The sequence below is a fragment of the Diabrotica virgifera genome, chromosome 5, assembly GCF_917563875.1.
Source record: "Diabrotica virgifera virgifera chromosome 5, PGI_DIABVI_V3a".
NCBI lineage: Eukaryota > Metazoa > Arthropoda > Insecta > Coleoptera > Chrysomelidae > Diabrotica > Diabrotica virgifera.
Window position 1 is genome coordinate 85,723,572 of NC_065447.1, and position 72,089 is coordinate 85,795,660.

Genomic DNA, 72,089 nt, shown 5'->3' on the forward strand with positions numbered 1-72,089 from the left:
ATATTCATTATTCTCTATTTTTGAATAGATAATAACACCTAGGGGTCTCCAACTTCTTGAAAATTTCAAGATCTTGTCTTGATCTTGTCTTGATTTCAAGACAAGATCAAGACAAGAAGTAATTTTAGATTTCAAGAAAAGACAAGAAATTTTATGTCAATACCAAGATTTCTTGTCAAGAAAACAAGAAATCTTGAAATATCTTGACTAATAATGAAAACTCTAAAACGTATTTATATGTGAAAAAGATAACATTATTTTGACATATCATAACATATTTTAATTTGTTGAACACTTTTTTTGCTAAATCCTTTGTTACTTACCTAATCCTGTTGAAAATAAAATTGCAAACTAGATTTTATTTTAAATAATTTTAAATTTAGCACCATTTTGAAATCGGAATTGATAAGCCATGAATTAAGGCAGATAACACTTCTCACGGAGTCAACAACCAGCCGATTTCTTGGTTTTGTTCTTGTTGAAAATAGTCTATCCGCAGGTAGAGATGTTACTGGCGTTTCCAGAAAATCCTTGGCCATTTTCGATAATGACGGATAGATGTTTTTGTGTCTTCTCCACCAATCAAGTATATTCTCAGAATCTTCTGACCTATTATAGGCCCATTTATATATTTTTCAATTTCATACTTCAAAGATTGTAAGTTATCATTATCAGCTTTCTAAATAATATCTAAATCAAGTTCGTTATCTTCTTTTTTCAGACTAAGTGCTGGCTCTGGTATTGGATTCTGTAAATAATTCTGGGATTTATTACAGTAGTTAGCTTTAATTATTTCTTCAAATTTTTGTACTGCTTCTGATTGTAGAAGCTTTCCCCAAGATGAGGGGGAAAATGCCTCTACTTTGTTCCGAGGATCCAAAATAAGAACTATATAGTGTAATATACAATTATAGTTTTTCAGTATTTTATCTCTGGCACTTTGAATGCAGTAACGTCTCTATCAATTTTATTATCAAATTCATGAGCCCAATATTTCCAGTTTAACTAAAAGTAAGTGTACTCCAATTAGCACCATTGGGAGTGTGCAATATTTTTCTCCTTCGAGTATTGCAGAAAGTGTTTTAAAACTTCTCAGACACCTACTGGCAAAATTTACTGATCAGAACCCATTCTTCATTTAATATTTTGCAATTACATATTTAGATTTTTGATGTCGCAAAATATAGTTAAAACATTTTTTACACTTAAACACCATGTTGGTAGTCATTTAGTCATCTTACAATTTATGGCCTCGCAAGCACTTAAGCTTAAGTTGCATTTGCCCTGAGTTTTTGATATTTTTTGACAAGATGTTTAATTTGACTTTACAGGAGAGTTAAAATCCAAAGCATTATGATTTATATCATTTTATACTTCGATCTTATCCTCCAAATAATCAAAATCCTTTTCGATGTCGACACTGTTATGATTTGGTTAAATCATTTTTATGAAATCCTGGACAGCTAAGTTAAGATTATGTGCGAAACATACAAAATACTCTCAACGCAATAAGAAGGTCGCCGGGGAATCACCGGACCGGGCAATCAAGAAATTTCAAGATCTTGAAATTTCTTGAGTCAAGACAAGTTATAAGATGTCAAGAAAACGTCAAGACAAGATTTTTTAAAATTTCTTGATTTTTTGTCAAGACAAGAAAAGAAGTTGTTGTCAAGACAAGAAGTCTTGTCTTGCCGACCCCTAATAACACCCATTACTTTACTTGTGAGTAATACTTCATTACTCACGGGTTGAAGTAAGATTCAAATGGTGCATGCCACTTTTAAATAAGTTTTATAGATACATGTTAGTCGTATGTAAACAGCAAATAAAATTGCTTAAACTTATTATTTATTTAATACAATATTATTGTAATCTATATCAATAATTAACTTCGAAAAATATTTAATGGATTTTTCTGTAGCAATGGGTCAGTATACTTATTTTTTTCCGGTTATACCTTGTTTACCATGAATTTTGACGTTTATTGGAATTCATAACTTATATTGTGTTTATTTTATAAAGTTATTTTGTATTAAATATTATTAAAACATATTATATAGAGTTATATTATTCTGTAATATATTAAATATAAATAATGTACATTATAACTTTATAAAATACGTCCACCGACGCACCGACCACCGATAATAACCACTTCCTATTTATTACATTGACAGTAGGTACAAATTTGTGATTATAATTTTTCGGAAACAAATAGAACTTGAATTGGCTATTTCTTGTTGTATTTTTACAATACATAAAACAGCATTTGTTAATAGTAGGCAACCAATTATTCAGACGCGTACCATTGGTAGACAACATATTTATTTTTGTAAATTATAATTTTAATCTAGAGTACCTACTTGATAATTATATTTTTTTTCTAATTAAAATAAAAAAGGTCGTAGAAAAAGTATAGTATTCTATTTGCATGTAATGGCTATTACTCACTCTGGTGAATTACGACACTCGTCTTCGGCTCGTGTCGCAAACTTCATCATCGAGAGTAATAGCCATCATTACATGCTCGTTGAATAATATACTATTATCTATATTTGGGTGTGATATTCTATATACAGTTTTTGCTGCTTTTGAACGTTTTTAGCACTATCCCATATCCGTCGTGGAAAAGGGCCCTGCGACAAACTTTGATAGGGGGCCCTTGTGGGGCTAGCTACGCCACTGTATCATTTATCACACAAAATACATTAGCTACGACCTAATAATTCTGACAAAAAGTTGAACAGAAGTTCCAACTTAAAAAGATTTTAGATTAGAATGCGACGAAAGGTTTATAAATAAAGAAAAGGGTGAAAATAAAAATATGCTGATTGATATCATGTAATTTAGTAGGTATCATAAAAAGAGATCAAACTCATCTAAATCAGAAACCTGATAAAAAATCCAAACAGTTAATACAGAAAATCGCTGTTATAGGTACCTATGTACTAAATACATAGATATTCTTTTCCTATACTAATTGGGAAATAATTTAACTTGAAAAATGATTTTATTGACGTTTCGACTTCCATTTCGGACGTCGTTATCAAAATACAAAATATTAATAATTAATTTTAATTTTATTAATATTTTATATTTTGATAACGACGTCCGAAACGTCAATAAAATCCTTTTTCAAAATTGTGGCTTATTTCCCAATTAGAATAGTAAATTACATAAATGCCACAAAAAATTATAGCTTCAGAATAAGTAGATATTCTTATTCTAAAGTCCAACACTAAGGAAAGCGCCCTACATACAATAGCTTTCCTAAAGTCAAAACACAGAATAATAATAATCACATTTTAATTGATTTTAATCAATATTATTTTTAGTTTATTGTTTGAGCTTTTTGCAATAAGGAAAATGCTAGATTTTCATCCAAAAAACGAAAATTAACCCTTATCTGTGTATTATCAGCATTAAGCAGGAGATTGGCTGTTGTTATGCGCCGCCTTTTAGCGTCGTCGTATATGACGCAAGTCGTCGGTCGGACAATAGCCTTTGAAAACGCATTGTTCGCCCGCTGCTCCCCGGGCGCACGCCCAGCAGGAACAATAGACTTTAGCAGACAACAGCAGGCGGAGTCACTGCAATACGGTATTGTTCATTTGTCGGTATTGTGCGAGGGACGATACGTCTTATACCAATAAGTTCCTGCTGAAATTCGCTGTCACTCGAAAAGCATTGTTAGACCAGGGCATTTAGCACTAAAAACACCGGAATAAATAGATTTTTAAATACAGCATTTATCGACTTTTTGCGTTGCTTTCAGGATGATGTCAGGAAAAAATTATACAATAGAAAAATAGATGGAAATGCATAATTGCATTTTAAAGTGTAAGGGAAAGTGGGGGAATGGTGCGCACTTAAGCATTAATCGCTTCTGCTGTAAATTATTTAAATCTTTCATAACGGCCAGGACGTTTAAGTAAGCTCTAATTATTCTACTTTGAAAACGTAAAATTAGTTTTAGAGAAATACAAAGTGCAAAAGCATAATATTAAAAAAAGAAAAGAAATGCCTTTGCGCACGATTGCCCATCCATGAGGGTAATCATGCGCACGGATTGGGAAATGGTGCGCACTAAATTAATATTGGAAAAAACCTTTCTTGTTGCTTTCTGTCCCTCCTTTCTCTTGAGGTTCTCGTCCCTTAATCGTCTTTTTTCCTGAGCTTCCTCCAATTTTGTATTCAATGGCGTGCTTGTAAGGATTTCCGATTGTTACTTGTTACGAGATTTTCTATTAATTTCTGGTTTAACTGTTTTTGCTATTATTGGAGCAAAAGCGAAAAATGAATTTTCCTTAGATCTAGGTTCCTAAGGATAAACATTTGTAATATCTAACATTAACTCATCAGTAAATGTATTTTGTTTAGACGTTGTAGAAGCCCCCGGTAGAAAATCGGCGTTTACTATCCTTTGGATTGGTAGGAGCAAAATCGTCCTCATTAAATATATCGGGATCTAACGGACATATTCCAGATGCACTAAATCCTGACACTGTCTTCTCCATAATGGCTAATTCATAAATGCTTTATTTAACAGCTCAGCGACGTCACTTTCGGTTATTTTTGACGACCTGTTAGACTGATAGAGATCATATTCTCTATAATGGATATTCTTTAAACGACTAAAGAAAGTCATGTTCAAAGATGATGATCCTGAAGATCTGAGGTGTGTGGTGAAAGTGATATCATATGCATGTTTTTTAGCAAAATTATATGCATCAATAGACATATGGCTGAAGTGGTTATCCAGCACTAAAATGATGGGATCATTTGCTTTGCATGTCTTACAAAATGACACAGCCACTCATAAAAAAGTTCTGTGTGCATCCATCCGTTTTGGGGACATTTGTATATAAAGCATCAAGAAGTCCATTTTTCACAAGTGTTAGAGACATTATTTTACGAGGATAGATCAACATAGGGGAATATAATTTCCTGCAGCACTCATGCAGAAAAAGGCTAAATGGCTAAAAATGGTAATGTTAATATTTAACACGCATACAGCATAAGAAAGTTGCTTTCATTTAATCTTCTGTAATAAGCTTTGTCTCCATCTTTATACATTTTTTCACAATTTTCTTATTACAGTTTTTATAAAGTAATAAAGTTATCAGTCTTAAAACCAGGCCATTTCGAAATAGTAGGTATGAGCCACAGTTTGAAAATCTTTCTACCTATCATCCACAGTAGAATCAGAGATAAATGTGAAGAAGACCAGGATGAAACACAATTTGGCTTCAGAAATGGACTGGGAACCCGGGACGCACTCTTTGCACTAAATGTATTATTGCAGAAATGCCGAGATCAAAGGAAAGACGTCTTTGCTGTATTTATTGTCTATGAGAAGGCCTTTGATCGAGTACATCATCACAAATTTATTAAAGGATAAAGGAGTTGGTAGTCAAGATGTACGAATCATAGAAAAATTATACTGATGTCAAACAGCGACAGCTTGCATAAATGAAAAATCAACAGGAATATAGGTGTCAGACAGGGTTGTATACTGTCCCCACTGTTATTCAATTTATATTCAGATAGAATATTTAAGGAAGCACTGCATAATTTGGAATGGGGTGTGAAAGTTAATGGAATTCTGATAAATACAATCAGATATGCAGACGATACAGTTGCGATTATCCGAGTCTAGGTTATCCGAGCCCCTCGGTTAACCGAGGCAAAAGTCATAACTGGTGAGTTAAAACTTTCAACCTTGGCGCAACATCGTCGCATCAAAAATAGGAATGAAGCTTACGCAAAAATCAATCGAACTTTTTTAAACAGTAATATTGATAAGGCAAATGTTTTTATCTTTTATAGACAGTAGATACTGTATCAGTTTTGTCATTAAAATGTCTACAGTTATGGTCATTTACGTGTTTTTCTATGAATATAACCAAGCTCAGTGTTAACCGAGTTTTTCCGTATCCAAAGTAGTCACGGTCCCAATTACCTCGGATAATCGCGAGTCTACTTTTAAGTGATGATACGAATGGATTACAACACCTTTTAAATGCCATTGACGCAGTGGGAAGAGAAGATAACATCAAATATAGAAAGATGGCCTATTTTGGACACGTAGTAAGGAGAGACCGGTATAATATTCTTCAACTTGTGTAAAATCGAACGACGCAGAGGAATTGGTAGAAAGCAGGCCTCTTGGTTGAAGAATATCCGGGAATGGACAGAAATAAAGAAAGCAGAACAACTATTTAGAATAGCTCGAGATAGAGACAGTTTCGTCATGTTAATAGACAACGCCAAGGGGACTTGATAGGGCACGTTAAGAAGAAGGTATTTCTTCGTCTTTTTCTCTATTTCGGAAAATGTGTCGATTATTTAACGGAATTAAATTTTTATTAATAAAAGGAACCCCCTTCGGGCCCTTCCGAGACCCGGGCCCCTGGGCGCCCGCCCCAAGCGCCCAGTGAATAAACCAATTAGTTTTGTTATATTTATACCTATTTCACTTAAATGAATATATGTGTTTCTTTCAAGTAGTTTATGAGTAATTTAATATTTTCATTTTATGACAACTTAGTAGATATTCTATACTAATTGGAATATGCACTTGTGTTTGTCGTAAATTGTAATATAATTGATTTATATATCTCTCGTTAATTTTGCATTCAAAGAAAATATGATTCAAATCTCTAATCCAAACATTATCACAAAAACAAACTGATGAATTAACTATTTCTAATTTGTGCAGATATGCCTCATATTTTCCGTGTCGAGTTTTTAATCTGACGATAGTAGAAAATAAATATTATACTTTGGCAGGTTACACTTATCTATCCCTTACAGGGATGCATCACTATCCCTTACAGGGATGTAAGGGATAGTGATACGCAACGTATAGCCTCTCCTATCCAAATGTCAACCTCACCTGCCCGCGTCATGATCTTGATTCTGGTCATCCGGTGCATCCTGCTAGATAACAAACGAGGCTCTAACGTCCGAGTGATTGCCGGTATAAGCAATCCCCCACTTACCTACCAACGACTTCGGGCGGATGAGTTGGTAAGTGGTAGGGCATTCTTTTGTCCTAGGGTTGGGAAACTGGCCCTAAAGGCGGATGAACCGAGAACTAGGTCAACGGCGTAAGGATGTAGCAGGCAAGGAGAAACCACTACATTAAAGATCCATATGGATATCCCTTGTACATCTATCATGGCTACAGCTTTGAGAGTGAAGACTACTGATCATGTATATTGGAGTGCAAGATCCGGCAGGGGAGGAATAACAACACAGAACCATGGGGCCTCCCAGGTCGTTAGCAAGCGAAACCCCCAAGTAAAGGGAAAGGATACGCCTAGAAAAATTAAGCAGTTTATTAAAATATGCACCTGGAACGTCAAGACCATGAGACCATGTACGAAGCAGGCAAGATTTATAATGCCATCCATGAAATGGAAAGACTGAATATCGATATAATGGGCATCAGTGAAATGCGATGGCCTGATGCCGGACAATGTCAAATAAACGAGCACCAAGTATATTACTCTGGAAATACAATGAGCATGGCGTCGGAATAATTTTAAATAAACAAATAAAAAAATACGTTACGAATTTTGTTCCTATATCCGAGAGAATCATGCTCATTCAATTGGATTTATTCCCAGCAAAAACCAACATAATCCAAATATACGCACCCACAGCAGACAAATCAGACGAAGTAATAGAGGCTTTTTATTACGATTTAAGGAAAGTCCTAAGTAAGTTAAAAACCAATGAAGTAACGCTAGTTATGGGTGACTTTAATGCCAAAATCGGTAAGGGTAGTTATGGTGAAGTAGTAGGTTCATGGGGTTTGGGTGAGCGAAATGAGAGAGGAGAACGCATACTCACATTTGCTACGGAAGAAGAGTTGGTAATCACCAATACACTCTTCAAATTACCATAAAGAAGCTTGTACACATGGCGCTCACCCGGTGACACGCCAGAAAATCTCATAAGAAACCAGATTGACTATATTTTAATAATTAAAAGATTCAAAAACTCAATAACATCAGTGAAAACCTACCCTGGTGCAGATATTAAGTCAGACCATAACCCACTTGTCGGTAAGTTTCGTCTGAAATTTTAAAAAATCCACAAACCTAATCCTATAAGATACGATCTCAAACAACTGAGAGATGATGACATCAAGCAAGAAATACGGGAATATCTGAAGAACAACATATCTAAGTCAGAAGTAGTTAATGATGTTGACACAGGAATAGACCACTTAGAAAATATTGGGAAGGAAATATTAGACCAATATCTGCGACCGAAAAAGACAGAAAAGAAAAAACCATGGATGACCGACGCTATATTAACAGATGATGGACAGAAGAAGAGAATCCAAGCGGAAAGACTACGTTGCATATCAGTTTCTAGACAAAGAGATAAAAAAGCTGTCAGAGAAGCTAAAAACAGAAATCTGGAAAAACAGTGTGAAGAAATCGAGATATTGGAACGTAAACACGATTCCTTCAACCTCCACAAAAAGATCAAAGAAGCAGCAGGCATCTATAAATCAAAAAGGCCGGGACACTTAACAGACGCCCAAGGAAATCCAATAGTTGATATTGAAGAAACAAAAACAACATGGATGAACTATGTGACAACAACATTTGAAGACGATAGGAATGTCACCATCACACAAAATGAAAATGACGATACCGGACCACCTATTCTCGAAGCGGAAGTAGAAGCTGCTATAAACAACATTAAGGAGGGAAAAGCCGCAGGACCAGACGAGTTCTACTCAGAATTTTTGAAAATTATGGATAAAGACGAAGTAAACAGACTTATCTTGATCTTCAACAATATTTACCAAAGTGGAAAAATACCCCAACAGTGGCTAAGATCAACTTTTATAACAATCCCTAAAAAACCCAATGCCAAAAAATGTGAGGATTATCGAACAATAAGCCTTATGAGCCATCTCCTGAAAACTTTTTTAAAAATTATACATAAAAGAATATATAAAAAGTGTGAAGAACACATAACAAACACACAATGCGGCTTCAGGGATGGATGCATTGGGTACTCGAGAGGCACTTTTTGCAAAACAAGTTCTCTTTCAAAGATGTAGAGACGTGAATTGTGATATATATCTGTGTTTCGTTGATTACCAGAAAGCGTTCGATAGAATAAAACATGACGAACTGATGAAAATATTAAATTCAATTGGTCTAGACAGCAGAGATCGCCGTATAATAAACAATATCTATTACGAACAAACTGCAGCTGTTAGAGTAGCGGATCAGTTAACAGAAGACATAAAGATAAAAAGAGGTGTGCGACAGGGATGTATATTGTCCCCATTATTGTTCAATACATATTCCGAGCACATTATGAACCTAGCGCTAACGGACATAGACGAGGGAATACTTATAAACGGAGAACGATTGAACAACATAAGATACGCTGATGATACTGTCATTTTTGCAGACAGTCTTGAGGGTCTGCAGATACTTGTCTCCAGGGTGGCAGAAGTAAGTAGCAGGTTTGGGCTTGATTTTAACATAAAAAAAATGAAATACATGGTTATAAGCAAAAATAGGATACCACCTAGTCAATTACTAGTTAACCAACAACCTGTAAAAAAAATCACCAACTTTTGTTATTTGGGTGCCAACTTAAATGAACAGTGGGACCAATCTACGGAAGTTAAGATAAGGATCGAGAAGGCAAGATCAGCTTTCGTCAAAATGAAAAAAATCTTTAACAGCCACGATATAAAATTGGAAATAAAAGTTCGTTTACTAAAATGCTACGTATTCTCCGTTCTTTTAGATAGCGTGGAGTCATGGACCTTAACTGAAGCATCACTGAAGAGACTCGAAGCATTTGAGATGTGGTGCTATAGACGCATGTTGAGGATTTCCTGGATAGACAGAGTTACCAACGAAGAAGTTCTACATAGAATGGGTAAAGAGCGCGAACTAGTCGTAACCATAAAACGTCGCAAACTGGAATACCTGGGCCATATAATGCCGAATGAACAACGATATGACCTACTTCGGACCATACTTCAAGGCTTCAAGGTAAAGTGCATGGGAAAAGAGGTCCAGGACGAAGAAGAATATCCTGGCTGCATAACCTGCGAAAATGGTTTAACTTAACCACTACCGGACTTTTCAGGGCAGCAGTCAACAAACTCAGAATAGCCATGTTAGTGTCCAACATCCGTAACGGATAGGCACCATAAGAAGAAGGTTACACTTAAATATGTATTCAGGTGGCGAAGGAAGTTCTTGATGTAAAGAAAAATATAAATTTTTGACATGCTTGAAATATTTTTCCATTGTTTTTTCCATATTTTATTTATTCTAGCTTTGCCGTCATTTATTGCATCTGTCGATAAGATCTGAGTTAGGATTTCACCTTTTTTTTACTGCATCTTATATGCAGTATACCGACATGCCCTTTTGCCCATGTAAATACTAGTACTTCCACTTTAGACAAATTATTTTTTATATTACATACAATTTTTCATTTATATGAACTAAAATCAGTGTTTTCAATTGCATATGTTGCAGATCTAGAGTCTGTTATTATCACAGCTTTTTCAATATTATTCTCTTTGATCCATTCTAGAGCTTTTTAGATAGCTATAAGCTCATCCAGCTGTAAAAATACTACTAATACCTATTAGATAATTTGTAATTATTATGTTGTTGGGTATTTTGCACATACATAGCACATCCTACTCCTGTTTGATTTTTAGAACCATCTGTGTAAATTACTCTGTAATCCACAAAGTCGCTCAGTATAAATTTTACTAAATAGTTATTTATGGTAAGGGAGCCCAAGCGGGGATTTTTGCAGTTACTCGAGCGCGCCAGATTATCATATGGGGAGAAATCTGGTGCCCTGCAGATGTACCTCTACCATATATTAGCTCTTAACACAGGGGAGTTCGTTAAGGGGGGCCCGAAAAAAAAATCTATCCTTAAAAAAAACTCGAAATTGTCAGATTAAGATAAGGTAAGTTAAGGACATGCAAAACAGTGTACATTTAAAAAATCTGACGATTTGAGCGGGGCGTAAGGAAAAGTAAAAGGGCGAGTTAAAAGTTTCACAAAAAAGCGAATAATTCGCGAAATGAACGTCAGATCGAAAAACTAAAAAATACGTGTTCAATATTTTTCAAAAATCTATCGAATGATACCAAACATGACCCCACGGAGAGGGGTGGGGGTAAATTTAAAATTTTAAATACATTATATCGAAAAACTGCAAAATACACTTAATCAATATTTTTGAAAAATCTATCGAATGGTACTAAACACGACCCCCACGGAGGTGGGGTGAGGGGTTACTTTAAAATCTTAAATAGGAGCCCCAAATTTTTATTCCAGATTTGTATTCTTTAGGTACGTAAAAATAAACAAGTTTTATTCGAAATATTTTTTTAAATTATGGATAGATGGCGCTAGAATCTAAAAAAAACGATTGTTGGAAATGGAAAATTAAATTAAAAATGGAAAGTCCCCACTAAAATGGAAAAGTTTACTTAACTTTTTTTGGTTTTAGGACCTACTCTTCACAACCCAATAGGTCCCCAAAGCGCTCAAGTGACTGCATATTTAGCATACTTCGCTCCCCTAGTATTATGTATTTAGGGCGAAAAGTGATACATTATTGATTGAGAGTAAGAGTTACCGCTCGACGCGTAGCGGAAAGCGGTAATTACTCGAAAGCAAAAATGTCACTTTGCGCTTGTAAGACATACAACATTTTTTCTACAGTCACTTAATAAAATGAAACTATTTTTAAATCATTAACTTTATTGTAATTATTTTATATCTGTCATTATAATGTCAAAACATTAACTTTTATATCTTTCAGTTTGAATGTTCAATATGTTTGTATTTTATGGTTGTACGGTTGCTATGGACGCCGAGCGTAAAATCAAACTTTACGCGCTAGAGCGGCAAAGTGACGGTACTCAGTAAACGTCAACTTTTCGTTGTCATTGACAAGCGAAAAAGTCTTCTTTATCAAGTGATTGTAGGAAAATATTATCTAATTGATTTGATTCTGTATACAGTAGAACCCCGTAAATCCGAACCCCGCGAATCCGAACTTTCGGCAAATCCGAACCAACGGAAAGTGAAAAAAATTTAAAAATTCAAGACAAAAACTTAAAAACATGTTTATTATACAGAGTAAAGCCAGAAAATTGGACAATGTAGGATTACTAGGACTTTGACATTTAAAATTTCTTAAAAATAAATATTATACTTTAATATATAGGTTCATAAAATATTTATAAAGGTTAAACACAAACTTACTTTGGTTCTCCCTTAGTCAACTTGAGTCCAAAAATATTGTCCACATTCTTGCGAGAACGCTTGGCTACTCAAAATCACAATGAAAACCTTGAACTACTAGTTAAGGCTAACTTTCGGATAATCCGAACTTTTTGGAATCCGAACAGGCTGTCCCCCCAATTAGTTCGGATTTGCGGGGTTCTACTGTATTTAGGAATTATGATTCTTGGTTTTTTTAATATATACTTAGTTTAAATTAAGTTGTAGTTAGATATTAAATCATTTTGTTAAATCAATATTTTACTAATTAAATAAAAAACCTGGTCTGACTCAAATTTACTCTCGTTTAACGTAGATAAAACAGTAGCATTGTCTTATAAAGGAGCTCTTCAACCCTTACCTCTTAATAATAGCCAGATCAGTACCGTTGATTCTGTAAAATTTCTTGGTATTTTTTTAGACAGCAACCTTAAATGGTCCCTCCATATCGATTTGTTACGGAAGAAACTCTCTTCAGCTTGCTATGCTATAAGATCTGTTTCGAATGAACTCAATTTAGCATCTTCCAAAATAACATATTTTTCTTCGTTCGAGTCACATCCTCGTTATGGTCTTCCTTTTTGGGGTTCTGGTACAGCTGCCCAATTCGATGATATTTTTAAATTACAAAAAAGAGCAATAAGATATCTGTTTGGCCTCAGAAGAACAACACATTGCAGAAGTTACTTCAAAGATCACGGAATTTTAAACCTTCCATCTTTGTATATTTTGGAAACTGTTTGCTTAATTCGTAAACATCTACATGTCTTTCCAACAAGACCTAATCATGACTACTTCACGAGAAATGCTACGTTTTACGTCTATTTGCCGACCCCGTCCTCGGAGTTACATAGTAAAGAAATCGATATTATATTCCGCAAAAAAAAATGAACAACCATCTCCCCCTACAACTAAAATCTGCACCATCTTTCCCCAATTTCCGTAAACTGACAAAAGCCTACCTGTCTGAAAGACCATATTATTCAGTAGAAGATTTTTTTAGTCAATAACTAAGAAATTACAGTACCCTTTGCACAAGTAGTATTTTTATTATTTTTTTATTTATATTTGGGTGTCATATGCAGCAGCTTAACTTTTTAACTTTTAAACTTTTTTATTAATTATTAGGTAGACTATGCATTTGCAATTTATTTACATTTTTGCAATTGATTTATTTCTGTTTTAACTTCATCCAGATTTAGCCATACGGCTCACACTCCCTCTAAAGGGAAAATTGACTCATCCCAGATACCTACGGTATCAAAAGGATTGAGCTCTGGTGGGACTCTTTCCGTGTTATCGAGCCCTAGGTGACTTGGTATGCAGGTGTATCTCCTAAAAATTTTCGTACACATCTGGCCGTTGCGAGTAGTACTGCTTTCTGCATGGTCTTATAAAGATGTTCATTAAGACCCAGCTTTTTTATGCTTTCGAGGAGGGTCTTCGGAATGACTCCAGTAGTAGACATAATAATCGGTATCGTCTGGGTACTTTGCATTATCCATTGTCTCCGTATTTGAATTTCCAGATCTCTGTACTTGGCGATCTTTTCAGTAAATTTAGTACGTAGATTATTGTTGTTAGGAATTGCCACATCAATGAGGGTTGTTTGTCTCGTTAATTTATTGACTAATACGAGATCTGGTTTATTATGCGCCACCCTTTGGTCTGTGAGCACAGTGAGGTCCCAGTATAGCTTGTAGTTGCCATCCTCAAGCATACTCTCAGGGACGTATTGATAATATGGGAGATGGTCGGTTTGGAGAAGTCCCAGCTTGATAGCTATCTCCTGATGAAGGATTTTTCCCACTGCGTCATGCCGTTCCTTGTACTCAGTTGCAGCAAATGCCTGGCAGCCCCCTGTAAGATGTTGGATTGTTTCTTGGGCTTGACATCAATATCGGCATCTGTCGTTTTGAACATGAGGGTCTTTGATGATATATTTCAGGTAATTTCTGGTTGGTATAACCTGATCCTGAATGGCCAGTAGTGAACCCTTCGTTTCAGGGAACATCTTTCCTGATGTCAACCAGTAGTTCGACGCTATATTGTCGACATAATCTTGGCTGACCTCATTGGGATGTCGCCCGTGCAGAGGTTTACCTATCCAGGCGCGCACTTTTTCGTCCTTAGTAAGGTGGTTTATGCGCAGTTCTGCTTCCCTCAGTTTTATCGGTGTTGTGTCATCTACTGCGCAGATAGCGCGATGTAGAGTAGATGTTTCAGCCTGCATCTGAAAATAAGATCTTAAATTAGCAATTTGTTTGTCTAATTGCTCACCTATATTCATAAGTCCTCTTCCTCCTAAATTCCGTGGTAATGTCGTTCTTTCTACTGCACTTTTTGGATGGTGTTTTTGTGCCTTTGTGAGGTGCGTTCTTACTTTTCGCTGAAGATTTTCTATGTCCGTTTTTGTCCACTTAACAATGCCAAATGAATAGCTAAGCGCGGAACATACGTAGGTGTTTAGTGCCTTAAACAAATTTCTACTGTTAAGGTGTGAGCGAAGCAGCTGTTTTACCCTTCGTATAAACTCAGTAGTTATCTCTGTTTTCATTTGTTTATGGTCAATTTTCCGCGCTTGCTTTATTCGAAGATATTTATACATATCGTTTTCACCCATGGCCTCGATGTTCTGGCCATTTTGCATATCGAATCCTCCGGGCTGTACTTTTCCTCTGACTATATTTAAAATACGGCACTTGTCTAGTCCGAACTGCATACTGATGTCATTAGAAAAAGTTTCGACAGTTTTTAGCATCTCATCGAGTTAGTTTCGAGTGGAAGCCATTAATTTCAAATCATCCATATACAATAAATGATTAAGCTTCGCCACCACATGGTTGTTATTTTTTATGCTAAAACCTGCGTCTGTGGAGTTCAATAGCTGAGATAGTGGGTTCATAGCTAGACAGAACCACAGTGGACTCAACGAATCTCCTTTAAACAGGCCCCGGCTGATTGCGATATTTTCAGTTTCGATGTTATTTTCACCAGGTATTTGAAGGTGAATTCTAATCTTCCACTCCGTCATTATATGTTCTAAAAAGATCACTATATTATCATCGACTTTATATATTCTCAATATATCTATAAGCCATTCATGCGGCACTGAATCAAAGGCCTTCTTGTAATCAATGAAGGCAGTAAAAAGATTCCTCTTTTTGGAATATGCCTGGTTAGAAATGACTGAGTCGATGACGAGTTGTTCTTTGCCACCCATGGAACCCTTAGCGCATCCTTTCTGTTGAGGCTCTATGATATTGTTCAGAGCACAGTGTTGGTAGATACGCCGGGCTACACAGGATGCGACCAATTTATACAAAGTTGGAAGACAAGTAATTGGGCGGTATTTGGCTGGATCTTGGGTGTTATTTTGATCCTTCGGTATTAAATAAGTGGTTCCCTGAGTTAGGAATGACGGTATATCCTGCGGATTAGAAATAACCTGATTAATTAGTGTTGATAAGCATTCATAAATACTCCAAAACTTCTTGAGCCAAAAGTTTTGAACTCCGTCTGGTCCAGGAGATTTCCAGTTATGAAGGCTCTTTGATGGTATTTGAGACTTCTTCAGTAGTGAAGGGTTCGTAAAGGGTGGTAATGTAGTGTTGGCAGTTCTGTGTCGTATCTTCTATCCATCCAGCATTGTTGTTAAGAGCAGCTGGCGTGGACAGTTGATTTCCTCCAAATTCATGAATTTCTTCTTGGCTTGGGTAAGTCTTATCGACACGTTCTACAGTGGAATTGAGTTTTCGATAGAACGCCTTTTAAGAACTTTCAAAAAGAGCATTGTCGCTTTTGCGGTTGTTACTAACTTTGTACCTCCTTAGTCGTCCTGAATAAACGGAGAGCTTTTGTTTTAATGTATCCAGACACTGATGGGCTGTGTTGTTTTCTGGATCATATCTTGAGTGTCTTGCGGTAGTCAGCATTATTTCTTCAGCTCTCCTGATGACTTTTCTACTTGTTACACCTCGTATGTATTCTGTGATTATACCAATATCCCTACGTAGTAATTAGATCTTTCCGAGAAGTCTTTATTCCCAGGGTGCAATTCTGTTACCAGTTCTTTCGTTATTAGTACCCCGTCGTGTTCTGATCTTAACACCCATTACATTAGCAATTGCTGTTGCTGCACAATAGATTAGCATATGCAAATATTCTAACGTGTGAGCTTCTACGACATAGTTGGGTAGGACTTCAGTGTTCACAATTTGTAACAGCGCATCTAGTTTCTTACAAGAGTTTATTCGTGGTAGAGGTGGTCTGCTAAGTGGGTTTGTTCCATTAAACTCTTGTACGGCACGAGCCATTTCGTTTACTAGACTATCGCGCAACTCGTTGTTTTCCTGCTGTGTATTATCAGGTTGAGTTTCTGGCATGGGAATCCCAGGAATCTGCTCATCGAGGATTTCATTAGGGACTTGATCTAAAACTTCATCCAGATTTAGCCATACGGCTCACACTCCCTCTAAGGGGAAAATTGACTCATCCCAGATACCTACGGTATCAAAAGGATTGAGCTCTGTTGGGGCTCTTTCCGTGTTATCGAGCCCTAGGTGACTTGGAATGCAGGTGTATCTCCCAAAAATTTTCGTACACTTCTGGCCGTCGCAAGTAGTACAGCTTTCTGCATGGTCTTATAAAGATGTTCATTGAGACCCAGCTTTTTTATGCTTTCGAGGAGGGTCTTCGGAATGACTCCACTAGTAGATATAACAATAGGTATCGTCTGGGTACTTTGCATTCTCCATTGTCTCCGTATTTGAATTTCCAGATCTCTATACTTGGCGATCTTTTCAGTAAATTTACTACGTAGATTATTGTTGTTAGGTATCGCCACATCAATTAGTGTTGTTTGTCTTGTTAATTTATTAACTAGTACGAGATCTGGTCTATTATGTGCCACTGTTTGGTCTGTGAGCACACTGCGGTCCCAGTATAGCTTGTAGTTGCCATCCTCAAGCATACTCTCAGGAACGTATTGATAATATGGGAGATGGTCCGTTTGGAGAAGTCCCAACTTGTTAGCTATCTCCTGATGAAGGATTTTTCCCACTGCGTCATGCCGTTCCTTATATTCAGTTGCAGCAAATGCTTGGCAGCCCCCTGTAATATGTTGGATGGTTTCTTGGGCTTGACATCCATATCGGCATCTGTCGTTTTGAACCTGAGGGTCTTTGACGATATATTTCAGGTAATTTCTGGTTGGTATAACCTGATCCTGAATGGCCAGTAATGAACCCTCCGTTTCAGGGAACATCTTTCCTGATGTCAACCAATAGTTCGACGCTGTATTGTCGACATAGTCTCGGCTGACCTCATTGGGATGTCGCCCGTGCAGAGGTTTACCCATCCAGGCGCGCAGTTTTTCGTCCTTAGTAAGGTGGTTTAAGCGCATTTCTGGTTCCCTCAGTTTGATCGGTGTTGTGTCATCTACTGCGCAAATGGCGCGGTGTAGAGTAGATGTCTCAGCCTGCATCTGAAAATAAGTTCTTAAATTAGCAATTTGTTTATCTAATTGCTCACCTATATCCATAAGCCCTCTTCCTCCTAAATACCGGGGTAATGTCGTTCGTTCTACTGCACTTTTAGGGTGGTGTTTTTGTGCCTTTGTGAGGTGTGTTCGTACTTTTCGCTGAAGATTTTCTATATCCGTTTTTGTCCACTTAACAATACCAAATGAATAGCTAAGCGCGGAACAAGCGTAGGTGTTTAGTGCCTTAAACTAATTTTTACTGTTAAGCTGTGAACGAAGCAGCTGTTTTACCCTTCTTATAAACTCAGTAGTTATCTCAGTTTTCATTTGCTTATGGTCAATTTTCCGCGCCTGCTTTACTCCAAGATATTTGTACATATCGTTGTCGCCCATAGCCTCGATGTTCTGGCCATTTTGCATATCGAATCCACCGGGCTGTACCTTTCCTCTGACTATATTCAAAACACGGCACTTGTCTAGACCGAACTGCATACTAATATCATTAGAGAATGTTTCTACAGTTTTTAGCATCTCTTCTAGGTGTTCTCGAGTGGAAGCCATTAATTTCAAATCATCCATATACAACAGATGATTGAGCTTCGCTACCACAGTATTATTGCTTTTAGTGCTAAAACCTGAGTCAGTGGAGTTTAATAGCTGGGAAAGGGGGTTCAAAGCTAAACAGAACCACAATGGACTCAACGAGTCTCCTTGAAATAGGCCCCGGTTGATTGCGATATTTTCGGTTTCGATATTGTTTTCACCAGGTATTTGGAGGTGAATTTTAGTCTTCCAATCTCTCATTATATACCTTAAAAAGGTCACTATGTTATCATCGACTTTGTATATTTTCAATATATCTATTAGCCATTCATGCGGTACTGAATCAAAGGCCTTTTTGTAGTCAATAAAAGCAGTAAAAAGGTTCCTTTTTTTAGTGAATGCCTGGTTAGAAATGACTGAGTCGATGATAAGCTGTTCTTTGCAACCCATGGAACCCTTAGCGCATCCTTTCTGTTGAGGCTCTATGATACTGTTTAGAGCACAATGTTGGTAGATACGCCGGGTTACACAGGATGTGACCAATTTATACAAAGTTGGGAGACAAGTAATTGGGCGGTACTTGGATGGATCTTGGGTGTTATTTTGATTCTTGGGTATTAAATAAGTAGTTCCCTGAGTTAGAAATGATGGTAATTCCTGCGGATTAGAAATAACATGATTAATTAATGTTGATAAGCACTCATGAATACTCCAAAACTTTTTAAGCCAGAAGTTCTGGACTCCGTCTGGTCCAGGAGATTTCCAGTTATGAAGCTCTTTGATGACATTTGAGACTTCTTCAGTCGTGAATGGTTCGTAGTTAGCAGTGACGTAGTGGTGACAGTTGTGCGTCGTATCTTCTATCCAGCCAGCATTGTTGTTAAAAACAGCTGGTGTGGAAAGTTGATTTCCCCAAAACTCATGAATTTCTTCTTGGCTTGGGTAAGACTTGTCGACACTTTCTACGGTGGAATTGAGTTTTCGGTAGAACGCCTTCTCAGAGTTCTCAAAAAGTGCATTGTCACATTTTCGGTTGTTACTAACTTTATACCTTCTTAATCGTCCTGAATAGACGGAGAGTTTTTGTTTTAATGTATCCAGACACTGTTGGGCTGTGTTATTTTCTGGATCGTATCTCGAGTGTCTTGCAGTGCTCCGCATTATTTCTTCAGCTCTCTTAATTACCTTTCTACTTGTTACACCTCTTACATATTCTGTAACTTGACCAATATCCCTACGCAGTACTTCAATTTTTCCGAGAAGTCTTTTTTCCCAGGGTGCAGTTCTGTTACCAGTCCTTCCGTTATTCGTTACCCTATAATGAAGTTATAATAACTTCATTATTATTATTATTATTATTTAAATATATTGACGATTTATGTAATTTTAGTAAATTGGATTGTTACTGTTTTGTTTTTTTTTTTGACTATTATTTATAAGCTTTGTCGATAAAATTGTAAAATTTTTCATGGCAATAAAGCATATTTCTATTCTATTCAATTCTATTCTATTCTATTCTATTCTTAAATTTATGTTTTTTTTATAAAAATATTGTTGAAGTTACTTCAACAAATGAAGGGTTAGTATTAAATAATTTATAATAATTGTATAATGTAATAATAATTGTATTTGTATAATACGTCTCATAACAAATCTTTCAGGACAATTTAACGATTTTCTCAAATTAATTAATGTTTCCGCAATGCTAATTAGAAAGGATGTTTCGAATCTTTTCAAACCTATTGGACTTCCTAATCTTGATTAATTTCTATGTACAATATCCACACCATAAATCTTATAACAGTTATACCAAATTCTCCTCCACACTTAATATAAAAATAAAATGTATTATCTTGTGTGGATCTGTGTGTGTGCGTGAAAGTACCACGTGGTACTGGTCTGGCTCTACAACAGAGAACACTCATCATATCGACCAAATCGACCCATCGATCGATAATTTATAACAGAAAATTGGCTTCTTCGGTACGTTCGAGAATAGTGAGTGAGCATTAGAAAATTAACAGAATAATTACAGGTTTCTGTGTGGCCTGCCTGCATAAATTAATCCTAGACTATAATTAAATATAGTAATTCTCACGAATACAGCACGAGATGTGTTAAAATTTTCAAATTTATCTTATGTGAAAAGTTGGACGGAAGAAAGAAGGTCAAAATCGAGATGTTCCAATAAAGGATACATAACGGAGGTTTAACAAAAAAACTAGAAAGATTAATTTGACATCGTCAGTCATACCTTTTTTTAAGTATGTACTTAGATTGTTTATTAGACTGGCATTCCATTATGTTAAATTTATTGTAATCGTGATAGTAATCATGGGAATGTAATTTTAATTTATATTTTTATGCAAATAGGAATACGAGAGGGTTTAGGAGAGATTGACTAAAGGTAGCTACTGGAATTTTGCACAATTTCAGTTCTTTTTATATGAGCGTTTTGTAATCGTGAACATTTCCGCTGTAAAACTGTGCAAAACCGCTATTAGTTTACTAATATTATTATCTCATAAGTTTTTATGGTAGGGGAGCAAAGTATGCTAAATTTGCAGTCACAAGTTAAGTAAAATTTTCCATTTTAGTGGGGACTTTCCACTTTTTAATTAAATTTTCCATTTCCAACAATCGTTTTTCCGATTATAGTGCCATCTATCCATAATTCGCAAAAATGTCTCGAATAAAAGTTACTTATTTTTAGGTAAAGAATCCAAATCTGCAATAAAAATTTGGGGATCCCGTTTAAGATTTTAGAGTAACCCCCTACCCCACCTCCATGGGGCCGTGGGGTGTCGTGTTTGATACCATTCGATAGATTTTTCAAAAACATTTTGAAAGTGTATTTTGCAGTTTTTCGATCTGACGTTCATTTTGCGAAATATCGCGGGGTTTGTATTTAAAATTTTATATTTACCCCCACCCCTCTCCGTGGGGGTCAGGTTATGTACTATTCGATAAATTTTTAAAAAATATTGAAGACGTATTTTTTAGTTTTTCGATTTGACGTTCATTTCGCGAAATATTCGCTGTTTTTTGTGAAAATTTTGACTCACCCATTTCCTTACGCTCAAATCGTCAGATTTTTTAAATATACACTCTTTTTCATGTACTTAACTTACCTTATCTTAAGCTGACAATTTCGAGAATTTTTAAGGATAGATTTTTTTCGCCCCCCCCCCTTAACGAACTTCCCTGTGTTAAGAGCCAATATATGGTAGAGGTAGATCTGCAGGGTACTAGGTTTCTCCCCATATGATAATCTGACGCGCTTGAGTAACTGCAAAAATCCCCGCTTCGGCTCCCCTACCATTAGTTTTTTTCTAAGATGGGCTGTTGAAACATTTCTTAATGTTCAACTTTATTCAACTACATTCAAAATGACATTAGTTAACTTTTAGAGAGTTCCCAGAATAATTATTAATTTTACTAGTAACTACTAACCACTAATTTTAAATAAGCTAGACATCTGTAATTTAGTATATTTTTTCTACGACCGTTTAATAACATGCTCATTATTCGCTATTTTTGAATAGATAATAGCACCCATTACTTTACCCGTGAGTAATAGTCCATTACTCACGGGCTGAAGTTACTCACGGGTCATTACTCACGGGCTGAAGTTAGATTCAAGTGGGGCATGCCACTTTTAATATTATTCGTATATAAACTGCAAATAAAATTACTTAAACTTGTTTGTTTAATACAATAATTTATTGAAATTTATATCAATAATAATTAACTTCGTAAAATTTTTAAAGGAATTTTAACTGCAACACTGTCCCTATATTTTTACGTTGATATCTTGTTTACTAAAAATTTTGACGTTTATCATTTATTTTAGTGACAGTGACATTAGGGTATTTTGTTTGTGTTAATTTAAATTTATAACTAATATTGTGTTTATTTTTTAAGTTATATTGTGTTAAATATGTTATAACATAAATATTATATATAGTTATATTATTATATTATAATATACTTATAGTTAAATGTAAATATACATTATAACTTTATGAAATACCCATTATAGGTAATAGCCATTTCCTTTTTAGTAGATTCATTGACAGTAGGTACGAATAGTACTTGGAACGAATGTAATTGTAACTAGAAACGAATAGAACTTGGATCGACTATTTCTTATTGAATTTTTACAATACATAAGAATTTGGTAATAGTAGGCAACAAATTATTCAGCCACGTACTAGAGGTAAAAGGCATTTAGGTATATTTGTAAATTATTATAGTTTAAATCTCGAGTAGTCGATAATTATATTTTTTACTAATTAAAATAAAAAAAAAGGTCGTAGAAAAGTATAGTATTCTACTCGCATGTAATGGCTATTAGTCACTCTGATGAATTACGTGAAAACTTCATCATCGTGAGTAATAGCCATCATTACATGTTCGTTGAGTAATATACTAATACCCACCTCTCCGTTTGAGACCAAAATAAGCTATATTGTTCTAAAGCTGTTTTCTTGTGACATCTTTATAGGTAAAATTTGCCAGTTTTATTGTGAATAGGTCACAATTTTTCTTGAAAGTAAAATTACCGCTTATTTCCTATCAATCGCTATTACAAATATACTTAGAACCGCAATAGTACATTTAAAATAAGCTACAATCTTGTTCTTTCTTCAGCTCTTACAACAAGCTACTGTAGATCCTTGAGATTGCAGTCCAAAGCACTAAGGATTATCGTAAACGCTATAATATGGTACATAACTAACAATGTTATACTGCTAGTGATCTTAAAGTAAAATCTGTCAAAGAACAAATATCCTAAACTAAAATATCCTAAAAAAACCTTTTTTTTAATAAGAAAAATTATTTGTTCTAACCATCTCAGGTAAGAACAAAAACAACGAGTGTTACAAGTCTTGTGTTTGGCCAGTACCATTGTACTGAATAAAAGTAGGGAAGCTAAAAGTACAAAGATGAACCGAAGTGTTATAAATGTGGATACATAGGCAAATATTAATGATTCTTTGGACAGCACACATAACTAACGATGAAGTATTCAAAAGAGACAATATAATAAGAATAAATAAGTAGTAAAGACGACTAAATGTAGAAAAATATCTGATTTCGGACTCGGACCTAATATTGAGAGAAAATAGATATGAAATAACTGGATTCCATCAAAATAAGGAAACTTCAATACTTGCCTCATATAACACGTGGTGAGCATACTCTTTCGGGCTGTAGTGTCAAAAGTGAGAATAGCAATGATGATTGCCAACCTTCGTCGCGGAGATGGCACGTAAAGAAGAAGAAGATATGAAATATTGCAGTTGATGTTCAAGGGAAAATACGTCGAAGAGGTGTAGGCAGATTTTATCGTGAAGCCTTTGGCGTGGGGATCGCTAACGTCGGAAAATTCTCATTTGACACAAAAAGAAGAAGAAATGAATCGAATTATTAAGAACTGCAAATCTCTTTATTAAAATGTTAGGACACGTTATCCTCAAATATTATATTAGCCATTAAATCTTAATAAACATAATAGGTACATATATGTACCAGAAACCAAAAAATATAACCAATAAATAAAAATTATGTGTTAGCAGAAAAATTATTTAGACGTAAATAATGAAATAATATTTAAAATTTTTCATAATTTTGTAAAATTGTTGAATTAAATTTTGATTTTTTCTCGACGCCTAAATCGTTATTATTTGTATATTGCCAAGAATAGCTTTATTCTTATTACAATACAATAATTGCCAAGTCGACCAATTTTCTCGAACGAAACCCAATCTGATAGCATGATTCAATAACGAAGGTAAGTAATATAACCCTTTCTTTAATGCCATTAAAAATATACACAACTAGTGTTTCAAATTACTTTTGTTACCACAAATGACCTTAATGTATGAATAGATACATTTTTTATTGTTGTTCGTCATTCAAAACGATTTTTTCTTAGAAGGCAGTATTTCTTTAGTACAGTCACATTAGGTATATTAAATGGTTCTAAATAAAAAGTTTTTGCATAATCCATCTCTTTAAATTCTCATTGTTCACTTTAAATATAAATCTTTTGCTTGCACGAAACAGTACATAGTTAACTTAGTATGGGTAGAGGGATACACAGGTGGGGAGGGAAACGAACGGGCTGACTCCCTGGAAAGGCGGGGCTCTTACAATCTGACTCTGCCTGTGGGACCCTAACCAGTGATTGGGATGCGTTTCAGTATTAGTCGGAGAAATCACAAGCAGCTTCTTCTGAGAAGCTTTCAGGACTTCTGGGGCAGTTTTGGAAATAGAGACAGGCTACGCTTCAACATACAGAGGCCATCCAAATGTATGCTGTGTGCTTGTGGTGAGTATGCTCACCGGCCACTGTAGACTCCGGCGGTACCCTCATCTGCTTGGATTGGTGGATGGTGCCGTCTATGTGACAAGGAGGAGGAAACCTCCACACCTCTGGAAGTGTGCGGCATTGGCCTATCAGAGGTGACAGATCCTGGTGTAGGTCTTTATGCAGCCGAGCCAAGTGAGCGAGTTGCCCTTGAAAAGACTTGTGGCTTTCTGTGAGGCCATAAGGTTGCCGAACTATTAGACGTTCAGGGCATCAGGAGGAGCTAAGATTTGCAGCCTCTGCGCATTCTGACAGAGATGGGAGCCTTGTGCAGGCTGGGCCCCAGAAACTTCGAAGACCAGGTTCTTATGGACCTAGTTCGTATGATAGTGGTGACACTGCAAACTTTATCAAAGGTACTGTTTTGTAGAGCGTTTTACTTCAAATTTAGCAATTATTATGAATATGGAAAGATCTTTCAAAATAAAACTAGAATTTTATTTTTAATCGAAATGAAAATACATTTTTGCGCCACCTAATATTGATATCAGCTTTTTGTAGCTGGAATATTGTGTACGGCACTCATTTTTACCGAGTTTAGCAGTTTTTTCTTATACACTATACATACATAGTAATACATGCCTTACATTTATATTAATACAGTTATACATAAGTAACAGAAATTGTTAGTAATGAAACTCAATTATAACTACCCAACAATTTGTTATTTATTGTACCTCAAAATCAAACTTTCATTCTTCAAGCCTTCTCATCTACCTACAAATCGAGATAAGGTCTCGTTTCTCTTTAATAATTAGGGTAAATTAGGCTAAAGATTCTCTCCCGTGCCAGTGTACTTCTCATGTAGCTTTTCACAATTTTAAGTTTCCTAAAACTTCATTCTCCAGATGATACAGTCTCTAGTTTATTTTTATAAATAAAAGTTAACATTTCTCTTGATGTGGCTTCCTTCGTCAGTTGATAAAGCGTAGTGCTTAAAATTTTTTACTTTAAATTTAAATTCCTCAATGTTGAGATCAGAACTATGGATGTTTGCGAATTCTTCTGGTTTAATTTTTAGGTCTTCTATTTGCATTTCTTCCATTTAAAATTCATTCTAAAATTTGCTGTTTATGCTGTCCAAAGCCTTAAACCTGTCAGCGAGTTACATAATCATCCGGTTAGTAACCTCTAACTTGCCTATGTTACCATTTTTTTGGATACAGCAAACTCTCTGCAAGACTTCAAGAACGGTAAAATTTCTTGAAGGTTGTAGTTGTAAGCAGCCAAATCTACTGCTTAAGTTTCCCAACTTTCAAAAGGGAGCTAACCTCATACATAATTTGTAGTACAGGGAGGTCATAGTCTCTAAGCTGCTCTAGAGCCTGGAAAAACACACCTTAATATTTATACACAGGTTTAACCGTATCTACTCTTGCCGACCATCTTGTCTTTCTTTTAGGTTACAATGTTAGTGTCACTTATTTTCGGAGAACTTCTCAGTGTGAAGTTAAAGGGCCAAGAAAGAATGCATACTGTTCAAAATTTCGAAAAATCTCAGCCTCAATATTAGCATTGGCGGAATTCATCATCATCATCATCTTGGTGCTACACTCCTTAGAGGGCCTCGACCTTCTAAAGCTTTCTACGCCATTCTGTTGTGTTCCTTGCTTGCATTTTCCAGTTGCCGACTCCGATCTTCTCTGCATCTTGTGTTACCCCGTCCATCCACCTCAGCTTTGGTTTACCCCGTCTTCTCATTCCCACGGGTTGCGCCTTTAGAATCTATTTTATCATGTTCGATTCAGGGGCCCGGACTACATGTCCTGCCTATTGCAGGCGGTTTTGCTTAATTATAGTGATAATATCTTTACCACTAAACGTATGCTTGTAGATATTCTGAAGTTCAAAGTTATAGCGTTGGCGGCATTAGTACCAACTAAATTCAGAGAGTGAGCAGCAGATGTGATAAACTACGCTAGTTCTTTCTTCTGAAGTAGTCTGGACTGAACTTTGTTACACTTCCTCGTCTTATTTGTTCCATTGTCATAGTATTGAAAACCACAGTTTTCCAAGGTTAGTCCACTTTTATCTATTTTTTTAGGATTCATCGGCTGAGACCTTCACTTGTTTTGTTACTAACTGGGCAAAAATTAATAAAATTTTCCTTTATTTTCAATGTATTTGTTTTGACGTAACAAACTTCTACTATTACTTAAGTTATTTGCTTATCGTGGAAAAATATATCTCATTCAAAATTTCTTTAGTATCTTTGTTTTATATTCTGACAATAATTTGAAGGAACTCATCTTGTATTTTGTGTGACAACACAAAATTTGCCATATCTTGTGTTTCTTAATATGCTGTTAAAAAGGAATACTGTAATGTAATCTGTGATGCGACGCTGAGATCAGCTTTCTTTAGTTCCTTGGAATTGACTCCCTTACTCTGCTAGGTATAGAATACCATCAACAATGCAGAACAGTAGCACATTTTAATAAGACTCTTCTTAATATATCTGGTTTAGGAGTTCTGCATCAATAGCTCCCTTTCCTAAAGAATATTCTAAAGTTTTTCACGAACAAATGCAAAGTTTATGGTTGTATGAATTTTCATGTTCAGGTTGGGTTTTGTTGTTTGGGAATTGTTTGGGATTGCTCTTTTTTTCCGAGCTTGCCTTACGGCGTTATAATATAATATGCATCTTTCAAGTTTATAAGAACTTGCTTGATGAAGTGTTACAGCATTATTTTCATAAGCAAGGATAGAATTATTAAATTATAAAAAAACTAAAATAGGTACGTTTACGTTAATTTAGCAAATCCGTATGACACTGCGATTTTACAGTATCTATTACAATGTAAAAATAATGGCGTAAACTAGTCAGTGACCGCAGCTGTAGGTACTTCATTGATAATATTTGTAATTTTGCAGTGGCTCATTGGACATTCAAGATAAAATTCATAGGCCGAAATCGTCACTTCTTAATGCATGACTTATTTTTATTTATATTTTTTTATTTTGTATGTAGCATCTGTATTTCTGTAAAACAAAAAACCAATTTTCTCATATACCTCTCCTGTACTATATGCCTAATGACGGTCTTTACTTTTGTCGGTAAACATAACAAATGAATCCAACATTTTTATAATATGTCCGATTAGTCAAAGTCTACATTAGACAATTGCCGTATAGCAGAACTAAACAAATGTGAGTTGGAATTTTAATACTATTGTATTTATTATAGCTCTACGGCTTTCAACATAAATTAGAAGATAACAATAAGAAAATAACATAAGAAATCTAACAATAGATTCCATTATTGTATTGGAGTATTTACTATTAAATGTGATATTTATTAAAGAATTTCTAATTAGCGTAATTCAGAAAAATTCAGTAAATTAATATTCCGTGAAAATATTATATTACAAAATATTTTATTAGTCAAGAATTCTGGAAATTGTGGAATTAGTTCTATTGGCGGTTACACAAAGAACTCATTATTATCAAAATATAAAACAATATCTAATACCTATTATAAAAGCCTATTGCGACAAATCATACAATCTGTCCGGGCCATTTGTCGACATGTAAACATTAAATGACGTTTAATAAACGTCATTTTATTTTTTTATATCTTTTTTATAAAAACTTCAGAATAACTGAACTGAATTAGCTAATTTCTATTTTGAACCATTTGTAGAAATCCAAAGAAGGTTTAAAAAGTGACAAAATGTGATGAAATTATAAAGAAAATGCTAAAAACTAATGTTATTTTAATAAACAGTTATAATAAACTCCTTTAAATTGACGTTACTAAAATCTGCAACTATCTTCGCGTCTATTTATTTTTTAAGTTGGCTGCGAATGAGTTGGAATCCCTACCAGTGAGAAAATTTTTTATTTTTTAAATCCCTAACTCTTTTTCTTTTGTTATTTTAAATCTTATAAATGATTAAATCATCAATCAAATTAAAATGAAATAAGTAACCAGTGTATATATTCCACATTTACTTCATATTATTTAATATAGCCTGTAATTTTTAAAGCGAATACTTGTTATTGCTACCCAAGATAATGATTATAATGAATAAACATCAAATGATAATGAATACAATAATAAAATAAAATAAGTAATCTTCTTTTATTCGTCAAAAACCAGTAGTTTTATTTTTTGAAGTTATACTTCTTTAGGCGCGATTTCATTGAGGGTGAAATTTTATTAATCTGCGCGCATGCGCACACCTACAGTATGGTATTAGTCGTTATACGGGCTCTGATTGGGTGTTGAAATGATCTGCCAATAATTGTTCAATATGGAGTTTATCGGTAAACAAAAATATTGTATATATTAGTTTTTATTGTTGTGAGGACAGAAATAAAATTAAATTTATAATTATAGTGACTTTTTAAATAGTTTTGAAAAGCCGCAGGTACGTAATTCTAAATGTTTCAGTTGTATTCCAATAAAAAATTATCTTCATACTTATCTATTTGGAAAATATAAAAAAAATTAATGTAGTTACCTATTAGTAGGCAATGCTTTAATTTACATAATCTGATTACGAACAAACTTTCTACAAATCTTCATCTAATATATCGTTTTCTTACTCTATATTTTGTTGTATTTTAATTCGACAAAATTCAAACTAATAATTTGATTAAATTCATATAAATAAACAAAATGTCAAAAAGTTTATGGTGTAAATGTTTAGTTTGTGTATATTCCCACATGACGTATACGCGAATGTGGTGCAGTGGGAAATCGCTTCGACTTTCGTACGGCGCGATAGACGTGAAGTGGGTTCAAGCCCCAAACAAGTTGTTATTTTTTTTTATTTTTTTATAGATTTTATGATTGTAAGTATATTATTATATAATTTTTTCAGAAAATACGTATTTAATTAAAATTTTTGGCAACAATTATTGTTCAGAAATCATTTGTGACATTTTTCAATGTGTTTGTGTGTGTTTTATTCTTTTATTTTTTTAATTTTTGGTATTGTTTTAATAAAATTTTTTGGAAAGTAGTAGAGAAACTGTTTAAAGTATATTGATTTCGTTGAAATCATATACTTACTTACTTACTTAAGCCGTCCTCTTGTACCTTACGGTGTCGAGGTGAAATCATATAATAGAAGTATAACCTCTTACGTGCGTACAAAGTACACACATTCTTTTTTTACAATATAATATTAATCGAAATTAAGTAATTAAGAATAATACGCTAGCAGTCAAACAATAAGGAATGCACGTAATTTTTCTCTTGTTGCAATACTCGAAATTTGAAAAAGTATATAGGGAATAATCAGAATTTTTAAGATGCCATTCCTATTACAGCGAGCATTTTATTGGCTAGATGTAGTGACGATTATATATGACGTCATTATTATATTTGGTCAGATGGTAAATGGTAATTGACGTCTGTCATAATATTGTAGGTTAAATATAATGTCAAATTATTGTTTTCAAATTATGTTTTATTCATTTTTTTTAAGTTTATATTTTAACGACAGTTTATTTTTTCACCAACTTCAATTTCCCTGCCCTATCCTTAATTGGTCTTGTTGTATGGTAGGTTTAATTAGGCGTTAATTTTAGGAAATGTTGCTGGCTAAACGGGCACAGCCCACAAAGGCCATAAAAGAAGAAGAAAAAAAAATAAACAAACAAACATCTTACATAACCTTATATAAGACAATGCCCGTTTGACACTTATAGTAAAGATAGTTACAGTCGGAAAAATGAAAGAATGCCCATGAACGATCACATCAATCACATATTTTGTATTTGCTGTTTTTTTTCATAAATAACAAACGAGAGAGATAGATGATAGATTATTAATAATCTGAATAATATGTGATTGATATGATCGTTGATCGTTCATGGGTATTCTTTCATTTTTCCGACTGTAGTATCTTTGTTTCACATTCCTAAAGACAAAGAGAAACAGTGTACGCTGTAGCTTTGGTAATATGTGTTTTTAAAAAAATGAATAACCATTTTCAATTTCGTTGCAAAACGAGAATACAGCCGAACCATATTCTAGTCCAATCAGAGAGTGCAGCAAGCAGCTCTATCGGTTTCGAAACTTATTAGTCTCTCATCAGGAGGCACATATGCAGCTCTCTCTGATCCAACCAAATCAAACCCCAGCGTGCAGTCCCGGATTGCAACGAACGAAATGGCATAGATGCCCTAGCGGCAACTGCTAGCAAAAAGACTAAGTTTTCACTCTAATGGCACATATAACAACATGATGCTATTCTACATCCCACCAGAATGAAAACAATGGGAACCTTCTCTGGTTACACCTCCGAGGCTTCTACAATTTGCAAGCCATACGGATGCTGAGACTAAGGAAGATGATGGAATTCTACAATTTACAATTCACGTCCCATCTGCTCAGCGCGGTAAAGTTCCAACGAGAATGGTTCCCTTCATACTCCAATCAGAGTAAATGTAAATCAAAAATGAATAACCATTTTCAATTTCGTTGAAAAACGAAAATACAGCCGAACCATATTCTAGTCCAATCAGAGAGTGCAGCAAGCATCTCTACCGGTTTCTAAACTTATTAGTCTCTCATCAGGAGGCACATACATATGCCGCTCTCTCTGATCCAACCAAAACAAACCCCAGCGTGCAGTCCCGGATTGCAACAAACGAAATGGCATAAATGCCCTAGCGGCAACTGCTAGCAAAAAGACTAAGTTTTCACTCTAATGGCATATAAAACAACATAATGCTATTCTACATCCCATCAGAATGAAAACAATGGGAACCTTCTCTGGTTACACCACCGAGGTTTCTACAATTTGCAAGCCATACGGATGCTGAGACTAAGGAAGATGAGGATATGTGTTTTTTATTTGGCAATAGTGCTATCCTGTCAAAAATTGTTGAATTTGTTTGCCGTTAAGTTTGTACCGGTGGGTTATGATGTCATTAAATATATGACGTGCATTCCTAATTGTTTGACTTCTAGTTTACCTAAATATAAGATAATAATGAAAATGTAAATAATAAATACATTCAATATAATATATTAATTTAACACATTAGATCAGTAAAGTGACAAAATCGGCTAATTAGAAATATCTAGTTACCATGTACCTATCATAACATTGGCCAGTTTAATATCCCTATCCCTATATACCAACAATTTACCATGAATGTGATTTAATGCTTGGGAAATGTCATATTTCCAGTCCTACAAAAAGGATTCCTCAAACACATATCTGAAGACAAGATCAGCCAAACTAATTTGCGATATTTAATGAAACGTCGTACCAAGCTGGTTTTGTTGAATTTAGTACGATAGCACGACTATAAATACTTTAGTGATAAGCACACATAAAATTCCAATAGTATGGGTATAACGCGCTATAAGAAGTAGTCACTTCTGTCGCAAGTGCCACGTGCCATTATTTATTTTCTTTCGTTTTTGAAATCTATATATCTTCTTCTTCTTCCTCATTATAACCAATTCTGCTTGTTCATTGGCGGATTGATACCTCCATGGAAGGTTGTCACTCCATCTTTTGCGCGGTCGGCCGGTACTTCTTCTACCGATTGGCCATTTATCTCTTGCTATTTTGACCACACGTGTGTATTAACCCATTCTGGTTATGTGGTGACGTTTTTGATAATTTCATCCATGATTAAATTGAAAAGCATAGGACTCAATGGGTCTCCCTGTCTTATTCCACGGCCTATATCAATAGGTTCTCGAAGTTGTCCATATATCCTGACTTCCATTTTGTTGTTTTGGTAGATGTTTTCTATAGTTTTTATTATATCTAGAGGGACTCCTCTACTATACGGTGAGTATTGAGTAGGTATTTGAGTTTTACTCTGTCAAATGCTTTATTCAAGTCAATCAGACATAGAAATGCTAGTCTATTATAGGTATTGAAAATCGAGTGATTTCTCAGTAATTTGCTTTATGACGAATATTGCGTCTGTACACCATCTTCCAGTACGAAAACTCTGTTGTTCATCTGCTAAACTTATACTCTGAGACTGTAGGTCTTGTAAAATTTTAGTTGTCAGTTTTAGGGTAATATTTAACAAGTTGATACCTCTGTAGTTTTCTGGGAGTCTATCAGTAGGGTGCTAACCTGGCTGTAGACCCCTCCTCCTTTATCCGGGCTTGGGACCGGCAACAGTTGTGTCGAGCTACACGATCCACCAAACAAAACTGAAGGCGGAGTTAAATCTATATAATGTATGATAATAATAAATTAGAGCGAGTGAGTATAAATTAGAGGGTGCCAGAAAAAATTTTAGGGAGTCAAAAAATGTTTAAGAGGGTCAGAAAAAATTGGAGGGTGTCAGAAAAAAATAGGAAAAGTGAGAAAAAATAAAGGAAATCAGAAAAATTGGAATAAGATACGCTAAAATAGAAGAAAGTAAAAAAAATTAGTGCAGTAATTGTCTGTAATAAAAGCAAAAATTTATCTTTGCTTTTATATCTATGTATGTGAGGTTAGCTTACTTTATTAAATTTCTTCACAATTTTCTGTATATAATCATACCCATATCAATCCTGTTTACAAATACGTCTTCTTTGTGTCTAATTTTATTTATAAGTTTTTATTATAATGTCATCAATATGAATTCCGTTCACACATATATCTTACCTATCCGTCTCCCACCAAGTGTTTGTCACCTTACCCTCCTACTACTTCTACGGATTTGGCTCTGAGCGAATCGGCATATTGAGTGATTATTAAATTATTATGCTAGTGTGTATATTATTAACCTCAGCAAACCATTAACACAAAAACCCTCGTATCAGATCTGGTATCGATGTAGACTGTAGACAAAGCACCTAGAGCACCAGTAGACAAACCCCAGCCAGTCAAGCCTAAACGAGAGCTTAAGGCCTTAAAATTCTAACCCACATACACCAAATACTCCTATCATGTCAAGCCCCAGATTTTGTCAAGATCTAATTATCCACAACAGCGGTAAATGTTCAAGAGAATTGATTGCTTACTTTTCGTACACACCGAGAAGACCATTAACACTAAAAAACTTAAACGCTCAGAGGTCATTACCATATTAAAACCTGGCAAGCAAAATTATGATAAGCCAAAAAAAACTGCAATCAATAGTTCTTCTATCAGTAAATTTTAAGCTACTAGAACGCCTCATCCAGAATAGAATGACACAAAACTACTCAGACAATAATTAATACCAATCTAACAGGCTTACAACTTACAATCGAAGAGAAGCTGCACAGTATTTTTAGCTTGGTTGGCACCAAGGCACATGTTTTTAGAGAAAACTTACAACTTCAGCAATAATATTAAGTCCAACAGGGGCCGAGGATATTAGTAGGGGAGCAGAGTATGCTAAATGAACAGTCAATCGAGCGTTGTAGGGACCTATTGGGTTGTGAAGAGTAGGTTCTAAAACCAAAAAAAGTTAGGTAAAGTTTTCCATTTTAGTGGGCGCTTGCCATTTTTAATTTAATTTTCCATTTCCAACAATGGTTTTTTCCGATTATAACGCCATCTATCCATAATTCGAAAAAATATTTCAAATAAAAGTTACTTATTTTTACTTAAGGAATCCAAATCTGCAATAAAAAATGGGGGTTCCTATTTAAGATTTTAAAGTAACCCTCCACTCCACCTCCATGGTGTCGTGTTTGGTGCCATTCGATAGATTTTTCAAAAATATTGAATAAGTGTATTTTACAGTTTTTCGATCTGATGTTCATTTCGCGAAATATCGCGGGATTCGTATTTAAAATATTAAATTTACCCCCCACCCCTCTCCGTGGGATGTCGTGTTTGGTATCATTCGATAGATTTTAAAAAAATATTGAGCACCTATTTTTTAGTTTTTCGATCTGTCATTCATTTCGCGAAATATTCACTTTATTCTTGTGAAACATTGGGACTCACCCATTTCCTTACGCCCGCCTCAAATCGTCAGATTTTTTAAATATACACTCTTTTGCATGTACTGAACTTACCTTATCTTAATCTGACAATTTCGAGTTTTTTTAAGGATAGATTTTTTTTTGGGGCCCCCCTTAACGAACTCCCCTGTTTTAAGAGCCAATATATGGTAGAGGTACATCTGCAGGGTACCAGGTTTCTCCCCATATGATAATCTGACGCGCTCGAGTAACTGCAAAAATCCCCGCTTGGGCTCCCCTATCAATAGGTATGGGAGACGGTCAAGTTTCTTCGAAAAATACCATGTAAAGTCACAGCTCTAAGACTTTGTACACATGAGGGCACTTTGCGAGCGCTACCGCCGCGTTTTATCTGTTTTTTAGATACAAATTTTATTTAAAACATTTATTTCGCGAGCGTAACTGATATACATAATCGTCAATCGTTTGAAGCGTTGTTTCTGAGAGAACGCCAACACAAAAAGTGCCAATAAACATTTTTTTCAAAATTTCTCAGCTACACCGATTTTAGGGGAAAGTAGGGGAAAGAGGAAAGTACACTTTTTTGCATCTCTTTTGAAGTCCCAAAATTGATATTCTTAGTTCGTCTCGTTTTTAGAGATCAACTCTCTGGCGACTGTACTAATAAGCATACCCATATATTTTATAGTCCAGGAACCGAAGCTTTTCATCTCGCAATTTTTACAGAATGGATCGATTTGCTTGAAAATTTAAGAGTAAGTAGTGAATAATCCAAGGATGAAAATCTATATGATGCCGAAAGGCGCTTTTACCATGGGGTGGTTGCCACCCCATCTCGGAGGTGGAAATTTTTTATTATATTTTGACAGCAAAAGTTGATAAAAACATTCATTTTAAGCAAAAAAATGTAGACATTTTTTTGATAAAATTAATAGTTTTCGATTTATTCGCTATCGAAAATGATAGTTTTATATCGAAAAAATTAATGATTTTCGATATACTCATTTACGATTCACTCCATTTTGGCTGTAGAAAAATTTTTTTCAAACCCAGTTCTTGGGAATTAGATACCTAACCTACAATTTCATATTTAAACATTTTTTCGTATCTCTGATGCTAATCTTTATATTCTGAAGAAAATGGCATTTTTTACCAAACTACAAAAATTCGTTATTCGCTTTTAACTTTTTTTTTAAAACTAATCATTGTAAGCCAGTCAAATTTCTAGAATCTATTAATAATACATAAATAAAGAAGAATGAATAAGGCCAATGACCAAAAATACCGATAACTTACATTATTTTGCTTCCAATTGGATTTCTCTTTTTTTTTTTCAAAAAAATATATTGATTTTTTAACCGTAACTTTTTTATTTTTTATCTTAGAAAGTTTGGTAAAAAAGAATTTTGCAGGTTTTTACAAGATCTATAAGCCTATTAATATTAAATCTTTTTAAAATCCTCAGTCGCAAAAACAGGTGACTTTAGAAGGGTGGGTAAAGGTGGTTTTTGTATGTTATTACAAGCTTTAATTATTGTCAATCGCTCACTCAATTTTTGCCGTAGAAAAATTTTTACAAACCAGGTTCTTAAGAATTAAATAAGCTACAATTTCTTATTTAAATTTTATTTAAATTTATTTTTTCGTATTTATTTTGAGTATATCGAATAGGTGTTTAAAAATAAATAATTTAATGATTTAAAGTCATCAATCCAAGATATCTAAATATGTTTTCTATTGTATCTAAGTTTTATAGTATATAATACAACTATCACGGTAGACCATAAATTCTTAGTATTATCATATAATAAAAATAGTTTTTATTCCATAACAAGGTATGTTCGTACCCCAGGAATCTTGTCCGGATTTAAGTACCGAGGACACAGCGAGAATAGGATGCAGCAATGACATGTGTTGAGGTTGAGAGTGTGACATCTGCAGGGCAGTGCTCAGCGGCTCTTCGCCTCCGTATTGCCGCTTGTCTTTCATGCTAATGATGCCTATTCTTCATCTCGTTGCTTTAACTTTCTTGTTTCCTCATTTTTACGATCAATTCTTCAGTTGCGGCACGGATCAATTTCCATAATCGTATTCTTTGCGTACCAAAGAGAGATATTTCATAAAGGCGCCGAGGTATTTATAGCCCATAGTAAATTCTTCACTACTGAATAAATAAGTAAGAAAGTATTATACCGATACTATATGAAGTTAATTTTTTTTAAATTAAATAAGTATGAAAAATCCAAATATTGTTTAAATAATGTAAAACAGGTTAAATAAATTTTCTTAACTCAGATCCCACAGACATATCTAATTTTACGAAAGGGCACGGGATAAAAAATTAGAGTTGAACAAGTTTGTCTTGAATGTTTGAAATTGACTTGAATTTCACTTAATTTCAAGTCAATCCATCTGACAAATAATTCAAGTCAAGTCAAACTGGTCAATGGTTACAGGTTTGACAAATCAATCTGTTTGTCAAACTAGTTTTGAAGAGTTTGAAAAATAATTTATTTAGTAGATATATACTTTATTGTCGAGATAAAAATATTATTGCCAATTGAGATACCAAAATTAAACATACAATGAGTCCCATATAAAAATAACTTGATGCGGAAAGCGATTCAAGTCAAAATAGAGTCGTAAATTCAAGAAAATGATTCATTTGCGCATAAAATTATTTGCTGGCAAGTTTCGTTTTATCGGTACTAGGTGATAATTTTATGTATTCTATTCACTTTTTTATATTTTTATTTGAGTTTTACTAGTCTACAACAAAAAATTCGTTGGTTGATTTTTTTATCATTTTTTTATCATACCAAGTGTATTTTAATCTATTTCAACAAAAATTTATGAAGGAACAACAAAACATAAATATATTTTTGACAGAGTAGGTTTAATCAATTTTTTGTGACTTTGCATCAGATGTCGTTTTAAAGAACTAGTTCCACTATTTGCCATTTTATAACGCTCTTCTTTATTTTTACATAATATGCACTTTACAATTTTCAGTGTTTTGCAATCGCCTGCAGCAACATTAAATTTAATAAATCAGTATATTTATTTTTCTTAATTAATTCTGTTTCGTCTACAGATTTTTTCTCTTAAATTTTGCAGTGGGAATACCTTCAAAATCAGACTCAATTTGTTCTGGTAAGTATTCTGAGCCAAAAAAGGTTCAGGTTCAGACATTATCGTACAAAGAACATACTTCAAAACGAACGTAACAAACAAGCCAAATATACTTCTAAATATGAACTAGTGCGGAGTAGCAGAGTAGGTACAGGTTCAGACCTATCCAAATAAGTCAAAACAAAAGACTCTCAATTAAAATTGGAAGTAAAGACGTTGCGCAATATGATATTCAAACTTCAAACTGTTTGAAGAAGTTTGATTTCAAGTCAAACCTAAAGATATCGAAATCAAGTCAAGTCAAACTTTTGTACAAAAAAGTTTGGCTTTCAAGTCAAGTTTGTTGAGTAAATTCAAACTACATAGACTTGATGCATCTCTACAAAAAATACAAAATACAATACTGATATGCTAAAATTAGATACTGGTAAGATATATTATGAAAAACGACCAGGTATGCATAAAAATGGTAGAAGAATATTGGGCTAAATGTTTGTTGATTTAAAATATCTTGGTATATAAAATACATTTTTACAGCATAACTCTATGTTTACTGAGTTAGAGGCCGCCTGTTGGTTTGAACATAAATTTTGGAAAGACAATACCTACATGACAAATGTGGTACCAATTACAAATCTAAAAGTCGACTAAAATGAATTAAGATAAAAGACATGCTTTTTAAATGCATTAATTTTTTTTGAATCATGAAGAAACTTATAAATATTTTTGAAAAATTTAAACGCAGAATGAAAGATTACATTATTACCGAGGGCCGAAAGTCTCTTCTAGTCTCCGAGTAAACAAAAAATTATACTTAATTTTCTCTTCTTTTTTACCCCTGTGACGTTAATACAGATTATAGAAGTTTTCAGGGACTTTCAGCAATCGCTAATAATGTAATCTTTCATTCTGCGTTTAAATTTTTCAAAAGTACTTATTAGTTTTCTCAGGATGCGAAAAAATAAATGCATTTAAAAAGCATTGGCCCAAAATTTTGCGCCTACGCTCTTAATTCATAAATATTTAGGTCATGAAATCCACTGGATTAGAAACGAGGAAATAAGGAGGACATGCATCACCATCGCATATATAGGGTGAGGCAGATAACTGGCCTATTAGAAATATCTCGAGAACTAAAGGCAACAGAATCATGAAAATTTGAATAAAGGGGTTTTGAGGGATGATCTATTAAATGAAAATATTTTCAACTCTTTGCAACTTCCGGTTATACCGGAAGTTGCTTATAACTTCGTTTTTTTTAAATGGGACACCCTATATATTTTTACATTTTTGGATTCTCCGCAATATCTTCTTTCTTAAAATATGAGATTTTGTAATATTATACAGGGTATTTTAAAAGATATTTACGTTGTTTTATTAATTTCGTAGCAACATTCACACCCTGTAGAATTGTAATAGTTTGACATTAAAAACTTTGCTTACGTTCAAGTGATTTTTAATATAGTCTAATATGGTTAAGAATGATTAGTATAGCTAATTTTGAAATTTTAGTATACAGGGTTGGTCGAAACTCGGAATGAATATTTTCTGAGTTTTCTTAAATAGAACACCCTGTATTTTAGTATTGTAACGAAATGATATTTCATAGTACTTTTTTATTTTATAAGTATTCCCTATACCTAACTGCTTTAATTTGTGAGTTATTGGTGATTCAAGGTAAACATTAATTGCAACAAAAAATACGTAAAATTTTATTAGGTTGGCCGTGAAAATATTCAATCACAAGTAATTTTTCAGAAATAAATACACATTAATCCAGACTGATCCTTAAAATTATCAATAATGGTTTAGCTATCAAAATACCTACGTAGTTAAAATTGTTGGTGCGACTAACAATTAAGCACAAATTAAAGCAGTTAGGTATAGGGAATGCTTAAGAAATAAAAAAGTACCATAAAATATCATTCCATTACAATACTAAACAACAGGGTGTTCCATTTAAGAAAACTCAGAAAATACTCATTCCGAGTTTCGACCAACCCTGTATACTAAAATTGAAAATTTAGCTATACTAATGATTCTTAACAATAGTAGAGTATATTAAAAATTATTTGAACGTAAGTAGAGTTCCATTAAAGATTGTTCCATTTAAGAAAACTCAGAAAATACTCATTCCGAGTTTCGACCAACCCTGTATACTAAAATTAAAAATTTAGCTATACTAATGATTCTTAACAATAGTAGAGTATATTAAAAATTATTTGAACGTAAGTAGAGTTCTAATTGTCAAACTACTACAATTCTACAGGGTGTGAATATTGCTACGAAATTAATAAAAAAACGTAATTATCTTTTAAAATACTCTGTATAACATTACAAATCCTCATATTTTAAGAAAGAAGACATCGAAGAGAATCCAAAAATGTAAAAATATATAGGGTGTCCCATTTAAAAAAACGAAGTTATAAGCAACTTCCGGTATAACCGGAAGTTGCAAAGAGTTGAAAATATTTTCATTTAATAGATCATCCTTCAAAACCCCTGTATTAAAATTTTCATGATTCAGTTGCGTTTAGTTCTCGAGATATTTCTAATAGGCCAGTTATCTGCCTCACCCTGTATAGAGCGCATAGCATGGTTGAAAAAGTAACTATTCGTTACAAAGTACTCGTTACTTACGAATAACGAAAGTAACGATTACTATACAGAGCGGTAAATCGTTACTTTGATTACTTTGATTACACTGATTACTTCGTTACTTCGTACCAATCGTATCAGAGCGAGTACCTATTTTGATTTTGAGTATTGTATCTACTCGGTTGATATCGGTTGATGTCGGACCGGTATTCCACGAATGTTCGAACAGTTAACTAAAATTTTATCTATGAAGGGCGAATGCTATGAAGAGTCTTACAGGATTACAGGGCGCTGAGAAGTAGCTGAAACAGAGGGAGATATGTATATCATTTAACAAAAGCATGCACCCAGAAACAGATGTCTATACGATTTGTCGAGGCAGATAATTCACAGAATTTCACAGATGTTAGTTCTTTTGAAAATAAAAATGAAACACATTAGATTTTAATAATAAATACACACTATTCTAATCAGGCCTAGAAAAAAATAGCTTAGATTGACCGGAAAATGTGTAGAAATGAAAATATTTCTAGACTATGATCATCAACTTTAATTTTACATGTAGGTATATCATTGATTTTATTAGACCAGGGCATTTAACACTAAAACACAGGAATAAATCTATTTTTAAATATAGTAGGTACATAGAGACTTGCAACTTCTTGCACTGTATTTACGATTAGGATGACGTCTGGAAAAAAGTCTACAATAAAAAAATAGGTGGAAATGCATTATTACATTTTAAAGTGTATAAAACGCATCTACAAATGAATAAACATGTTAAAATCAATACATGTATATTAAAGGCCATATTTTCTTATTCCGAGGTATTTGGGGTCACTGAACACGAATTTGCAATCAGAACCGACCTCTGAAGCTCCTGGGTGCCCAGGGTTACTGCTAAGGTACGTCATCTAGAGTTTCGAGGGTTTGTTTTTGGCACTTAATCGATGCAGACAGATTACTCGAGATTACTGATATTGTGGAGCAGCAACAACGGAACATTTATATATCATTTAAATTCTATCCATTAAATAGATCGGTGAAGGTCGTTATATCGGATTTTATACTTATACGAAATACTGAGAAACGCGATTCTCGATATGATTACCGGTACTCAAATACAAGAGTAATTATAGTAATCAAAGTATCTTACTAATACTAATACAAAATATGTATTGAGAATTGCGATTCTCGATATGATTATCGCTACTCAAATACAAAAGTAACAAAAGTAATCAAAGTAACGAATACTTCAAATCATTACTTTATACAAAAGTAACGATTTGTAACGAATACTCGAAAGTAACTATAATCAACATCACTATAGCATGGCTCAAGTGGAACCAGGTGAGCCATGTAGTCAGAATTAATAAAGGGCAGAGGACCAAAAAAAAATACAGTGTAAAAACTACGAGAAGATGGAAGAAGCAGAGGTAGACCACTTACAGACGACGTCAAAAGAATTCATGTCTCCATTCTGCATTCTGCCAACGTCCGCTTCAGGTGGTAAGTTTTTTTACCCTTACCATGATCAAACATCTTTCAACGTATTTTTGGTGATAGTGCTTTGTGCCGTGCTGGATGTTTTTTAAATCATTTTTTACAGTCAAATATATAAAAAAGTTTCTACCTTGGAACAAAGTTTTTATAAAAAAACAGTAAAATCCTGAATACAAGGTATATTTAAAATCCCTCAAAAGGGCCACATCAAGATCACATACCTAGTTTTCGACAGGTTTACCAGTCATCATCAGTGCTTACCTAAAATGAATATAACCTGATAAAATAATGCAAAGATATTGAAATTTTGACTACGGTTAAAAAATTATCAGTTATACTCACATGCAATGTACGTGCTAACCACCAAGATATTATTTAACAAAAATATATGGGTCAAAGCCCAGTAAAAATAATCCGTCAAGGAGACATTGGTTTAAAATGCTACATTAAGTGTGGATGTTTAAAATATTTAGCTAATCTGCCCCAGGTAACGTCTGAGCTGTGGATTTGACTTGTTCACATGTTGAAAGTATGACGGCAAGTGACAATGAAGTGGATAGGACCTCCGAACGATGACAAGACAGAATGACAGTTCCACAGGAAGTTAAAAATTAACCTGTCATATTTAAAGACTAAGGTGTACAGCTTGTAAGCAATTTTGTGTTGATTTAAAGTTATCGAATTTATTTAACTTATTGGTAGCTGTTGGAATTTGTGTGGGTAAGTGTGTAAGAAATCACAATGGGGGTAACTGAGGTGTAAAAATGTCTTAAATAATCTGGGGGGATGTATCATTAAGATAGCACAAGCTCAAACTTAGGCGACTGATTTTTAAAGACCTCGCAGGCTGCCCGGATCCCTAAGGGTCCAAAAACCAAAACCGTAATAGGATGATGACAGTAGGGGCTGGGGGGTATGAGGTGTCTGTGAGGAAATTAGTGGGAAAGGAACATGAACGAGACCCAGAAAGAAAATTAGACTTTTGATTTGGTTTTACTAAAGATGAGTGTTATTGATAATAACAGATTGAATAGGTACGGTGAGCATAGCCATATGTAGAAATATGGTGGTGGGTCGTATGTGGATGATGATATTAGTAATTTATATGTATATCATGAATAGATAAAAGTGGTTAGATGGCTGAAGATGACAAAAGGATTATTGTGGCTAGTACCAGATAAATTATTATAAGTGTGAATGTGAACGAAGCAGTAGAAGGGGGGTGAAAAGTGATATTGTAAATGTGTTAAGAAAAATTTGTCGATGGAGTGGTTGGAAGTCCCGATTGAACGAAACATGGCGGTTGACACAATTCGGACTTTTCTGTTTTTCTTTTATTATTTCTAGGTCCTCGTAGTAATCATCCAAGAATTAAAACATCTCGGCCTAAACATAGTTTCTCCAATCACTTTCTTAAAGATTAGTGCCTCTCTTCCAGAATATAGCCATATAAAAAGTTTTAGAAGGCAAGTGTTTATTAGTCCGCATAATACGACGATCCCAGATTCAATTCTTCTAAATTATGATAATACTAATAATAGAATATTTATTTCGCAGGACAGTATGACATGCTATCTCTGTAAACAACATCTAGTCTAATTTTAAGAAGTCTTTTTGTGGGATGTTGTGAAGTAGAGCGACAACATCTGGGATATTCAACGTATGATTTTTTTGTTTGAGATGTTGAGAAAAGGTAGAGGTGTTATTTTTTTGGTGTGGAAAAGGTGAGGTGTTCTTAAGAGAGCGAGAAGCAAGTGATCTACAAGTTCTTCCTATGTAAGTAGCATCACAGTCAGAACATTGTAGTCTATAAACACCACTACGATTCATGTAATTGATGCTATCTTTGGAATTGGATAGAGATTGTCCTAAGTTGTTGGATACTTTAAAAGAAATTTGGATGTTATCTACTGACCTTTTAATAATGTTCGAAATATCCCCAGATAGCCTATCTTCGTGAAAGGGTATAAAAGCATAAGTAGGTTTGGTTGTCGAATCCCTAGGGAACGCAGCATGTCGTAAGACTTTAAGCTGTCTTTTATGAATGGGCTTGTCTATGATGTGTGGATCGTAACCGTTATTAAAGGCTATTTGACGAAGTATGTTAAATTCTTTATTGTAATTAGATTGTGACAAGGGTATGGTTTCAAGGCGGTGTATGTAACTGTGAAAGGCGGCAAGTTTGTGTGACATAGGGTGGTTAGAGGATAGTGGTATGACATGGTCAGTCTGTGTCGGTTTCCTAAAGATACTGAAATCGAAGTGGTCACTTAATCTGGTAATAGTGAGGTCAAGAAAGTTAATTGATTGGGATGACTCTAATTCCATGGTGAATTTAATATAGGGGTGGATTTGATTAATTTTAGAAAGTAATAAAAATGATCCATAAAAATGTCAGCTCGAAGAGGAGATAGGCAATTGCCCATGGCTGAATCATCAGGTTGTCTGTAATATTTATTGTTAAATACAAAGAAGTCTTGAGCTAGACAAAATTGTAATCATTGAATAATTGAATCAGTGATAGAAATGGCAATCGAACTTGCTCTTAGAAGAAAGTGTACCAGATTAATAGTTTCTTGTTTTGGGACTGAAGTAAAAAGATTGCTAACATCAAATGAAAGCATGATAATGTTAGGGCGAAGTTGGATTTGTTGGAGATGGTTGACCAGATGACTTGTGAAAGTTTTTATATTAAAAAAACTGCATAACTGCATTGTTCCTGCAAGCTAAGACGTACGCCATACTCCTAAGATCTTTTCTGGTTAATCCATGAAATTTAGCTTCCATTTCCAAAATGTAAAACTTTACGCCCTAACTTTATTTGAGCAGCTTCAATTGGCTTTAGTTCAAGTTTTCTTGCAGAACGTTGCAACGTAGAACGTGGGACATTAAACATTTTTGCAGCTTTCAGCGTACCCATTTCGTGCTGCCTGACATTTATAATTGCACGTTCCATATCTCTCTCATCCCATTTTTTTCTTTTTTAGCTTCTTTCAGGTGTTGTTTTAACATCCTGAAACAATTGAAGTATGTTTTACATTGTTCTAAATATGGGCCACTAGCCCATAATGAAAATAGAGGCATAGCCCATATTGTAAACACGCTTACTTTGCACAACAAAAGAAGTAATGTCTAAAAGTAGACAATTTGAAGAAAACTCATTAGCATATATCAAAGACTAATAATAGAGCTTCAACGTGACACAGACGTTTTTTTGAAATTCGTGTATATTTTTAAATACTGGAATTTATCAACTTACCCGAAAAAGTTTTGACACTCACACCAACCGACAAACAATTATTATAAACTGGGAAATATCTACTACTGTGGCACCATCCCTACGTGATTATTTAACTTCGTTAAAAACCGTTTGCAATAGTCAAAATGTAGAGATCTGCAACGAATAGCTGTGAAACCCACCTAGCCCATATTACAAGACCAGCCCATATTTGCAGCCTTTCCATAGGTAAAATTCGATTTTGAGTTTTGGCAACAAATACGAGGCATTTGAATGCCAAAAAATGCTGAATTTTAACTTTCACATTACAAACTGCTTTTGAGGGAACGGTTACTCTACTAAAGTCTGTTAGATGTTCTTCGAAAGTCTGGTAGAGCTATCCATTTCTTTTAGCTACCCAGATTTGAAAACGATATACTCCAGGTATTTACCTATAGCGTTGGCTAACAATGCCCCTGTAGTTGCAGAAAATATGTTGAGCCGTTTCCTCTGCATTTTCGTAGAATCTGCATTCCGTTTCCTTTATATTTTCGCCCTGTCTACCTTGCCATTTTAAAGATATGACAGTTCGGTCAGACTGATCTTACAAGAAAAAGTCACGACGAAAAAGAAGAGAATATTCAAGATGTCATCGAAGATCCACAAATGTCGAGTGAAGCATTACCGTCAAATATAAAGGTATTTGGTATAATCTTTCAAATATAAAGGTATTTGATATCAACAGCTACAACCAGTTTTCAAAAATAGTCCCTGGTACGTCAATGTCCCTTACATAGATAGAAGAGATATTATAACAACTATTATCAGAATGCGTACAGGTCACTGTTTAGTTCCAAATTACATATATTCAAAATGGGGAAAGTAGAACATCCTTATTGTGAATGTGGTCAATTAGCAGATTTACAACAGGTGATTCTTGAATGCCCTATTAGCAATGTGAATTAGCTAAAAATGTGTGCCCAACCCCCATATCCCTTGCAACCCTTCTTTATAAACCTTCTTTATAAACTTTTAATACATTTTTTGAATATCCATAAAATTAAGTTACGAGGAAAGTAAAATATTGGAAATAAATAGATAAAATAAATGAATATATACATAATAATAAATAATTTGAAAAATATCTAAAAAAGTACACGCAAAAATATAATTCATGTTTAAGTAAACTAATAATAAATATAATCTTTTATTTCTTTATAAACATTCTGTAATCACCTGGGTTTTTCACTATACCTATCTGAGGCAACAACATGGGATTGTGTAATGGTCGGGTGTTGCCCCTGTATAAGAGAAGTTTGTGCCTTTATTGTATTTGTCCCATGCCAACTCAAAATTTCTACTAAACCAAAGAAGGAAAAGAAGATTGTGTATTAATAGGCAGTTGCCTCTAGTGTGAAATTTTTTTAACTTGTTATGTTTGTCCCACACCAACCAAAATTGTAAGTTAACTAAAGAAGCAGAAGAAGAAGATAAAGCAAATTGTACAATGTACTATCTCCAAATTGTAGGTGAATAAGAGATTTTTCCCTTATTCCGCGACGATGAGCTGGCCAAATACCCAAGTAGGTGGAGGCCAATAAACTAAAGAAGAAGAAGAAGCATTACCATCAAAAAATGTATGTAGAAATTATGGTCTTGACATTTCAAGAATTTCAAGTATTTGAGTTGTACTTAAGTTTATAGTTGTCATTGTGTAAAAGTTATAATGTCGTATTATAATATTGTTGTTGTTTATTAAATTCGTTTTAAAGCTTAGTAGCAATATCTAAAGAGGTTGTATCTAGTGAGGATGTGCTTTTGAGGAAAAGTACTTTTGCGCAACAAGTGAAAAGGTTGTAATATAAGTTTTTGGTTGCTTTTAATGGAATAATTTCCTAAGAGACTGTAGCAAATTTCTTTTTTCGTGTTTCTGTTTTCATACTTTGACCAAATTGACTTGTTTTGAGACAATTTGGTCTTGGATAGAGAAATAAACGATGGTAAAAATGAAAAATTTTTGACTAGACCCCCCCAGACCATATAGTGTCCATACCAAACCCGTAACTATTGTTTCGGTATGTGTCTTTTTTTTTGTTCACTGTGCTAAACAAGTCTATTATAATGTCTAACGTTTTACATTTATGCATTTTAGACCTACTGCTTTGCCACTTTTGCTGTTTTTATATTTGCCTGTTAATTACCTTTCTTATTATATTTAAAACCATACCATCTTTAACTTCTACTTTCATCTATGTATTCTGTTGTTCATGTGTTGAACAATTGATTGATATATTCTGTCAATCTCTTTAATTTTTCATTAGTATTCAACACAAGTTTCCCATTTCTATCTTTTAGTATTCCCGGTTTTCTTTTCCTATTGTTGTGAGTTAATTCTTTATTTTTTTTATGTGTGTTAAAACTATTATATCTTTTCTGGTATTCTTCTATTTCCACCATTCCTCATTCCAATGACTAATTTTATATTTTCTAGCTTTGTTTTTATGTTGACGTCTTTCTTCCATTAAATATAATCTTTCATTTAATCTAAAATCCATTGTTTCTTTTTGTATCTGGTTGGTGTCGAAATTTCTTTTTAAGTCTTATCTATTTCTGTCTTCATTAATAACCACTTTGTATCCTTTTCAGTATTTTGTAGAATTGGGTCGTTAACATTCATTAATCTATTATTGATTTTATTGAAAAGTGTTGTCTTATGAATGAGTTTCTTAATTTACTTGTATCGATTTGTACAGATATGTTTTTCTTCGTTTTATTATTTTCATTTTGAGCCTAATTTTGGTCACTACTGGGTGGTGATCTGGTCCTATGTCGGCAGTTGGATATGTTTCTGAAGATATAATTATTGCGTTCCTGTATCTTTGTGTAATTAATATATAATTCAGTAATTGGGTATCCTACAATTCTCTCTCCTAGATCCCCAGGTGACTTCCGGGTGTGTAGTCTTCTCTGTGGGATTTTAAACAATGTATTAACTAAAAAAATTATTGTTTTGGCAAAATTCAATAAGGTTATCACCCCTTTTCTTTTTTTATTATCTTATGAAAGACAATAAATTCAATTCACAAAATTATATACATAGGTATTTGTTATACAGAGTGGGCCAAAGAAAACAGTCCACCTCGATATTTGGCAGTATTTACTAGATTTTAAGGAAATGACGAAACAGGTCGAATTTTGATCTAAAGGGGACACATTTTTACGGTAAACAGTACATACATATGTCATTTGTCAACCCCATCCCTTCCACTTTCCCCACCCCTTATTGTTAAATAGGGAATAGGGGTTGTGTGCTAGCTCATTTGAAAGGTTATTCTCTATTCAGTAATATAAACATTAATATAATAAAAAACAAAAAAAATTGAAGCCTCGGGGGTGTAACCAGAGAAGGTTCCCATTGTTTTCATTCTGGTGGGGTGTAGAATAGCATTATGTTGTTTTATATGTCATTAGAGTGAAAAATTAGTCTTGTTGTAGCAGTTGCCGCTAGGGCATCGTTCGTTGCAATCCGGGACTGCACGCTGGGGTTTGTTTTGGTTGGATCAGGGAGAGCAGCATATGTGCCTCCTGATGAGAGACTAATAAGTTTCGAAACCGGTAGAGGTGCTTGCTGCGCTCTCTGATTGGACTGGAATATGGTTCGGCTGTATTTTCGTTTTGCAACGAAATTGGAAATGGTTATTCATTTTTTATTTACATTTACTCTGATTGGAGTACGAAGGGAACCATTCTCGTTGGAACTTTTCCGTGCTGAGCAGATGGGACGTGAATTGTAAATTGGAGAATTCCCGCATCTTCCTTAGTCTCAGCATCCCTATGGCTTGCATATTGTAGAAGCCTCGGAGGTGTAACCAGAGAAGGTTCCCATTGTTTTCATTCTGGTGGGGTGTAGAATAGCATTATGTTGTTTTATATGCCATTAGAGTGAAAATTTAGTCTTAGTCTTATTAATATAATTATTTATACAGGGTGTCAAAATTTTTTTTTAATTAAATTAGGTAATTGACACAAAAAGAAGAATGTATGTAATTTATTTAATTCAAAATAGATTCTACTGCTGTCACAAAACAGAAAAATGTGTTTTGATAAATAAACATTGCTTTTTGCTTAATTTCAATGTTTAAGCTGCCACCCATCTGCCTCTTGGTAGAAATAAAAATAAACAATGTTTATTTATCAAATAAACTTTTTTTTCTGTTTTCGGTCAGCAGTAGAATGTATTTTAAGTTAAATAAATTACATACATTCAAAACTTTAAAAAGGGTAAACCCTGTACATTCTTCTTTTTGTCTCAATTAATTTAATTCAAAATAATTTTTCTTGGACATCCTGTATAAATAATTATGCCAATGTTAATATTACTAAATAGATAATTAAATAACCTTTCAAATGAGTTAGCCCACGACCCCTATTCCCTATTTAAAAATAAGGAGTGGGGGATGTGGAAGGGAGAGGGTTGACAAATGACAGATATATGTACCGAAAAAATGTGTCACCCTTACATCAAAAATCGACCTGTTTCTTCATTTCATTAAAATATAATAAATACTGCCAAATATCGTGGTGGACTGTTTTCTTTGGTCCATTCTGTATAAATAATTGTTTATAAATAATTTAAAGTTATATATAAAATTAATTTCTCAGCTTTATATCAAATAACTATAATTATTTCAGAAATTATTTTTAAAGCTGTATCTGATTATCATAAACTAAAAACTTTTCTTAAGACAATTCAGGTAATAAACCGTTAAAACACTTGGTTGAAGTGGTATTGGACCACAATAAACATTCTAAAAACAACCAAAAACATTGTGTGGCAAAAGGAATCACCTCCACTCGTCAATAAATCGAAGCATGTCCGGAAACGGTAGATTTTACAGATGTACAAGGTGCCTAATTTGAATAAAAACCAGTGTCGTAGGCAGCGGTGGTTTAGTGTTTAGTTATGCGCGTGTCCTCTTGTCTTGTTAAGTGGCGCTGCAGAGCAATAAACAACATGGGGTTTGACGGATGAGCAACACCCCGTGAGATCCAGCTGCATGGAGTGACCGATGTCGATGGTCGGATCATCGATTTATCAGCGGGACGCGTCGATTTCGAATGTTTGTTCGTCGAAAAGTACTGTGGACATAAGCAAATAAATAAAAAAGAGATTCTCGTAAGAATTTGGTAAACATGCTAATCTAATTTTAAATGTAATATACTGTTGTGATCTACTTTTTATTACTTTAATATCAATTTATCTTTATTTGATTACTCCAATTAATTATTTAATCACTTATCCAATTGTCGCAGATCATACAAAAAAATTAATAAAAAATCTCAGGGTGCCTTTTTATAATACAAAAAAATATCTAAATTATCTTATGTTATATTTATCTTCTCTCGTGGTTTCAGTATCTCTTAGTTGGTTCTAATCGGGAAAAAATATTAGGAAAAGGAATTAAATAGAAATATAAAATAAGCATACATATCAAAATCAATACTCTAAAAATCGATCAAATTTAAAACCTGTGGACACAGCTGTCCGAATGAAATTTTTACCACTTAAATTTATTCTAGTTAAAAAAAAACAATTTATCGGTTTGTTCCCGATGACTTTGATAAAACAAGCTAAACAAACAAATTTAGGTATTCGCAAATTACCTATACTTCCTATTTACTTTTTGAAATATTGGAATCTTAATTCATATGCTTTTACTCAAAATTTTAGTTTCCGAACATAAAAATATCTTTCACATAAATTGACTGACCTTTTGCTTTACTCACTCTGATGTCTTCTCTTGACCCAAAACAGCTCTCCCTCGTTGACTATGTTAGGCTACCCATCAAAGCCCTCTCCGTTCTCAAGCTTCAAATCTATCAGAATACCAGCACCAATTCTCCAACAAAACACAAACTCCAAAAATTTTCTCCTCTCCTTCTCACAATAATACAGAATCAAAGTGGTATTTCGTCTCAATTTGATCTGTCTCTCGTTCTTCTTTTCAGCTCTATTCTCCACTATCAAAACACCCACTGGTACTTGCTATCTAACTATCCACGAAAACGTTGACTGCTCTTCAGCGATGCCAATAACATAATGAGTTCCTCTTTCCAAAACTATCTCACATTCAAACAAAACTTTCCCCATTCCAAAGTGCCCAGCCAATCAGAAACATTTATCTCCCCACCTTTCTTTTTTGTTTATTTGAAAACAAACAGTCATTCTCTCAAAAATATTCCTACCCAAACTTACGACCTTCCGGAAATTATCTAAATATTCCTATCATTAAACAAACATATTTAAAATTCCAAACTTTCTTTACATTAATTTCCTAAGAACTAATTAATGTGGCTTTGCCATCGTACATAACAAAACATCGTTATAATCTCCAAATACCCTGAACAATTATGGTCTATTCATCTCACTTTCTTTCCTAATGTGTTCTATTTTTCAGGAAAACAGCTTACTAACGATAAATCACTTCTTAAAAACTACTTATAATAAATAGTTACAAATCAATGTACAGGGTGGATCAAATTTATGTGCCCGCGTTATATTAAAAAAATTAAAAATTTTATTCTATCTTTGATTGATATATTGATCCACAATAATACGTATCCCTATTCCTGTAAATGTTAAACTAGGCGAGATAATAAAACAGTAAAAAGCACAAAACCTACAAATTTTTGAAGTTTTTTTTGCATTTCAATCTTTGCATTGCAATTTTTACATCTTATTGAAACTTGTTGCATTCGATTCTCAAGAGTCGTAAACAAACTTTGTAAACTGAAGTGATGATGACGGAATGAAAATTGCATTATTGAACAAGAACAATGCATTTCGAAGTGATGAAAAATGATACATTTGTAATTCGGAAATAATTGAAGGAAACGCGTTCAACGTTATTATTCGGAGGTTTTTGGGCTCGCTAAACATGAATATCATGATGACGATACCTAGTCTATGAAGCACATGGTGCTCAGAATAGACATTTTCTGAAGTTCTGTGAAAATTCGACAAAAAATCAGTGCAAGCTGGTTACTCTAAGGGTTTTTGGGGTCGCTGATTACGAATATCATGATGGCTATGGCCTCTGAGGTACCTATTGCTTAGTATGGACCTTGTTCCTTGAAGTTTTGTAGAAATTCGATACAAATTCATTGCAAACTCGTTATTAGGAGCACCTTGTGGTCTGCGAGATACCTGGTGCATAGGGGAGACTTGTGTCTTTTATAAAAATTTGATACAACTCCAGGACACGAGTCCCCTTCTATGCACAAGGTGCCTCGACAACCATTGCCGATATGCTATTCGTATTGAGCGACTCCAAGTAACGACTAATTTTGTATCGAATTCCAAAAAAAAAATCCAGGAGACGATGACCGTCCTGGACATCAAGTGTCTCGCAGACCATCGCCGTCATGATATTCGTATTTAGCGACCCCAAAAAGCCCCCAGTAACGAGTTTGCATTGATTTTGTATCGAATTTTTATAAAACTTATTCTTTCAGTGTATTTCAGCAATAATTTCTTTCACTGTATTCGTCATGCTTGCATCAACATATGGAGTTAGAAGACAAAGGTAATAATGAATCTTCGTCATTGTTTTGTTTTAGTATTAAACTTCAATTAAGAATTACTTGCATACCGCAGATATGAGCAACAACAGAAAACACACTAGGTTAGTAGAATCTAAGAATTGATCAAATTACTTAACCCGTTGTTGGTAAAAGCACGTGATTAACATCTCCTATGTAAAAGCAAAGTTTGATTAAAAAATGATTATATGAATGGTTTTCTTCAACAGGCTTTAGCTTAACTGGATAAAAAATATATACGATATATTATATTACATAAAATATGTATGTATATTATCTTCTTCTTGTCCACCACTTCTCGAAATAGTCCACTAATTGTTATAGACAATTATGTGCCATTTTACAATATGTATAAATTTTTAAGCCAGGAGATCTATTCGGTACCCCTTTATGCCATTACTTTTCCTTGTAAGAACAGCTGTAACCATTCATTGAGTTCGTTGTTTCGCATAATATTATGTTTCAAGTACTTCCAAGTTCCGTGCATTTATAGTATTTACTATTTCGGATTGTGTATTCATTCTACGAAGTACTTCCTCATTAGTAGAGACCGGAATATAGAGGGTGTTTGGTAAAGAATGTCCCATAGTTTAACCTTAGGTTCCTGAGGTTAAAATAGGTTGATTTAAGCTAACTTAACTTAGTACGAAAGTTGATAATAAGCGAAATACAGGGTGTCAAAGTTAAACTTTTATTTTATTTATTCTTGAATATTTCCTGACAGGCATGGGATAACAACACGAAATTTGGTAAGGGACGAGAAATCTAAATTCGCCACCAAAAATGATGAATTACCCAGGGGGCGCCACATACGTATTTCAGCGCTAATTTAACACGTTCAATTTTTTTTGTCCCTCACTCTACATATTTTGGATCAAAATTTTTGTTCTCTTAATATTTTTACTTAAAAAAATATACTACATTCATCTCGCTAAACTTAAATGTTTTCGAGATAAACGCATTTTAAGTCTGTGATACAACATATTTTTTGCATAAAATACTATAAAATACTTTTTTACTATAAAATATGCCACAAATGAAAACTGCAATAGACCTAGTATTTCTAATATAGTAAGTAAGGATGGGAGTTTGATTGAGGATGACAGGAAAATAGCAGAAAAATTCAATAGCTACTTTAGTTATGTGGGAGAGACGTTAGCCTCAAAAATAAAAAAACCACCAGATCACATTGTAAATTCTTTAATAGAGCAAGGAAATATAAATAATAGCCTGTTTTTAAAACCTTTTTCGAGTGGTGAAATGGAAAAAATTATAAACACATTAAATAACAGTGATTCAAACATAGGTAATGGTATCTCAAATAATATAATTAAGTACTACAGTAAATTTCTCATTAAACCTTTATTGTACTTAGTAAATCTTATCTTTGAGCAAGGCATCTTTCCGGACGCACTGAAAGAAACAATAATTGTCCCTATTCACAAAAGTGGTCCAAAAGATATAGTTAGCAATTATCGTCCAATTGCCCTCACAAACAACATAAGTAAAATCATAGAAAAATGCATTAAGTTAAGATTATGTAATTACCTGGAGAAGCATAGTTTATTATCATCAAACCAATATGGCTTTAAAGAAAACTATGGCACAGAAGATGCCTTAATTAAACTTTCAGATCAAATTATTAATAGTTTCAACAATAAAAAGAAATGTATGGTCATTTTTATTGATCTGGCCAAGGCCTTCGACACTGTGTCACACCGTATATTGCTGGAGCGACTTAAGAAAAAGGGAATAAGAGGTCTTCCTTATAATTTGTTCAAATCTTATTTGGAAAATCGCTCCCAGAGGGTCAAAATAAATGAAACTTTAAGTGAATCAGCTCCAGTAACGTACGGTGTGCCACAGGGGACGGTTTTGGGTCCAGTGCTTTTTGTGTTATACATGGACTTTTTATTTTCAGTTCTCAAAGAGGCTAATATTATATGCTATGCAGATGACACAGCCATTGTTGTTTGTGAGAGCACTTGGGAAAAAACTCTTACCATAGCAGAGGAAATCATGGCAAAAATTAAAAGTTGGTTTGATGTCAGTCTGCTTTCAATGAATATCGAGAAGTCCCACTTTATGTGCTTCACAATGAATGAAGCCACGTCACCAGAAATTTTAGCTCCTTAAGTACATAAATACACATGTAAGGATCACAAAAAATGTGATTGTCAAACTATTAAAGTTGTTGATAAAATTAAATACTTAGGAGTATTTTTTGACAAACACATGAAGTGGGAACCTCACATTGAATATATTTGTGGTAAATTAAGAAAAATTATGTACAAATTTTACATTTTAAGAAAATGTTTAACAAAGGATACTATCATAAATATATATAAAGCCCTAGTCGAATCTATCCTAACATATGAAATATGTACCTGGGGTGCAGGTTATTCTAACGTTCTATCCCCCTTAATAATAACACAAAAAACAATTTTAAAAATCATTTTATTTAAAAAGAAATGTTTTTATTCAGAAGATTTGTTTATAGAAGCAAATGTAATGCAGATTTTTCAACTTTATATTAAAACCATTGTCAGACTCTATTGTAATAATAAGTTACCAAAACCCAGCTCAAACCATCAATTTCTAACTAGACTTACTACTAATAATATGTTAACGACTACTACACCAATATATTACACGGCTGTTCAAAAAAGCTTACTCTTCACAGCTCCAAAAATATTTAACTCTTTACCTCAAGAATTTAAAAATAAAAAATTTATTAAGATAAAGAAATCACTTTCTAGCAGGATAAAAAATATAAAAATAAATAACATATTCTAGTAATAATGTAAAACTTTATAGAACATAGACATAGTCTTTTGTAAATCTTTATTAGGTTAAGTGAATTTTCTCTTGTTTTCTTAATAATCAGTTACCTATATTATATTAATTTTATTGATTATAATAAATAGAATAAGTACACACACAAACAATATGTTCATCGTGTACTTAGCATCTAAGTTTTTGCATGTAAACTGATTTTTTCTTGAAATAAAATTATTTTTATTATTTTATTTTATTTTTTATAATATCATTGTAGTTACACCCGAAAAATAACAAAACCATAATAATTGTGCCAGTTCTCATATTTATGTCATTGCATCGCAAATTCCATTTAAAGAAATTTGCGATACATTTTGGGACATTTTTATGGTTTTAAGTTATTTTTCGGGTGTAACTGCAATGACATTATGCAAAATATTATGTTGCCTCGCAGATTTTAAATGCGTCTATCTCGAAAACGGTTAAGTTTAGCGATATGAATGTAGTATATCTTTTTTAAATAAAAATATTAAGAGAATTAAAGTTTTGATTCAAAAAGTATGTAGAGCGGGGGACAAAAAAATTGAACGTACCTATTAAATTAGCGCTGAAATAGGTATGTAGCGCCCCCTAGGTAATACATCATTTTTGGTGGCGAATTTAGATTTCTCGTCCGAAAAAACCCCCGCTTACCAAATTTCGTGTTGTTATCCCATGCATTTCAGGAAATATTCAAGAAAAAATAAAATAAAAGTTTAACCTTGACACCCTGTATTTCGGTTATTATCAACTTTCGTAGATTTCGTACTAAGGTAAGTTAGCTTAAATCAACCTATTTTAACCTCAGGAATCTAAGGTAAAACTATGGCCCATTCTTTACCAAACAGCCTCTATATTCCGGTCTCTACTAATGAGGAAGAACTTCGTAGAATGAATACACAATCCGAAATAGTAAATACTATAAATGCACGGAACTTGGAAGTACTTGGGACATAATATTGCGCGAAACAACGAACTCAATGAATGGTTACAGCTGTTCTTACAAGGAAAAGTAATGGCATAAAGGGGTACCGGATTGATCTCCTGGCTTAAAAATTTACACATACTGTAAAATGGCACATAATTGTCTATAACAATTAGTGGACTATTTCGAGAAGTGGTGGACAAGAAGAAGATAATATACAATATACATACATATTTTATGTAACATAATAATATCGTATATATATTTTTATCCAGGTAAGCTACAGCCTGTTAAAGAAAACAATTCATATAATCATTTTAATAACTTTGCTTTTACATAGGAGATGTTAATCACGTGCTTTTACCAACAACGGGTTAAGTAATTTGATCAATTCTTAGATTCTACTAACATTACCTCCTAGTTTGTTTTCTTTTGTTGCTCATATCTGCGGTATGCAAGTAATTCTTAATTGAAGTTTAATACTCAAAACAAAACAAAGACGAAGATTCATTATTACCTTTGTCTGCTAACTCGATACGTTGATGCAAGCATGACGAATACACTCAAAGAAATTATTGCTTCACGGTGTATCTTTTTTCTACCTGTAAATATTTAAAAAATAATTTCATTGGTATTAACAGTGTACAACAAGTAATTAAAAAAATTACGTCAAAATAACTTTAACTTCAAAGAATTTGGCACAGAATATTGTATGTGCCAGCAGTCACAAAATTTCATTTAGGTAGGTATGTAATTTTCAAATATGTAATGATTTTTTACGATTCATGTAACTTTTTTTAACAATAACTTCCACAAGGACCTTGAGATAAAAAGTGTATATCAAGTTCTCAAATTGGCATGTAGTCACGAACAACCGATCAATAGTCATCTAAATATTTGAGTTATTTTAGTGTAAGGGGTTAACTAGTATAAAAGCAGAGCATAGTGCAGTGTTGTGTGTTAGATATAGTGGATACATGTTTTTTGCTTATGTTAGATAACATAAGAGGGCACCATAGGGTTAAGCTCTTAGAATTTATGTATTATTTAGTAATTTAAGTCAAAGAAGAATAGATCAATGGTCAAGTGTGACCAGGTTTCAGTAGCATAAACACAGCTAAGGAGTTTAATAAAAAAATGTATTAAATGGAACTATTTTGCACTATCATGTTAGCTAAAATAAAATTCTTCCAAAATTTTGTTCGAAATATATCAGAACGAAACTCGCAAACGTCTACCTCCTTCAGACTAAATTCAGGATCATAAAATTCTCGAGTCAGGTAAAAAGGAAACCAACTTACAATGTATCTCAGTGCTTAGCTATCTCCAATCTATCCAGGATCCCCGTAGAACACTCACTTCTAGATTTCTAGATTTCTGGATTTCCTAGTATATTTTGATAAAAACAGATTGGGAGAATGAAAAATAAAACACAAAATTTCAGAAAGTAATCTTATTTCATCAAGGTGGGATCAGAATATTTCAAATAAACAAAAAAAGAGTGGGTTATGATGAATTCAGTTTTATGATTCTTAAGGGATAAGGAAGACGTAAAACTCGAATAGGAAAACGGTCCTTGAAGTGGTTTGGAAATTTATTAAGAATGTCTAATGAGTCAAGGACCAGCAGTAAGAAGAAAACGGGACAGAACACGCACAGTATGAAATGGGAGTATCAAGCAATCAATGAATGAAACCGAAATCTATGAGAAGAAATGCCTTGGATAGAGGCGATTGGAGAAGAATTATGGTAACTTGATAAGACGCGGCTAAAGGACGTAACTGGTTTAAAATGGTTTTAGTATTTACCAATTCGTTCTACCATCTATAAAACAACTTTATAAGGTGTTATGGATTATCTAGTAAACTGTGTAGTAACTCTGTACAAGAGTACGTAGTGGTAAGATAATTCCAAGGCAACTTACTTCGGATAGGTATTTATTGTTCATTCCAGACTTTAACAATTATTTGGTAAATATTTATTTAGATTTCTTGTTACCTTGGACCAGGTCATTTAGCACTAAAAACACCGGAATAACTCGATTTTTAAATACAGCATCTAGAGACTTGCAAACATTTTGAATTATGTTCAGGATGATGTCAGTGCATACACGTGTCAAAATAGGCATATTAAGTGCCAGATTTTGTTGCTCGGGGGCTTTTGAAGTCGCTGAATACGACTACGCCATCAGAACTAACCTCCGAAACACCTGAACGTCGATTTTTGACTCTTTGCTTCGTTATCGAACGTATTCGCTTCGTATCTGTTTAGTGTACAGATAGCGAATAATCGATAACGAAGCGACGCACGGGTCAAAAATCGAGGTCCTGGTGCCCTGGGTCACTGCTAAGGCACGTCATCTCGAGGTTCGAGGGTTATTGGCACTAAATTGATACAAATAGATTACGTGAAGTTTTTTTCAGTCGCTGAACACGAATACGCTATCAGAACCGACTTCCGAAGCACCTGTGCCAAGCAAGGCAAGTCATCTTCGGGAATTTCAAGTGTTTTCGGCATTACATTAGCTTTGTTCGCGCTGGACAACCCGAACTTACCCAGACGGAGAACGCCTGCGCATTACAAAATCGAGCGTTCGCGGAGGTCGAATTTTTCCCTCTGAACACCTTCCGGATTTTTAATTCGGTGTTCGCGCAGTACAGAAAAAAGATCCTGAACGTGTCCGGGATACCCTCTCGACGTTCGAGGATTTTGTTTTGGATTTTAAGTTCGCACAGGCGCACAAAATATTTGTGAAGAATTTCTTGACATTCTGACCATTATTCTGTTCTTACTCTGTCCAATTCTTAACATAAAATATGTATTGTTTTGTTAAACAACTTGTAGATGTAGATTCTGGTTTTTAAATTATGTAAATAAAGTGTTGTATCATTTCAATATTCTTCAAACGAATTTTAATATTTTTTATATTAAAGCTTTTTTAGTTGTTTTTGTCAATGTTTTCCATTTAGTATGTTTATAAATAAGTAGGTACCTTTTCTAGTATTATTATCTTATTACTTTTTATTCGATATTCGATAATTATCTATTACGGTAGTATTACAATAAATTGTACTCTGTTTTTACTTAATTTCTTCTATCTAGATGAGCTTATAAGTACCTACATATTCTTGTGGTTTATTTTTCAGTTTAATTTATCAGTTAAATTAGTCTCTTATTGAATACTGAATAATGAATGATAAACAACACATCAAACTTATTCTGAAACTATTTCTTGTGTGTTGTTATATATTTTATTATTTTTGTGGTGTAATAAACCACAACAAAATGCCACAACCTATCAAATTCAATATATCAAAATTGGACATTATTCCTTTACTAAATTATTCCTTCCTTCAGATACAACCCCCAGGAAGTTAAAGGTAATTTTTATATCTAAATAACAAGCTGCAATTTCCAAGTAACTCAACAATCTTTTACTCTCTATACCAACATACCAAATTATATTGTCGAAATAATAAAGACGCTAATAGACCAGAGAAATTAGCAATTAAATGGCCTCTTTCGTGACATCCGTTGATACAGCTATCTAAGAACTGCTTTGGGTAAATTTAGTTACAACAATATCCAATATAAAAATTATGCAAAAGATTTACCGTACTTTTTAACTTATAAACAATATATAAGCAATTAAAAATCGCTGTTTGATTTTAAATACAAAAGGTGGAGACCGGTAAATTATATAAAATAGTGACACAATTTTTCTGAAGAAGCATAGAAAATTTTTTAAAAAGATAGTTTGCAAAGTTATTTTTGTTAATCTGTTGCTTAGTTATTGGGAAAATAGCTCCAAAAGTCGATTATTTGAAAATGATTAATAACTTTTCTGAAAATAAACAAAAAACTTTAATTTTGCGTCAGAGTAGGAACAATATTACAAGCATTTTGTTATTAAAATTTCAAGAAGGTCCACTTAATAGTTATTGCAAAATTGCATTTGTTTTTCCCAAAAAGCTTTTATCTACAACGTCATTATGCGTAAGCTGTTAGGTTTACATAAATTCTAAAGACAACAAATTAAAGAAAAAAGATCATTTTATTAAACTGAATCATTAAGTGGTATAAAAATGTATTCTAAACATTGTAAAATATTTTTGAAAAAGTGGTATGATTTTAAGCTTATAAACAATTAGAATAACTCAGACGCATTAACATGTAGGAAGTTAGTATTTTTTATTTGACATGTTGGAATTTTTATACAAATTAAAACAGAAAATATAATGCCCTAAGGCCCTTAAGACCCGAGTTAACCATTTTTTTTCAAAAATTCACCGTGGCTTTGTTTATAAACAGTAGGAAACTTAAAAAGTAACATTTAAAAGAATAGAAGTGCAAGTATAAACAAAAAGAAAATCAAAACGATTCTTCTAAAAGTGAGCTGTCCATGATGCGCCAAAAATGGAAGGTTTAAAAGCAAAGCGATTGTTTGATTTTACTGTCGAAAAATGAATTCACAACTACACATTTACAAAAGTCGCAATAACTCCGGTTCTAACCAACGAAAATTGATGTTCCTTTTTTTATTTGGGGTGCCTCGGTGCATAGATTATAAAAATATGATCAGCTAATTTGTGATTTGTTTATTTAAGCCAGTATTTTGTTTAAACCATTTAAAATAAATATTTTTTTGCCAAATTTTACATTTTTATTATTATTATTAGTATAAAAGTTAATGAAATGATGGGCTACATAAATATTTATGTATTACGATTATAAATAATATTATTTAACAATAAATTTTACAAAAAATATTAATTTTTATTTAAAATCAAAATGTTTGCATTGTTAATTTTTCTTGAGGTATGCTTAGGTATATTTTTTGTGACAATTACTTTTCTTGACTAAACCTTACAAGGCTAAAAATATTATAAACTTCGTATAATTATAAAATATGTTAAAATAAAATTATGTCTGTCAATTTTAATGGGTTCATTATAATATATAGGTATAAATTGATAAAATTTGATATTTGATAGTTGCATCTTAGGTCTCAGACCATGCAGAAATTTTTATGAATTTTACCTGTGTTTTATGATTACTGAATAATAATGATATGATTACTTATGAATTTAGAAAACTCATGACCCACGAAGTAAGAGAACTTCTGAAAGGAGAAGACATCGTCAGATTTATCAAGGCACAGAGACTCAGATGGATGGGACATATAGAAAGTAGGCATCCAGAAGCCGTTATTAAGAAAATTTCCAAATGGAGACCTGTATCAGGCAGACCACGAGGAAGACCCAAAACTAGATGAGAGAACCAGATAGTGGAGAACCTTAAGAAGATGGGAGTCAGAGAATGGGTAACCAGAAGCAAAAACAGGAACGAATGGAGGAAAAGTGTAGAAGATGCCAAGTTACACAACCAATTGTAAAACCAAAATGTTGATGCGGATTGATTCACTACGACAAATGAATTGGAAGAGTTGAAAGACTGCGGCAAACACTCCGCTAGGAGTGTATGTAGATGCCATGATGATGATGATTATTTATGATTACTTAATGAAAAAATAATGAAAAAATGGCTTTCGGTTTCAGATTTTTAATTCCAAACAACTTTTCATAATAACAGTTTTTGATATTGTGAAATACTGTAAAGCGGGATTTATAATTTGTGACATGACTGCTATAAAATTGATAATAAAAAAATGTGGTTCCAGGTTACGTAGATACTATGTATAATGTATATTATTTATTTTTAGCACATAAGCAAAACGCTCGGACAGGCCGATTTTTAAAATAATCATAGTATATTATAGCATCAATGTTTCGAACTGTACGCGATCCCCGATCCCTCTTCAAGTGGCAGACCTAACTTTGATTTTTGTAAGTAGAAAAGTGCATCATGTGGCATATCATTTAAAAGCTTTTCAAATATTGATTACAAAAATGTAAAGCAGTTAATTCCTTTTTGAGAGCGTAGGCGCAAACTTTCGTTCGAATTATATTTAAATCCATTAATTTTTTTCGAATCCTGAGAAAACTAATGAGTATTTTTGAAAAATAATTTAAACGCAGAATTAAAGACTACAATATTACCGAGGACCAAAAGTCCCTTGTAATAAACAAAAAGTTTCTTTTAAATGATATTTTTAAAATTAAAAATCACACTAAATTTTCTCTTTTTTCACCCCTGCAACTCTTTAAAATAAACAAATCAGTTCTCAGGGAACTTTGACCCTCGATAATACTGTAATCTTTTATTCTGCGTTTCAATTTTTCAAAAAAAAAACGTATTACTTTTCTCAGGATTCGAAAAAAGATGAATACATTCAAAAAAAATTTGACCGAAATTTTGAGCCTACGCTCTCAAAAATAATTAAAGTATTAAACATTTTTGTAATCAGTATTTCAAACGCTTTTAAATGAGATGTCAAATGATGTTCTTTCCCATTTAAAAAAAATCAAAGTTATGACTGTCACCTAAAGAGGGATCGCGCAAAGTTCGAAACATTAATGCTATAATATACTATGAAATTTTAAAAATCGACCTGTCCAAGCGTTTTGCTTATGTGCTAAAAATAAATACGTTAATAAGGGGGGCAACAATTATTCCAGTGCACTGTATGTATTGTACATATACAGTACATTAATAAAAGGTGGTAACGGTCTATTATCTCATGACTTTATTATTTTCAGAGTTAAAGCTGTGACATATCGATTTTTATTTTTAAATTATGATTTTTTGACGTATATTACATAATGGTGACGTCATCGATGATTTTTTTAAATGGGAATAGGGGCCGTGTGGTAGCTCATTTGAAAGGTGATTTAATTGTCTATTTAGTAATATAAACATTAACATCATTATTTATACAGGGTGGCCAAAAAATAATCTAGGAATAAAAATAATTGACGCAAAAAGAAGAATGGATGTAATTTATTTATCTCAAAAAATGTTGATTTCATAAATAAACATTGCTTTTCGCTTAAATTAAATGTCAAACAGCCACACACCTGCCTCTTGGCAGTTTGAACATTTAATTTAAGCGAAAAGAAATGTTTTTGTCAAATAAAAAACAGCGCGATGTTTTTTATTTAATTTATTTTATGTTATTCGATTTGACGCAATTTTATTTATTGTATTAAATTTTACTTAATTTTATTTAATTTGATTTAATTTTACGTAATTTTCTTTAATTTTATTTTATTTTATTATGTTTCCACTTTCCGCATGAGTTAGGAATAATATTTTTTCTAGGGCTGTACGTTTGGAAAAAAGCCACAAAAAATAGAGATATATCAATTTTTGTTTGATTTTGTTTGACAAGGTTGTCAAAACCACACTTTCAATATAATGGGTTATCACAACGACGATATTGGTTTCCATGACGATGATTTAATACCATGGTAATTGTGTACTGATCTGACTTATAAATATTATGTCAAAATAATTGTATTTCATAGAATTATCGCGCTAATTTCATTAAAACATGAACACAATAAGATAAATTTTAAATAAATTAATAAATAATATCTAAATATTAGTTTATTGCATGAATTATAATACATATACTATAATGCCATATTACAAGGTATTTTACTTTCCCGCACGCCGTGCGGTAAACTTTCGGAAACGAAATGCGTGCGTGAAAGTGGCTCTTTTAGCATGGCCGTAGAAAAATTAATTTTTTTGATTTTTTTGTAATATTAATTGTTAACCACTTAATGCACACATTTATTTCGAGGTGACTGTCAAAAAATGATTTATTTTTTTCATTTTATGATTCGGTTATGCATTATAAGGTAATTAAAAAAACAATTATAAGGGGCGTAGTAAGTGTATTTTTCATAACAAGGGCGTATTAAAAAAAATTAAAAATTTTTAGCATTTTTAATTTAGTAAATTTAATATATAAATTTTAAGTATTTTTATATTAGAAAATTTAATATTGATGTACAATTAAAAGCAAAGATTTATAGGGGCGTAGAATTATAGTAAAGGCATAAATAAAAAAAAGTTTTATTTGAAGTCTGATGATAAAGTTGTAAAAAGTTCAAAAATATTTTGTGGACCGCTCTGTAATACTGTAAACACTGCAATTGTAGATAATACAATAAAGATCTACTACCTGACAGTAACGAAAATAAAATAAACTCTAAATATTGCAAACACAATACAAGAAACATTTACCAGCTGACAGAAACGAAAATAACTTAATAAATTCGTTATAAACCAAATACGGCCTTAAAACATTTCAACGAACTTACAGTTACCATTAAAAATAACATAATAAATTCGTTATAAACCAAAAACAGTCATACAATATTAGAATAGCGCTGTACTACTGTAGCCCGTGTGAGACACGTGCAAGTACCAAAATTTTCGGCAAGCTGCTCCGTGGCACGTTATAATGCATTAAATGGTTAAAAGATATTATTTATAACTGTAATAGATAAATGTTAGGTTATTTTTTACTTGATTAACTTTCAATACTACTAATAATAAGAGAGATGCAAAATTTGGCAAAAAAAATATTTATTTTAAATGGTTTAAACAAAATACTGGCTTATTATTAGCCGATCGTATTTTTATAATCTATGCACCAAGGCACCCCAAATTAAAAAAAAGAACATCAATTTTCGTTGATTAGAACCGGAGTTATTGCGACTTTTGTAAATGTGTAGTTGTGAATTCATTTTTCGACAGTGAAATCAAACAATCGCTTTGCTTTTAAACCTTGCATTTTTGGCGCATCATGAACGGCTCACTTTTAGAAGAATCGTTTTGATTTTCTCTTTGTTTATACTTGAACTTCTATTCTTTTAAATGTTACTTTTTAAGTTTCCTAATGTTTATAAACAAAGCCACGGTGAATTTTTGAAAAAAAAATGGTTAACTCGGGTCTTAAGGTCTTTAGGGCATTATTTTTTTTGTTTTAATTTGTGTAAAAATTCCAACACGTCAAATAAAAAATATTAACTTCCTATATGTTAATGCGTCTGAGTTATTCTAATTGTTTATACCTTAAAATCATACCACTTTTTCAAAAATATTTTACAATGTTTAGCATACATTTTTTAACCACTAGATGATTCAGTTTAATAAAATGATCTTTTTTCTTTAATTTCGTGCCTTTACAATTTATGTAAACCTAACAGTTGACGCATAATGACGTTGTAGATAAAAGCTTTTTGGGAAAAACAAATGCAATTTTGCAATAACTATTAAGTGAACCTTTTTGAAATTTTAATAACAAAATGCTTGTAACATTGTTCCTACTCTGACGCAAAATTAAAGTTTTTTGTTTATTTTCAGAAAAGTTATTAATCATTTTCAAATAATCGACTTTTGGAGCTATTTTCTCAATAACTAAGCAACAAATTAACCAATATAACTTTGCAAACTCTCATTTTAAAGAATTTTCTATGCTTCTTCAGAAAAATTGTGTCACTATTTCATATAATTTACCGATCTCCACCTTTTGTATTTAAAATCAAACAGCGATTTTCAATTGTTTATATATTGTTTATAAGTTAAAAAGTACGGTAAATCTTTTGCATAATTTTTATATTGGATATTGTTGTAACTAAATTTACCCAAAGCAGTTCTTAGATAGCTGTATCAACGGATGTCACGGGAAAATCCTTAGTTCTCTGGCCTATAATCAAATTTCTAACTTATAAGAAAGGCATTGAAGGTTTAATCCTTTGTCTGTTACTGTTATTCTCTTTCTCTTTGTTGAAATACAGTTCCATTTGCATTTTCTGTTGACATTGATTTCGAAATAAGAAAGGGACAAGAAAAGGCTTCCTTCTCTAATCTTAATATATGCAACCCGTCATTACATTACGAATCCGAAAATTGTTCGTGGAGCGAAAAATCCTGAACATGTCCAGGATAAGTTTACGTTGACGCCTGCGCCTTGGAAACTGATCCCGAACTTACTCTGAATTCGTTCGGGTTATACAGCGCGAATACTACTATATATGCTAATAGATGATTATACTCGGGCGGTTTTTGGGGTTGCTGAAAACGAACACGTTATCAGAATCGACACCAGGAGCACCTGATGTCTACGGTTACATCATATTCTAGAGTTTCGAGGAAATTTGGCACTAAATTAATGCAAACATATTACAAAAGGGTTTTTTGGGGTTACTGAACACGAATGCGAGCTAAGTGCTAAGGCACGCCATATTCTGGAGATTAGAAGGCTCTTGGCGTTGAATGCATGCAAATAGATTAATAGGTGGTTTTTGGGGTCGCTGAATACGAATACGCCGTCCCAACCGGTCACATCCGGACCAACTGTTGTCCAAGTTCACTGCTACTGCTAAGGCATGTTATATTTTGGAGTTTAAAACCTCCGAATAATTTGTTTGCATCAATTCAATGCCGAAAACCCTCAGAACTTCAGATGACGTGCCTTAGCAATGAACCTGGGCACCACGTATTCGTCTTCAGCGACTACAAAAGTCCCAAGCCACAAAATCTGGCCCTTAGTACCCTCATTTTGACATGTTTATGCACTTTAGGATACATTTTCACTCATTTTTTTTTACAGTAGACTTTTTCCTTATATCATCCTGAACACAATGTAAAAAGTTGCAAGTCTCTAGGTGCTGTATTTAAAAATCTATTTATTTGTGCTAAATGTCTACCTGCTATTCTTGGGTTGGGACGTTTGAAAATCCATCTATAGAATTCTGCATTGCAATTTGCTAACAATAATACAGCAAAAACACAATATTAGATGCCATAATAAATAGCTTTCGCAATGATTTTAATTTTTTTCTGTGTGTACTGGCCCAGCATTGTAGCGTGTCGCATATCGACAACGACCAAGAATTAAATATCAATTTACTAAAATACATTTCAGTAAAATAACACAGAGACTTCGAATTCATTAAATCTTAAGCACCTTAGAGATAAGTGTACTGTGCGACAAGGTAAAATAAAGAGAACGTCTTTGACAGGAACGGACTTATCACAGTAATATCAACCGTTTAAAGGGCCACGCAGAGTGATCAAAACATCACTTTTTTATTTATAGGTTTTATAAAAATACTTTAAAAGTTCTACAATCGGAAATTAGTTTTATCCTACAAAATTGTATTTATTGGGTTCTTTACGCTTCTCTTTGGATTGCTTGGAAACGACTACCCATAGTAACAACTAAAAGAGCACAACCTAATCTCATTCCTTTTGTTAACTAATTTTAGTAATACACCAGCAAATTTCGGTAGTAGATCTTTGCGTTCATTTGAAGAATTTTATATTTCTATACCTAGGTACCTAGTGATACCTAGTGATACCTAGATATACAGTTTCTATACCTAGGTATAAAGTGATAGCGAAGGAAGAAACATCGAAACGGAACATTTAGCAGAAAATAAACAGGACCGAAATGTGGCACAAACACTAAACTCATTGCTTTGGTCACCTAAAATTAGTTTACAAAAAAATGACCATCTACAATTCGGTTGTAGATTCAATTTTGACATACGGATAGAAGAAAAGCTCAAAGTGGTAGAAATGGAATATCTAAGAAGAGCGTGTTGGATATCCAGACTTTATACCAATTAAAACACCGTAGATAAAATACAACCCAAACTTTTACAGGCATGTAATAATAATGAATGAAAAACGAATTGACCCCAAACTATGTTCTTTGAAGTAGAAGTAGGAGAGTTTTTAAATTAGGATTTTTTGGCATATATATCATACTAGCAACGTCATCCATCTGGGCGGGCTGACGTAATCGATGATTTTTTAAATGAGAATATGGGTCATCTCATAGCTCATTTAGAGAGTTATTCAATTCTCTATTCAGTAATATAAACATGAACATACTTATTCATACAGAGTGACCAAAAAAAATTTTTTGAATTAAATTACTTGAGAAAAAAAAGAAGAATGTATGTAATTTACTTAATTCAAAATACATTTTACTGCTGTCAGAAAACAGGAAAAAATGTTTATTCGACAAATAGATATTGTTTTTCCCTTAAATTCAATGTTAAAGCTACCACCCACACGTGAAAAGAAAACGTTAAATAATAAATATACACCACCGTACAATCATTTTGTGAGGTTAGCTAGCATGCAGTTGGTTTGTCACTTACCAGAGTCGGACTGAAGCTTTCGCCACCGCAGCTTAAGATGACTTCACATAATGTAAACACACCTTCCGATCTAACCAGTCCAGTAAATCAACGTTCGAATATAACAAACAGTTATGCATCAGCCGCTTCACATTCTTTTCCGAGTAAGACCCAAGCAATTGTATTTAGTTTTATCGAGAATGCTAAACTGCAGGATTATTTAATTCCATTGGGCACAATAATCAACCCAAAAAATATCATTTTTTCATCTAGATTATCTCATAATAGGATCTGCATGTATTTGGCAAACAAAACCATAGTAGATAATTTCATGACACAACATGGCTCTATAGAAGTACTCGGCGAAGTTGTAACAGCACGCAGACTTGTCTCTCCAGCAGAAAGACTAGTCTTGTCTGGTATCTGCCCGTCAATTCCTCATCAAGTATTAGTTGAAGAATTACAGAATATCGGTTTAAAGCTTATTTCCCCAATAACATTTCTGAAAATTAGCTCGAATCTTCCGGAATATAGTCACATATTTAGCTTTCGGAGGCAAGTTTATGTAAGCCCTATAACATCATCAATTTCAGATTCTATTCTAATAAATTTCTACCAAACACCTTACCGCATATTTTTGTCACAAGGTACAGTCACCTGCTTTATTTGCAAAAATACAGGACACATATCATCCCAATGCAATAACAGTTCAGTAACGGAATCAACTCTTATTGATTCAAACAATGAAGTAACAAATCAAACAGCTCCAACAAGTATATTACACAAGGTACCAAACACTCAGCAGTCATCAAGTGATGCATTATCAAATCCGAGCATATCACCTACACCTACAAATCTCCATGACCAAGAAATTACTAATACTCCTACTCATAGCAACACTTTCAATCAACCACATTCAGCGCCAATACCGTTTCCACAAAATTCGAAAGCAATATCCTCCAATCTATCAGCACCTCTTCCATTAGATATAACTGCAGAAAACTCTAATAAAACTGATACATCACCACAATTTTCTGAAACAACCATTTCAACCAATCTTACAAACAAAACTTCAAGCTCGACTTCTGTCACTACCAATGAGTCTGCTTCAGTACTTCCAAATGTAATAAAGCCACAACATCTAAGTGAAAACTCTAATAATACTTGCGAAAACGCAAGTTCTTCCATGAAACTCAGTATTGGTGAGGTTGATACGCCTCCTTCAGACTCAGCAATTTCATCACAAAATCTGTTTGCAAAATCCAAATCCTCTAAACCAAAAAAAACCGCGCTCATCAAAAGTCCCATCTACACGGGAAACTCTTGAAAATTTTATTGATAATCATACCCCACCATTCGTTTTAAATTACCACCAATTGTCCTTACTGATTGATAATGTCCAAGGCTCCCCCGACACTATTAGCGTCGTTAAAGAATTTACAACTGATATGGCTGGTTTACTCCATCTTTTACAAAGCAGCTATCAATATGCAAATGATAGATCTACAAAATCCAAGTTTACAAAGCTTCAAAAGAAACTACACAACCATTTAGGGAAAGAGATTTCTGACTTAGACAGTGACTCTTCTGTGGACAATTGTTCAGTATCATCTAACTCCGAATCTGTTAACAATATTCAACTCGATACCTCAATGGAACATTGATGAATTATTCCATCGTCTCCCTATGCTACAGCTTCTTTTATCCGAATATTCTCCAGATATTATCTGTCTACAGGAGAAAAACTCAAAGACCAATCAGTTGTACAATTCAAAATATTTCACTTGCTTCCGCAAAGACCGTACAGATGCAAGTCATGCAAGCGGTGGTGTAGCAATAGCAATCGTTTCTTCAGAAAACAATCTTCTTCTCCGTTTAACCCCAGAATGTAGCACATATTCAGCTGAACTCTACGCCATATACCGTGCTGTGAAACTTCTTAACGAGCTTACACTCACAAAAGCCCTGATCATAACAGATTCTCTTAGCTCTCTAAACACATTTTTCCGAAACATCCTTTTGAACAGTTGCTAAAATACCAGCTGTCCCAAGCTCATAAACATGGAAGAAGCGTTTAATTTTTATGGGTTCCCTCACACGTCGGAATAACAGGAAATAAAGAAGCTGACAGGACTGCACGAGAGGCAATTTTAAGTGATTTTTCGGAGCCGATAGGCAAGTGTGTTTCCAGTGACTTAAAAGCTTATTTTAAAAATAAAGTGTTGTGTTTGTGGCGAAATGAGTGGTCTCAAAATAATTCTAAGCTGAATAAAATCAAAAATAATGTATCCCAGTGGATTCCACCGTCGCGGAATAGACGAGAACAAATGGTGGTTGCGCGTTTACGTTTAGTACACACCAGGTTAACGCACTCTTACCTTTCAACAAAGAAAAATCTACCTGTATGTGGTCAGTGTAACGTTCGATTAACAGTCGAACACTTTTTAACAAGTTGTAGTAAATATGACCAAGAAAGACAGCGCAACAATATTCCAAACGCTCTAACCAGAGGCTCTAGGTCAAAACTGTTCCTATGACAATATAGTTAATTATCTAAGATCCATAAACATTTTGTACAATCTGTAGTTGTTTACTTTTGTTATTTATATTTTGTTCCGTCGCTAATAACCTTTTGGTGGATGCGACTTCTTTTTCTAATAAATAAAAAAAAAAAAAAATGTAGTAGGAATATCATAATATAATAATAGATATACTTGATAACAAGGTAAGAATCCAAAATTATGGTGCAACGTAAGTGGTACTTCCGGTGGTCCTATCTATAAGCAGAGCTTAGCTAAGCTGGAGCTTAAGATCTGTTGGTGCAACCAGGCATAAGAGAACTAAATTCTATTACAGCTGCTATTCGGCGTGGTGAGATGTTTAAATATTGTTTTTAGTTTCTACAATATTTCTTTTTAAATCAAGGACAAAATGCCAAAAATGTCATGTATTTCATGTTGTGTTTTACACACTCATATTACGTGTTTTAATTAAAACTACTCTATCGCATTCTTTGACAACATCTTCTTTAGGCCGTCCCTGGATTGCATCAAGTGTAAAGAAGAAGGTATAATCACTTGGATGACCCAGTGGAATGCTGCAGGACCACGGATTCATTCGCTACTATAAGACTAAATTTAAATAAACGTATTATTATTGTGCGTTCCTAGGTACATCTAGTGCCACTTTTCCTGAGACATATTTTAGGATTAACCGGATTCGGATTTTGAAGTGGGTAATATGCGAGTGAGTTATTACTAATTTTAAATGCATATAAATCAAAGAGAACACTAATCTTTCCTCTCATAAATAATACATTTTTAAGGTTGTCAGGATTCGAAACAATATTTTAAAAATGTTTTGTCTTTATTAGCATCGGATATAATATGTTCTGTACTGGAGGTCTTATGAATAAGTATAGCGCTTTGATTATTAGGAGAGGAAGAAAAAAATAAATATTCTTTATATTTGCTAAACGATTAGAATATTAGAAAATTTACTAATTTATTTGGGCATGAGCCACAACTTGAGTAGCAAATTAAGTTTATTTGATGATTCGACCTCCACTTCGGAAATCGTTATCAAAATACAAAACATTAATATTGACAATTTAAACATATATTTATATAATAAATTAAAATTGTATACCATTTTTATTCAGTTGCAATGCG